This window comes from Carettochelys insculpta, chromosome 31 (assembly GCF_033958435.1).
Source record: "Carettochelys insculpta isolate YL-2023 chromosome 31, ASM3395843v1, whole genome shotgun sequence".
NCBI lineage: Eukaryota > Metazoa > Chordata > Testudines > Carettochelyidae > Carettochelys > Carettochelys insculpta.
Window position 1 is genome coordinate 2,998,722 of NC_134167.1, and position 72,089 is coordinate 3,070,810.

At 43.2% G+C, this 72,089-nt stretch overlaps 1 protein-coding gene across 1 annotated transcript; it reads right to left on the reverse strand.

The window, feature by feature from the left end:
* Positions 1-4,347: 4,347 nt before the first annotated feature.
* ADAM28 (ADAM metallopeptidase domain 28) lies at positions 4,348-55,545 on the reverse strand. Its single transcript, XM_074982015.1, has 24 exons — positions 55,407-55,545; positions 48,016-48,128; positions 46,192-46,268; positions 43,831-43,909; positions 41,783-41,859; positions 40,399-40,591; positions 38,353-38,415; positions 31,479-31,550; positions 30,598-30,767; positions 29,454-29,538; positions 27,920-28,050; positions 26,062-26,239; positions 25,136-25,225; positions 23,700-23,895; positions 19,375-19,477; positions 17,434-17,590; positions 17,020-17,100; positions 15,789-15,867; positions 14,641-14,740; positions 14,236-14,335; positions 13,839-13,904; positions 11,228-11,302; positions 10,070-10,132; positions 4,348-9,657 (listed from the first exon to the last, which is right to left on the reverse strand). Exons 1-24 carry the CDS (start codon positions 55,456-55,458, stop codon positions 9,625-9,627), a joined length of 2,433 nt encoding a protein of 810 aa, XP_074838116.1. The 5' UTR covers positions 55,459-55,545; the 3' UTR covers positions 4,348-9,624.
* Positions 55,546-72,089: the final 16,544 nt, after the last annotated feature.

Below are 72,089 nucleotides of genomic sequence, written 5' to 3' on the forward strand. Positions count from 1 at the left end.
GGGCTCACTCCACGAAGCTGGTACTGTCTTGTATGAGAGTCTGATCCTGCACCCACTGAGATTCGTGGTCAGTGGCCAAATTCCAGCTGACTTAGGTGGTGCAGAATTGGGCACTAAGTGATTAGATGTAGTACATTCCTGGGGTCTGGAGTAACCTGAGCTGGCTGATCTTTATGACAAACTGCAAAAACCAGAGGGATGGCCGACAGTCTAGGGATGTGATTTACTGCTGTTTGCTAGGTCACATGTTAAATTTTTGACCTGTCATGGTGTGGGTAATATTTCTCTGGGGATTGCTGGTGTAATTGTAAGGGTGCTTACAGCTTGTGCACAGGAGAATTGGCCAAGTCTTTTAAACATTATATAATCATGTGAATTTTTTAAAATTCCACCAATACAGGCTGTAACAATTTTTTTTAAAGTCTGGGGACAACATGTACAGTGCTTGCATCTATATCAGCTCTATTTGTACTAGCCACTTCATTCCATGAACAAGAAAATACCTGATGTGCAGTTTTCTGATTCCATCCAGTGGCACACAAGAGGAAATGCAAGATGGTTCTCTCCAGCTTTTAGGAACTAGACACCCAACTTCATGCCATGTGCAGCTCACATGATTAGCATATGGGATGTGGGTTTGGTCTCTCTCAGTATGATTTGTTGGTGCTCTACAGTGGACCATGGGATTTATCACATTGGTGCATTACGTCTGATTGATATCCTTCTCTCTAGCAGCATCTAATACTTCATCCTGTAGAGGCAGGTGGCTGTGCTAAGGCAGTGGCGATGGTTTACTATAGGTCGATGATGTGTTCTTTCCTCACCCTGGTGGTGGTCAGCTCATTTCCTAAAACCTGATCAGGAGATGGGCCCCCAAACTAAATCCCCAGTTCTGAGCAGCTCCAAACTTGGGGAGGTTTGAAATCCAAAACCCTGGCTCCCACCCACGTTTTGCACCCTGAGCCCATCACCAATAAGCTTGACTCAGCCATGGCTTGGCAAGTTGTTTGGCAGATATCTGTGTGCCATGACTCCTCAAGCACAGAACCCTGGCTACAGACTCATGCTCCAGAAATGCTTACTTTTTAAAAACCAAGAACCAAATCAAGAATATGTCCAACTAAAAACTGGCAGCCCTAATTGCAGCCAGTTGTTTAGCTTGCCTTTTGGACAAAAAGGGAACAATTTCTCCCAGACGCCACATGTCCTGAGTTCTCTCCTTTGTCTATATTCTGTCCATCCTCTGACAGATGTCATTAATATTTCAGGGTTATTTTCCATTCTGATCCAGACCCACAATGCACAGCTGACTGTGGCATGAAAGATTCACAGTGAATTACAGCCATCTGGAGATCTGGTGATCGTCAGATGAATCAGACATCTGGGTCTTGCCGTGCTGGCTTTCCCTTTTTAGGACAACACGCTGCTGTGCGCTGTTCCTAGTGGAGCGTAAGTTTATTTGCTTTCTAGCTCAAGATTTTGCTGTTACTCTCAAATAGTTACAGGGCAAAGATCAATTCAGTCGGAGCTGTTCTTTTGATATGTGCCATGTTAGCGACTTAGCCACTTCTATTTGTTGCGTGTACTGTGCCAACCTTGCTGAACATTGTTAGTATTAATTAACGTCATGTCTAGAGGCCCCGACCAACATCTAGGCCTTGTTGCCTTGAGCACTGTACAAAGAGAATAAGGGATGGTCCCTTTCCCAAAGAGCTTCATTTTAACAGCCAGGAGGGATGTCGACTGGAAGAAAGGGAGTGTTAGAGATAAGGAGCTCTAGCCTTGGGAGAGCCAGGCTAGAGTTTTCAGAAGGTATTAGCTCCCACAGTTGGGCCAGTTTTTCCAAAGAAATCACATTAGATGCATAGCTGATGCAAAACTCTTCTGAGAATCCAGACCTTGACTAAGAGTGTTAAGCACTAGAAAAATCTGGCCCTAAGTACCTTGCCAAAGTAGGGGTGGTAAAATGGTTAACCAGTAGCGCTTAACTGGTTATCCATTTTAACCCAGTGGGTTCATAGACTCACTGGGCCCCTGGGCAAGGGGGGGGGCTGCTCCACACCCCCCAGAAGGGGCAGGGCCAGGACAGCAAGCCCTCAGCACTACCCAGACTGTGGCACACCCTCCAGCCCTTGTCCTGCCTGGAGTGCACCATGCAGTGCACTGACAGCGATATAAAGGGCCTGGGGCTCTGGTCACTACTGCTACTGCAGTAGCAGCAGTGGCAGATGGGAGCTCCACATCCTTTTGTATCACTGGGCCCTGGGGCAGTTGCCGTCTTTAGCTCCTCTCCACTCCCTGCTGCCTGGCTTGCCATTGGGGTCCACCTCACCCACGGGGTCGATGGCGAGGCTGCTCTGGCCTGGCACAGCTGGCCACCACCTGACTAACTGTCCAGGGTTGGTCACCTGTTAAGCCTCATACTTACCAGTATGTTTGCCAGTTAACTGTTTAATATCCCTGTGCCAAAGTTCACATACACAGTCTGTGGTGTACCCAGGAACTGAATCCAGATCTCCTGAATCCCACCCAGTGTTTTATCCCCCAGAGTATCCTTTCTTTGTTTTACTTCATGTGCAAGGCTCAGGTCTGTGAGTACTCTAAAGCTGCCTCACCTGAAAAACCATCCTTAATGTCAAAGATTCTCTGAATCAGCTGATGTACATAATATGTATAGCCAATCAGACTATGCTGTGACATAAGATACTGGTAAGCTGGGACTAGGGACATGTTCTCCTGCAATGTTTTTAAAGTCTAACATGAAAAATGCATCAGCCTGGTACACTCCAGGAGAGACCAAATAGTTCAGTATACTGAAAAGGGAGTAACCTTCCACTTGCACGCAGTAAGAGATCCAAAGACAAAAGCTCCCCCCCCCGCACCTGACTCAGCTGTAGTATAGATTAAAATGACCTGAGCCCTTTGTCTGGCATTGACAGGGGATTACTAATTGAGAACACTTCTAAATCCTTGGCTATGGCTTCTGGGCTATTGAAGGGCAGATATCCTCCCTGAAGTCTTCTGATGCTGTTTTCTATTGGAATGAGCACTGCATCTGTTGCCTACGTATGTATCCTATAATGCCGCCACCCTCATGTTATCTGATAGTCTTAGAGTAGTTGTTGTCTCTCCTTAGCTCCTTCATAAACCTACGTTCTCCCCTCTGTGAAGGCTGTGACTGCGAGACATTGGAAATTAAGGTACATTTCTGGTAGCATCTTTTGATTTTGTATTTTTTAGTTTTCCTAAGTGGGGCAGTACTGTAGGTAGTCCCAGTGATGAAAACACTACTGTACTGAGCTAAATAGTAACAGAGAGGAAGCCGTGCTAGTCTATACGCTATCAAAACAAAAAGCAGTCACGTAGCACTTTGAAGACTAGCAAAATCGTTTATTGGGTGAGCTTTCGTGGGACAGACCCACAGTCTGTTCTGGTCTGGCTATGGTATGAAGAAGTGGGTCTGTCCCACGAAAGTTCACCCAATAAACTATTTTGCTAGTCTTTAAAGTGCTACTTGACTGCTTTTTGTTTTGACGAGCTAAATAGTTGCAGCTTCCGTAGAGGAGTCAGTTTTAGGTTTACAAAGTAGTGGTAGTGTGTTGGATCAATATCTCATTTCATGGGAAAGTTGGATAATTGGGTTCTGGTGCATGTTTGGCTGGATTGAAGCAAATCTTTCTACTGCACACATGCATTTGTCCTGGTGGGCTTTGATTTCTCATGTTATCTGAAATAGATGATCTAGGGTCCTTCTCTTTCCTTGCAAAGAGACATTGACAAATGCCACAGAAATCACTTCCTCTCTTTTGGTAGCTGCTCTAGATACATCCGTCAATACTGCAGCTTACATTTTTCCCCTTAGATGCTTTGAAGGCTGGGGTCACGCCAGCAGACTATATATGCAGAATATATATGGATCTGATGATCCACACCAGTCTTCAGAAGGCTGATCTAAAGTAAACCAGGGACCAAGGCAATTGTTGACAGTGCTACAGGTAGCACTATACCTTACTGGGGGTCTTCCATTTCACAATCACCTAGAGGAAGATTAAAGGCATCCAATTATGCAACACTCAGGCAGGTTTCAATAAGCAAATGATTAAAGATTGTCATCCCTCTCTCTCTAGTAATAAGTTGCTACTGGTTGAGGCTCACATATGTAAATGTACCTCTATACAGCAAATTACTCTGCTTGCAAGAGCTGTTTCTAGCCCATGGAAGTTGTAAGCCAGTAGGCCCAGCTGGATGTGGTATAGTGGATAGCTACTAGGACCTGGGTCTTCAGCTGCTGTCTGCAGGAGTAGCCCTGTTGATTTCAATGGACTTACAGTGACACCAGTGCTGAGTGAAATTGTTCAAGCAAATAGTTTATTCACAAATGCGACATACACTCTTCTGGCCCCTCACCCAAGGGCCAGTGCTGCTGCCATGGGTCACTCCCACCATGGTCCCCAACCTTTTGCCTGGTGATTGGGGCATACTTGTGTGATGGGAAGACCCAGGTTCAAATCCTAGCTCTGGAACTGATCTGCAATAGACTTTCAATTCACTGAAAACATTCAGATTCCATTTGTCCCTGTCTGCATCATCATTCCAGAACTGCCACAAAGTTAAAAAAATGGTTATGTGCTCAGCTCTAACTCACACCAACTGAGGGTCTGATATCTTTTATTTGGCTTGAGATCAGTATGTATGCAATTCTGTCAGGTGCACCTGTTTATTAGGCTGGGTTGAGGTAGCTGGAGAGTCAAGTAAACCCTCCAGCTAGAAAACAATATATATTTTACCAATTGGATGTGGTGCTGAAAAAGTGTAAACCCTAGGCAGAGGTGGGAAAGTACACAAAAAGTTACTTGCGTCAGTGTGGCTTTTTTTTTCTCCTGGATACTTGAGTACAATCAAGGTGGGATGTGTGTTTACTTTTACACAAGTAGTTCTTCAGAGGGGAACTTGCCACTTGTACTTAAGTACATTCCTCCCCATCCCTATCCATGCCCCCCAGCAGCTATAGTTTTACTAAAGTAAGTTTTTAGGAACTTGTTCCCCCTTTAGCCTTCAGTAAGCTTTATGGTCAACAGGCTTTTAGGGTCGGGGGGGGGGACAAAAGGACTTCCTCCTAACCTGAGTATCCTTGAGCCTGCCATTTCTGTGGTGTTACATTATTTGTATAGTAGGCTTAGCTTATTGATTCATTGGCTGGTGCCTGCTTGTCTGAGGCTTTTAAACTGTCCTTACCTTCCTGGGCTGTCACTGTTAATGTATTTTAATCTATAACTCAAAGACAAAGGACATGCAACACACAGAAATCCATATTTAAATTGAAAAGACTATGAAGCAGGCGCCAGTGGGATTGTTAAATGCTTTCTTCTGGTGTAGTGAATTGTCTGAGCAGGATTCCCTTACTTCTTGCAACAAGGAAGAGTACTAGGGCCAGCTGTAACACCCCAATGGTTGGAACCCTAGAAGATCAACCTTAAAGGCAGTGATCTTCCCGTAACTGCAGACATATCCTAAGGCAGGGGTGAGTAAACTTTGTACACCAGGCCCTACTTTTCCTCTCTGAAATTAGCTACCCCTGCCCCTCCATCCCCCAGACAGCCCTGGAAGTAAGTGGTGGTCTCCCAGAAGTGATACACTGCACTCCCTCCAGGGCAGGAGAGGCCCTAGGGGAGACAGTAGAGGGAGGGGGAGCCGATGGAAAAGATAATAAGGAATGTTAGTCTGGGGTGAGATGTTAAATCTCAGTAAAACACACAAGCCCAGTGCTGGAGTCCCTGGAAAAGGAGCTTCTTCCTGCCTCACCCTGCATACAGACCCCACCTTGCTGCCATAACAGGTGGGCTGTGTCAAGCAGCAGCAACAGTACATGCAGAGGCAGGCACAATCCTACTGGTGCACTGCAAGTTATGTGAATGCCTCCAGACACTATGGGAGAAGGCAGGCCCCCAGCCCAGCAAATGGCAGCTAGAGGGCTCTTGGGGGCAGGTGGTATGCCAGCCTTTATCTGAACAAAAGGGAGGAGTGGGGTCAAGTGCTGGAAGTGGTGCATGTGCCCCCCGGCTCACACCAGAGTAGCTCATTGCAGGTGAGAACAGCTTGGGGATGTGCTTCACCTGCACTCCTTCCCCCATGACCAGCTTTGTCCCTTGCTTATGACATTGTAGATCTGGGGGCTCCAGGGGGCAGGACTTTGTTATGCCCTCCTTCTGCAATTTCACGCCTCAGACTAGATGGTTTCTGGCACTGGCTTCCTTTACAACTGCGGACTGTTTTAAGACTTTGCATGCTCAGAGAGCAAATATTTGGGAACAGAGGTCTAGCTGATTTAAAGTAGTGTAATTCCATTTGATTTTGAGGGCTCTGTGCTCATTTATACTAGCTGTGGCTCAGGGCCTAGAAATTTTAATATTTAAAAAAGGCCCAGTAGCCTTTAGGCATATATGCTAGAGACTTGGACTGTCCTCTACTTGCAGCTGAGGCTTTTTAACAGCAGATGTCATGTTTGTATAATACTTAAGATTGCAAAACAAGAGCACCCTTTGAAGTAATACATGACTAGTACAGTAACAGACAAAGCTGTGCTAGCCTATAGACTATCAAAAACAAAAAAGCAGTTGAGTTGCACTTTAAAGACTAACAAAATTTATTAGATGACTCCAGAAGACCCTAGGTGACAGACCTGTTCTCTCTAATAAGGCTGTCAAGGATTCTCACCCACAACCAGTCTTTACCCCAGGAACACCAGTCCCAGAACTTCTTACAACAAAGCCTGCTGCCAGCTTTGTCCACATATCTATGCAGGAAGGACCATCACTGGACCTAACCTGGTTATTCACAATCACAGGCAGTCTCTTGTTCCTCAACTAACATATGCCATCATGTGCCAATAATGCCTACAAGCTTTATATATCGGACAGACTTCAAACTTAACGGTCACAAAACAGCCATAACACTCCTGATCCACAAACCAGTCAGCCACCATTTTAATGGAATGGGCCATTCTGTTAATGACTTACATCTGCATGTTACAGAAGAAGAGTTTCCACACCACTCTTGGAGAGGCTGAACTCTCATTCAGATTTGACACATTAGATGGTTTGAGGGGGGATAGGAATTTTCTGGGTCATTACAGGGGCTCATATACATAATCTAATTCTTGCCTCCCCTTCTGACCCTCTACTCTGATTTGCTCACCTTGATAATTTTTTTTCTGATTTGTCCACCTTGATTACTATTTTTGGTTCTCTGTGCCTTAAATGTTGAGTGTTCTGATACAGCTATGGTCAGAAGGAGTGGGTCTGTCCTACAAAAGCTCACCTAATAAATTATTAGTCTTTAGAGTGCTACTTGACTGCTTTGTTTGTCTAATACAGCTGTTACTATTTAATAGATTGTAGAAATATACTCTACAATTCACATGCTTGGTGGCAGGAGTCTATGCTGTAGCACATAGGGATAGCTATACATATGCTATTGTCGTCTATCTACTTATCTGGAAGGGTGGCCTTGCTAAGAAGCAACTCTTAAGTATTAGGTATTTACTTCTCATTTTGAAGTGCTCAGTCAAGTCCTATAATTCTGACTCTCATCTAGATGAACTAGCAGGCTAGACAAGTTGAAAGTGATTTTTACATCAAGTATTTAGGACTTATTTTCTGTGGCACTAGGCCACTGCACATCAGATATGATCCCTCCCCTTCTGTTAATACAAAACTTTGCTGAGCACTTCAAGCAAAATTTGGAGTCCCCTCTGTTGACAGGATTATATGGCATCACCTCTTTTGTAGGTGTTTGAAAGGGGATAGTTACAAGAAAACTTCTCCTTTTGCTAAATGCTTTAATATAGAAATCTGTACTTACATTAAACATTTTAATCTTCATACACATGTTTAAACTTGCTTATTAAACAAGTACAAGGGCACATTATAGACTAATCTAAGGTGCCACAGGACTGTTTTTGAAGACAGACTAACTTGGCTACCCTTCTGATGCTCATATTAAGTAACCTGAGTACAAATAAAGTATCCCACAGTGGAAGACAAATTCTTACAGTAATGTTGAATCTTAATCTGTATACCCAAAACTGACAGCCTTCAGGGCCCATGAGTATTTTTTCTAGTTTAGACAGTACTTGAACAGCCCAAAATGCATCCCAGCAGAGAAAGAATGGGTTTCCGCCCCCTCCTCCATGTGTTTGAAAGACAATAGTGGGCTGGTCAACACTTCTAGCTACATTTTAAAAGCCACTTTACCTATTGACAGACATTTTAAGCCAGAATTTCAGCTTGTGCTAACTAGCACAACTTTTCTAATATCTAAGCTGCCATTTAAGCCAGCTGGGGCTATGGCTCATTTTTTAAAGAACAGGCCAAACAGAGAAGGCCCCAGGCCTGACAGATTTCAGTTAGGAGGCAATTCTAGATTTCCTAGAGGCTAAGCCAAGGCTGACTTCATTTGGTCATCTTGAGGCCAAGAGATCTTCCTTACAAATGCTTTTGCATCCTGAGTTGGAAATGTGCCTTCCTGAGCCACATCTGAACTAGTTCTGGAAAAAAAATCAAGGAACCATTCTGCTTTTGAATCTAGTCTGGTTCACATAGGAACCTCTGAAATTTTAGGTTCTGGCTTTTAGTTTTTGCAAAATTTTCTTGACACTTATTTTAACTTAAATATATTGATAATGCCAAGAGTACTAGTACCAGCAGGCTAGTGCTATGATGGTAGTCCAGCAGCCTAGAACTAACAACCCTAGATAACATACAGTATGCAAAGCCCCATGTCCAGGAGCACTGACAATAAATCCATGTGCCCAGCCTAGTACTCATTAGCAAAATTACAACAGTGCAAAGAATAGTCCTACAAGCCAAGATACCAGTGCATCTCTGCTGGAAGGGAGGAGATACTGCCAGCAGTAAGTGGTGAATAATTAAAGGATTCCCCCCACATACACTATCCTTGAGGTCATTTGACTGACTTTTCATACTCTCCAGGAGCACTGTGTTCCAAGCAGCTACATTCTTTTGCATCTTTCCCATCTTCCCAACTTTAAAGGCTCCACAGTGAGCTCAAAGGGGCTACTGTACTCCTAAGGATTCAGAACCACAGTAGTTCTCAGGAATTGCCAGTCAGTGCAAGAGTTACTGAACTGAGAGGGGGTAATCCAGCCTCATGCTTTAGTGATACAAGCCAATTTCCCTCCCAGAGTTGGGAAGGGACTTAGTTCCACCATCAACAGTTTTGCACTTTTTAATGCATCAGGTTTTGATAGCTCCTGAATGCAATGTTGGCCATTGATCCAGGGACTCTCACCATCCCTTGCCTTTACATGTAGTTTGTAATTTACAGCCAGAGACTACTAAATTGGACTTTCCCAAATCTTAAACTACATATTTCTGTAGTTTACTAAGTCACATGTCTGCCCCTCATTGCAGTTTGCTATTCCCCTTTCCTTAGGAAAGCCAAGAAATGTAGTCTGGTATCATCGTAAAAGAACATTTGAAAGAAATTATCAGTCCATTTAAAAAAGGTAGTGGGACTATCCTAATTTCCTTGGCAAAGGGAGGAACCATAAGGTCAGATGAAACTCAATGTTGGGAATCTTGATAAATTTGCTTTTCAGTCGCTTCATACTTTGGGTTTCACAGGTGGTTTCAAAGCCTGAGTGGAAGCAAACAAATGAACAAATCAAGTGCCTGACAAAATTTTCCCACAAATTTTGTGCAGCATTGCATAAAGTGGAGAGATGCATAGTGTTCTCTGTAGCTCTAAATTACACAAAATTTTGGCAATGCACCTCTCATCCACCCTCCCCCATCTCCAAACAAGACTCAGTTCCGTTTGCCTTCAAGTTGTGAGCAATATATTTCTCCAGGGCCATGATGCTAGCAATTAATATTTTTAAGATGCTTGGGTTTTAATGTGACTTCAGGAGGTAGCACCTTGTGAAACAAACATTAAGAATCACAGGGCTCACAATGAACTCATTAATTGGCAGCACCATGTTAAGATTTGTCTCAATCTTGCCTTCAGTCCGATTTGAAATATTGTATGCATCATGCACTTGAATTACCTGTGGTGGAGGTGCAGGTTTGCCCTTTGGGAGTGGTGAAGGGGTGGACTTAGTTTCTGCTACCTGTGATAAAATAGAATTGTGTTATGCCTCCCCTTCAAAGGGATTACAGAACTGAGATGCTGCAAGGGTTCTCCCCTGTATTTACCAAGACCTTTCCAGAGACAAGATAATTAAGATTACAATACTACTGGCTTATCTTTCCTGTATACACAAAATTAAGCAGAAATATAGATCCTGATTCTGGACAGCACTTACATGTTAAATTCATCTGTATTCAGCCAAGGGTGTTCTGTAGGGTGACTCAGCTGTGTAAAGTTAAGCACATGCTTGAATCAAAGACTTCAGAAAGAATTGCTATTCTGCATAGTACTTAAGTACATGGTGAACTTTAAGCACACACTTAAGTCCCATTTGAAGTCAATGCTATTTATGCATAATTTTAAATGCATGCTTGTGCTTTGCTGAATCAACACCTTAATGGAAAATCCTTGCTCATGCAAGTAATAGCACTGACTATGGGATCACTGCTAGTCTAAGTATTAGATGACCAAGCCCTTTAACAGCATGAGTTGCATGGCTGTTTAGCTGGATATCTTGCTTTAAGCAAAGTTTCTGGCTGTTTGTCTACACCAATGACACCTTTTAGTGCTATGTCACATGCCCTTAAACATGAACTAGGCCTTGTGTTTAAATTCTTAGGAATTTTATTAAAAATTGAACCACCCTCAGACAAATTGTTTCCTATTCATTAGGAGGAGAGAGGAAGCCATGCTAATCAAAACAAAAAGCAGTCAAGTAGCACTTTAGACCAGCAAAATAGTTTATTAGGTGAGCTTTTGTGGGACAGACCCACTTCTGAAGTGGGTCTGTCTCACGAAAGCTCACCTAAAACTATTTTGCTGGTCTAAAGTGCTACTTGACTGCTTTGTTTTCCTATTCATTGTTTGCATCACTGGTAGTCCCAGGTCAGGACCCCACTGTGCTAGATGCCCTGCAAATATAGGACAGAACAATCTTGTAACTTAAGTAGCTGCCATCAGTTTTAACCCTAACATTGGAAACTTTATGGCTGGTGCCTCAGGATTACATCCATGTATAACTTGATTAGATAAAAACACGAGAACAGATGGACCAGGATTATGGATGTTTACTTACAGACTTGCTTGGGAGAGGATAGGCTGGCTTGGCAGCAGGAACTGGAGGCGGTGGAATGGCTGGCTTTATAATAGGCTGAAAAAGATGACATGTTTACTGTGAGAGGTGACATGAAGACCTGTGTCTAATTCAGACCTGCCCCAGCCATTAGAGTTCAGATGAAATCCTGACTGCATTTAAATGAGATTTTTGCTGTCAGTTTCAGTGGTACCAGAATTTCAATTTTAAATTCCATGTGTGAGATTTACCATTTGTGTTTTGGTAGATGGCTGGCCTGCCATTGGCACTGCCCTCTGGGATATTTTAGAGGCCAATCAGAAATTACAATGTTAGTCTTGAAAAGCAGTTTAGTTTTATGGCAGACAGGATGCTGAACTATCACTATTAAACAGCAAAATAGTGCACAGATTGCTATATATGTTCTCCACAACAGGACTGAAACTTATTCATTCTCCCAAGCTTTTACCAAAGTGGATGTTATGGCAAATTGAAGATGGCTTTGTCAGTCTGTGGAAGGACATTTTCATTTAATCCTTTGGAACTGCCATTTATAAGCTTAACCATTTGTGTTTTAATGGTTTGATGTGTATGCACCTGAAGATGGGAGAGGTTTTTAATGAATACAAAGATAATCCAATGGACATTTAAAGCACATGCTCTTCCTTGAGCAATCCTATGAATGCTCACAGTAGCAGAGATTACTTTGCTCTGGCTTAGAGGTCACCAGCACCCATGTCCAAAGAACACTTAGTCACCCAGAAGAGCTTCAAGTGCCTCCCAGCTGATTAGCAGAGCACCCACAGTTGCAAGCATGTGTTTTGTTTGGTGGTGTACATCCACACAAGCCTTGATGCACATAACAGCATTTATTCTGCATGTGGGTAGGAAAAAACACAGGACACCACTAGAGATGAGCCTGAAAGACATTTGGAATGGGGAGGTAATTTCCTAAAAATTATAGGATGGGCCCAAGACAGAGCTCTGTTCTAATCACAGTAGGGCCAATCTCAAGAGACATGGACCACGTGATGGTGAGTATCCATGAGCAGGTGATGGGGACATTGCCTTTTGTGGAATCAGGCCCAGTGCTCAGTCTTTTTTCCAATATTCACAGGTCCTATGTACCATGGCCTGGCATAGTGAGTACACAAAGGACTTGCCTATGATGCAAATGGGGTCTGTTGTGCCAGTCTCTTATGGGTCAGAAGTGGCCTCCTAGCAAACTCATGAAAGTGCACCACAGAAGGCTTGCCTGGACATTGTGGAATTGAACAGAAAACTGATGTAGGAGGAGTCCTTAGACCTTCTGAAATGCAGTTGCACACAAATTATGTATCAGTAGCATAACCAAGTGCAATAATTCTTATATTCACTGAGGCCTAGACTTCTATGCAAGTCTAATTGGCATTAATGTAAGTTGGACACCCATCAAGGAGGAAGATCTAAATCCATTGAAGTATTTTAGAGCTAAGTGAAACTGGCAGTTTTTTGCTCAGTGTTGTGTTTTAGGACTTCACACCAATTCTCTTTTCAAAGGTGCATCTTTGCACCAAATTTAAGATTTCAATGTTAGACTGAATGTTGCAAGCATCGTTTGTAATCTGTGAAAATTGAAACCTGGCGAATTTTTGTGAAATGGGTTCCATTTTTTAGCAAAACTAAATACTATGGGTATGTCTACGCTTAACACTTTGAAATGGCCATGCTAATGAGGCATTGAAATGAATATTGAGTACCTTGTTAGGATGCTGCCAGCCACAGCACTTTGAAAGTGCCACTGTTCTCTCCTGCAGCTTGTTGGCAGGGTCCTTTTGAAAAGGACCCCTGCCTAGACATTGAAATCTCCTTGGAAAGGACCCCCTGTAGACAAGCAACACTGCACTTTTGAAGTGCTGCAGCTAGTGGCATGCTAATGAGGCACTGAATATTTATTGCAGCACCTCAGTATTCTTTGACCATTACCATAGCCATTCTGAATTTTTGTAAATGTAGACATGGCCTGTGTATATCTCTCCTACTTGTTTTACATCCACAACTGCAAGCAGTTAAAGGCCACATAGGAATTCATGATTTCCACACTGTTGGGCAACTATTGAATTATTTTCTGTCAGTTGCAATTTGCTCCTGACCTAAAGCCCTTAAGCATGTACTCATAGGAAAAGCAGATAATGAAATATTGGCTTAACAGGTACAAGTGCTTTGCTAGACTGGGATCTGTAATCCTTGGATGACTTGCCAGTGTGTTTTGCAGGAAATGTGTTTGGATATGAACATTCCACACAGCAGATGTGGACTGCATTAGCCATCTATGTTAGCTTTGAAAGAACAGGAGCCTGGTCCAATGTCTGACAATGGTGGAAGTCTTCCCACTTGCAATGGATTTGGGTTAGGGCTGACCATACCAGCTCTTTGAATGCTGTGTTCGGCCTTATCAAAAGTTGACATTGATTTAACAGTACCATTTTGTGGTTAAAGAGGGTGCCAATACTCAGCCTGCTCACCCCTACACCCTGCCAATCCCATGGCTGGAGCTGACAAGGTGCCAGTACTCAGTACCAGCACAAAAAGAAGTACTGGATTTTCAAAGTAATCATATTCTAGATGTGCTTACCACCCGAACTTGTGGCTTGCTTGCCTGCAGTGGAGGATTGGGAAGGAGAAGTCTTGTGTCTTTGACCTGGAAACCAGAAACAAGATGTCACTTGACACAAGCCTGAGTTTAAAATTTCTATCTTGTTGGTTGGTTTTGTTCACCACACCCTACTCCAGACTTACAAAATACAGAAGTTAGACTTGAAGCCAACTGGTTTGTGTGCACATTAATCCATGCTCCCACCCAACCTAAGCTGGGAGTGGGACCAAGCAATCCTGATTCCAAGCCCTGTTACCACTATTTAATTCGTCCCTAGACTTTGGCCTTAAGTAAATGCAGGCAAGTTGAAATTTATAATGATAGGGGGATGTGTTGCATCCAGCAGTCTAATTCTGCCAGGTGTTCAGATTCTCACCTCCTGGCCAGGTGGCATGGGTGCAGTGTGCTGTCTTCTCTTCTGTTCTTGCCCAGAGAAGGCTGGGTTTGTCTCTCCAGATACACCTCTGCTCTGGCCACTACAATGATATTCCACGTAACTCAATTTGCTCACTTTACTTCTGCTGTCTTAAAATAGGCATCATACTCTGGAAGTCTGCACATGCTAGATTAATAGCTGACTTTTGTTTAACAGTTAAACTGCCATATAAAATCATGGGATTTTGTCAGTCATGAGGAAGGGGTGGCACCATATCAGTTTTAGTTCCCAGGTTTGCTCATTGTTCCCACACAGGTCAGAGAAGCTTGTGTAAGCTGGAGCCCAACTTCTATAGACAAGTCTTCCACACAAATTCCTTTGAGACTAATTCCAAGCATAATGTACCTGTGACTTTGCTGCTTCTTAGTGTTTCGGTAGCGGAGGAATAAAGCTATGACAATCACAATGATAGCCAGGGCAGCGAGCACACCAATGATGGCAAAGTCTGCAGGGATGATACAATGCAATACATGACTTTCTCAACAGCACTAGGAGGCAGCAGAGGCCTGCTGATATGACCTCTTGTTTTCCTACTGTAAGGGCTTTCTTAAAGCTGAGTTGTGTTTCAGTCAGAAGTGGCCACATGAGGGAGAAAGACTTCACTCCATTCCTCCATACAGCTGTGCAATGCTGTCTCCCCCTGAACCTGTGCTGGAGAAAATGAGTTGCACATCTGTTGGAAAATCCCTCACTAGGGAGATAGGCTGAAGGCTGGGAGAGTAGGTCAGGACATTGTCAGCCAGTGGGTTGCCAAGCAGAGAAGCATGTTCTCATGTGGACTCATTCAAATTGTGCACAGCTGCTATTTTGCAAGTGCCCTTTCAGAATGCACATCACCCATGAGATGGGGGCCTCTTGAAAGGACTCCCTGACTTGGAAAGCCCCTTCCTATTTTAGGGAGAGACCCCCCCTCCCAGACTTGCTAACTCCCTTTTGAAGGCCCCTGTCTATGCAGGCAATGTGCATTCTGAAAACAGCACTTTCAAACTGCATGCAACACCTCATTAGCATCTTCCAAACTCCCTATTAATATGCCCTTTCAAAAGGGAGAGGCCAGTGTAGACATTGTCAAAGCAGCACAGCCTGCCACTGACCTTCCTCAGCACAGAGCTCAAAACTATTCATGGTGCTACTCCCAGCAGTGGAAGAGGTTGAACAACTGAGGGAATCCCCAAATGTGAAGGGCTCACCCTTGCCTTCCCCCAGCACTGCATGGTGGGATACATACCCACTGTGCATTGTTCACTTGGCATGGTGCCCCCAGTGTGGACATGATCTGAGGACCAAGTGTGAACATCCTCCGAGTGTTTTGTCCACTTTGAGTATTTATGTAACTTGACTAAACTTGGTAGTGTAGACAAGCCATCAGGACCAAAGCTCAGCTGGTGCTTTTGTGGTGTCACAGAAGTCAGTTATACTGCTCGCACAAACTCTAGTTGGCCCATTATTTATGTTAGTGTATTACCTGATCATAGATATCACAATCTACTTACACTGAATAGTAGTCACACTGTTGCAGTCAGGTGGTGCCCACCCTTCTTCACACTGGCATTGCAGTTCATGGTCACACACCTAAGAAACCAGAGATGTGCTTTTAGTTTTTAAATTAGGGACCAGAAAATGACACTAGGTTGAGGCAAATGTTAGTGCAGAGTTCAGTGTAAAGACAATTTGGCCTGTTGGCATCAGTATATCGAGCCCGATTGAAAACTGAGGCCAATGGGAATCTTTCCCTTGTCTTCAGTGGGCTTCGGTCAGGCTTCAAATTATAGTCCCACTGCAGTGAACTGTAAAATTCCCATTCCTTCAGATGTAACAGAATTTAAACAATATGGGGCTTTCTACACAGATGTTCCCAGGCCAGATTCTGTGCACTCTTGCCCCTGTATAGTCCCTTGTCCTGTACAGCAGACCTTGGTAGAATTTGACAAATGTAAATTGCCACATAAGAATCAGGCCTTAAGTCCCTAGACCACTGAGCACTTTATGAAGCGCAAGGACTAGCCTGTGCTTAACATTTAGCTTAGTCCAATGTTCAGGAGTGTGAATTTTTCCCCCAGGGATAGAGCCCAGGTCTCCTGACCTCTAGTCCAGTTTGCTACTCACTATCCTCCCCCTTAAGTCATTTATAACATTTTGTGGGCTCCCTTAAACCAGGGATTCTCAGCCTCTTTCTGAGCACCCCTCCCTCCCCCAGCATGCTATAAAAGAAGTCCACAGCCCAGCTGTGTCACTGCTGATTTTCTGTACCAAAAAGCCAGGTCTGGCATTAGCAGCAGTAAGCAGAGCAATCTGTGGGATCCCACACCAGAGAGCACTGCAGAGCTAAGCTGTGCAGAGCTTTGGCTTCAGCACCAGGGTAGGGCTTGGGGCTCCAGTGTGCATCCCTGTGGTGGGGTTCAGCTTTACTCCCTGAGCACTAGAGAGTTTTACACCAGCTTTACTTGGCAGACTCCCTGAAATCTGTTTTGTTTCCCCCCCACACACCCTCCCCTCTGCAGGAACTGAGCCACTGATTAAGAACCACTGTCCTATGTGAAGTTAATTATTGGGTTGTATATGCTCCTGTGAAACCATGGGAAGTTGGTCTGGATTCTTTCCTTTGATCTCAAATTTGTCACCATCTGGAATTAGAAATCCCACAGCTGATACCATAGCATCAAAAGCTGGCTTTAGTTCACAGGAACTTTAGTGTCATTGGCCCCCCAAGAACTTAATTTTTACCGCATGTCCACTGCATTTAGCTGAACAGTTTGTTGACTTGTAGGCTCTCTCAATATCTACACATTGTCCCCTGCTGCACACCTGAAATTCAAAGTGCACATGTGATCAGCACCAAGGGACTTTCAGATTCCATGAACTGCTTCATAGTATAATTGTCAGCTCTAGTGTGGTAAACAAAAAGGGCCATTAAAGTTTGTGCACAAATGTATTTTGTGTCAGCATTATGGGCCACAGGGGTAAATGGTCCTTAATATAACTAAGAACCATACAGGGAATAAAGACATGATTCTCACATTCACCAAGGAAAACGTGAACTGATGGTGAGTGCTGGGGTGGATATTGGGAATGCACAGGACCCTCTGTACACCTTCCAGTGTGGCCCCAGCCTGGGGAGTTAAAGCTCCTTTCACTAACCATTCCATCACCACACTTAGTTCCTGTCATGACCATGCCTGAGTCTTCATCATCATTGTTCAGAAAACTGCCTTTGCACGAATCAAATGACAGTAGGTTTCCTTCTGCAGGCATTTGTGAGCCACCCGTACAGAATAACTTCCCGCACTTGATATCACTGTGGGGGAAAAGCAAGAGCTTATCTTCTTGAAGAGCAGAGACAGGGTACTCCAGGGGATCCGAGTCATGTCCTGGGACACTGGCCCCACTGATCAACTCCTTTTCCCTCCCTCAGTACCTTTTACACACTGCAGAGCAGATAGTGGTGTTGGGTAGATGAGAGGAGTGGGAACAGGGCGCCCATGGGGGGTATCAGAAGAGGTGGGTGGGCTTTGGCTTAGGTCAGGGGTCTGCAACTTGTGGCTCCAGAACCACATGCAGCTCTTTAAGGATTTCTTGGTGGCTCCCAAAGTAAAGTAAAATCTAAAAGCCCAACAATGAACAGCTTATATGTAAATAGCTAACAGGATCTCAAAACATTGGATAACATCCCCTTTGATATATGCCATATAGTGGGATGGCATCCTGTACCTGTTTTGATCACATTGCTAATAAAGTCTTGGTTTTGACAAGGAAAACAGTTTGACATTCCTGATGTAAAGAAAAATGCACATTTCAAGAAAGCAAAGTTAAATGTGAAGTAAAATTGGCATAATTAAAGTGGGGAGGAATGGCTTCAGAGGGAAACTGATGATTTCAAACAGAATGGACTCAATCATTGGCATTTATATTGAGTTCAGCTGGGCTCCCTTTCTGTCTCATTGCAGATGAGACATGCAGACAAAAACACAAACCTTAGGCATTTTCTCAAAAACCACACTACTTTTGCCAAACAGTAGCCAGCTGGAGAATCCAGGAAGAAACATGGAGCAACTGCTACAAAGCAGAGCAAAGTAATAACAGTAAATGGGTGAAATCACCAAGTAGCTTAACTGTGCCTAGTTCTGTGGCAACTCAAGGGATTGTGAAATAAGGAAAGCCATTCATGGATGGCAGACACTGATTAAAAACAACTCAGTTATTTCAAAAACTGAATCAAGGTTGTTCAGAGTCTAGCACTCAAGAGGGAGAGAGAAAGAAGGTTCAGGAGTCACTGAGGAAGATAGTGGTACACAAATTCAAGGAGTGAGGAGAGATATGTAAGAAGTTTGAGTGTCTTGCATTAAACATAACATTGTTTATACTGTTCCTAGCATACAAGGACAATATGGTTTGACCTTATTTATTAAGGACTGCCTCTTATTGACATGCATTGCAGCTCTTAAATGAGTTTTTGTTCTCTTGTATTTTGGTTGCTGAACCCTAGCCTAACATGGGAGTGGGGACTGGAACTGAATTTAGAGGCCAATTTTAGAGTCCACAAAAAAAAAATCAAAATAAGTGTCCTTGGTTTGCTGATGTTTGAGAACAGCTGTTCTAGAGCCATGTCAGAGCACAGTAAACATTGAAATTGGTCCTCACTACTTGCTATATCCCCTGTCCACAAACAGACTAGAAATGAAAACTGTAGATTTGAATTGTAAGCCATGTTCAGTTCCAGTTTGCATGTAGACAACTGCTGGTGCTTAACTCTCCCTGACTTCAATGGGGTCTTAAGAATGCTCACAAGACATTGCAGGAGTGAATGCTTAATTGGACCCAGACTGATTGTCTTCAGAAGCTTCCTTACTTGTGAGCATATTAAAAGATGAGGCTCATTACCTGATTCACAATTGTACTTAAAAATTGCATGCTTCTCTTTTCATCAGAAACAACCTGCTTTGATGCAGCATCCAGGTGAAAAAGAAACAAGCCCACCTCTTATGAAAGAGCTACAAGGAGGGAATTCTCCTAGTTTGCCTCTTTGTATGGCCATGAATTACCTCTGTTTCCTAGAATTTGAGGTAAGTATTTCTCGCTTACCTGTTTGCGCAGGGCATGAAGGTGCCATTTGCCTTTTTGCAATGTCCATAATAAACTCCATTCTGGTTAGTTTTATAGCAGGCGTCTGCAGCTACTGTAGAACCTGGGAACAAGGCAAACAAGACAAAGCCATGGAGTGTGTGGGAAAACACTATAGCACAAGCCAGATCCTCTGCTGGCAGGAAACTACAGGAGGGGTGTTTATCACCATAAGACAAAGATCTCATCTGATGGGAGGTGGCAGGTCACTCAGATGACTCCTGCAGTCTAGGATAGCACATCAGTGGTGCTAGTATCTGCGTAAATAGTAACAAAGCTATGCTAGTCTATACATTATCAAACATAAGCAGTCAAGTAGCACTTTAAAGACTAAAAAGTTAGGTGAGCTTTCATGGGACAGACCCATTTCTTCAGACCATAGCCATATCAGAACAGACTCAATATTTAAGGTACAGAGAACCAAAAAATGTAATCAAGGTGGACAAATCAGAACAAAAATCAAGGTAAGCAAAGCAGTAGAGGGGCAGAAGACAGGGAAGTCAAGAATTTGATTAAGCCAAGTAGGCAAACAAGCCCCTATAATGGATGGGAGTTGTATGGGTCATTATGGGGCTCATTTGCCTACTTGGCTTAATCAAATTCTTGACTTCCCTGCCTTCTGTCCCTCTACTGATTTGCTTACCTTGATTTTTTTTCTGATTTGTCCACCTTGATTACCGTTTTTGGTTCTCTATGCCTTAAATAGAGTGTTCTGGTTTGGCTATGGTCTGAAGTGGGTCTGTCCCACAAAAGCTCACCTAATAAGTTATTTTGTTAATCTTTGAAGTACTACTTGACAGCTTATCTGTGTAAGACAGACAAAGGGTGGAGGCACACCAATCTCCAGCTGTCTCCTTAAGGTCCAAGGTGTAAATTTAGGGGCCAGCGGATTACACTGGAGGACCAGGCTAGTTTACAGTTGATCAAGTTTAACAAGCCTTTTACAGACCTTTATCCCTCCCTTCTCCCCTAACTCAGGTGTGTTCCTTGCCTATAGTTGAGGATCTGCTCTCAAGCAACCCTACATAAACATCAGGTTTTCTGGCTGTAAGCAAAGGCAAAATGTGGAGATACCCCTTTGGTGCCTGATGCAGTGAGGTGAGTACAGTCCAGTGACTAGGGCACTGGAGATAAAGTCAGGAGGCCTGGGCTCTGCTCCCAGCTTACTATTGATCTGCTTTGTTGGCTTAGACATGCCCATACAACTCTACCTCTGCTCCCACCTTTGTTTGCATAGCCTGTTTAGGCCATAAGCTCTTAAGCATCTAGACTCTCTTACAAGGGGCTCACTGTTTTGCACACTGTAGCTAGGGGTATGATGAACTAATACCCAGTGAGAACTGGTAGAGCTTCTGATGGCTGGGTGTTGAGACAAGCACCATATGCTTCAGAGCTGGAGATCAATTTGTGTTGTCTGCTAGAACTGTGGCTCTAATGAGGGTCCTGAAGTTTAGTCTAGTTTAAGATGTGCTCCCATATTGCTAACAGTAATTGTACCAGGTAATATTTATTATGGCAAAGAGGAACCATGATAATCATCCTCACAGCAGCATAAGAGGAGATTTCCTCATGTGTCAGATAACTCCTGGCCACTCCATGGCTCTTCCCCTCCCCCCGCATTGTGCAAAAGCAGTTACTTTCCAACTTCCCCCTTCTGAAGAAACTCAAGGAGTGTCTGAAATGTAGCACTGAGCTAACGAAACTAGCAGGGATCATCAGACAGAAGGAACAACAGTAGATTAAGCACTAGCCAGTTTGGGCTCCCAGAAGGGTTCTTCCTTTCTGGGACAGTGAGTTGGTGCTAGTCCTTAGCCCACCTTGTCTCAGGTGGGTGAGGGTAGCCATTTCAAAGCCCAGGCTGGCTTCAGGTGGGCATTAGGAAAGCTAGCTCAGGTCTTGGCCTAGCCCCAGATAAGAGCAGTGCCTACATGTCCTCAATATGTCCAGGCCCTAGCACTAGGGTGGGGGGCAGTAACATCCAGTCTCAGGAGAACCCACAGCCCTGGTTCAGGGAAGGACTGCAAACAAACAGTGTCAGTTAGAGAAGTTAGCTCATGTCTCATAGAAGGCCCCCAGCCCTAGCTCAGGACAGAGCAACAAACAGTCTCAGACAGCCCAGGCCCTACCTCAGGATGGGGCAGCAGAACAAGCAAAAGAACCCAATCACTAGTACAAAGTGAGCAGGCCCAGGTGCAGGGTAAGGCAACAACACACAATTCACAGAAAGACAGGCACTAGCTCTAGGCAGGATAGCAAGTAGATAGCTCACAGGAGCCAGACTAGCTCAGGGCAAGGCAAGGCAGCACTACAGGCTGTCTTCTCACACAGGAAAGTCCCAACACTCATTCAGAGCAGGGTAACCACCCCAGTTCACAGTTTAACATAGGGCCCAGACCTCACCTATGCTGGTAAAATAGAAACAAACTACTTTGCAACTAGCTTGTTGCATAGGGGACACACCCACACATACCACCACATCCCCACCCAGAGCCTGAGGTCACAACAGCATGAGCAGCAGGGAATCCAGATGACAAAAGACTGACCCAAGCCCCTTTAATGGTCTTCTTAGCCCCCCTAGACCATTCCTAGGGTCCCCCAAGTACATACCTGAGATCCTGCTGACTTCTCCAGACTCTCAAATCTGGTTTAGGTAGCCCAATCACACCTTATCAATCTTACTGCAACAAGTCAACATAGGGTGCTAGGCTAAGGCCACTACTCAGGATCCAACTAGGCTTCATTGGGAGGTAAATTATACTGGGACCCCCAAACTACCAGAACAACCAGGAAACCAAACAACCTACCCTAGCTGAACCCTCCCTCAGCTAGTTCTTGACTACCAAACCAGGGAGCTAAGAGCCATGCTCTGACTTCTCTGAAAGCTCAGACTGGACTGAGTCATCAGGCTGGGCTTTTATAGTCCTGGCCCCGCCTCCTGACTTCCGGTCAGGTGACTGGGAGGGGCCAGGCTCAGTACAAAATGGCTCCCAGAAGGGTTTCCTCTTTTCTAGGTAGTAGGATAGGTATGCTGTCTCTCTACAACCATCAACTAAAATGCAGTAAAAGCCTGATTATTAGCGCACTAGTACATTTAGTTAACTAGCATGTTGTAGAGCTGATAGTCTAGTTAGAGTTAGCTACTGTCGGATCAGTTATCCAGCTGAGACTTGCAGAGCAGACTAGCTGCTTGGCAGGGTTGGGGGAAAGTGAGTGGGGTAGGTTGCTGAACCCAGCTCAAATACCTGGCACATTTTATCTGTTCTCTCTAGTTCCCCAAGAATGTTAGCTAGTAAAGCTTGTGTTGTATAACAAAAGCAAAATCATAGATGGACTGTAATCTTTTAAAGCTTTCTTCCTTTTTTGGGGTCAGGTAGGAGGAAGGGAGATGTGATAAAGCATCTGCAAGAGTGAGGGTTTTTCTATGAAGAGAGGTTAATGTGGCAAAAGCTAGGGTGTGAATTTAAAGTCCAGTAGCTACTCTGCACTATCTCCTGATTATTCTGCATCAAGGGTGCTTTTGGTGCTTTGATACATAGCCCTACTATTTACACTAGTGTAGTGTGCTGTACTATATCTTCCTTGGGTGGACACACGAGGTGAGCTAAAAGATACCTACTTTACAGTCCTGGATGGCTTATTTTGCACTGGAAATGTCAATATGGAGCATTACAGTACAGCACACCATAGCATGTTAATGCATGCTGCACTTCACAGCCTAATAGTCTGAAGCCTGGCCACCATCAACCATTTAGCCTGTCTGTCGGGAGCAGGAAAAATTGTATGGCTTGTATACTGCAGGTGATCAAGGAACCTCAGTGCCAACAAGTCTGTGCTGCAGCACTGACATTGAAAAGGGATGTCCGTTTAACCACACTCTGGTGTGCCATTTTTTAAAAAGGAAGTAGTAACAGATTTCCAAAAAGCTGCTGTGGGCTTTGTTTTCTAAGTAAATGTGACTGGGGAAAAGATTAGGTATGTTCTTCAATAGAAGAAACCCTTAATCATACCCCTATGCCTCCTACATGCTTTTTTTTTAATTCTGGGAAAGCTGTAATTGGTTACTGCTAATAAAACCAATTGATCCTTATGATTAAAGGGGCAGACTAGAAATTCAATGCAGTCCCACTCTGGGATTATTCCTGTATAAATGCATAGTATGGTTATATTGACATACTGTCTCCTTTTCTCAAAATGTACTTGACAGATTGCTATACAGCCAGCAAAAATCTGTCCTAAACTTTCCCCCTTACTTTAAACAATCGGGTTCTTTGACAGTATTTACTCACCTGGTCCCCAAAGAGCTACACATTGGCTCTGTAGGGTGGGACATTTCCCCATATAACAGTACCCCTGGCCATCTTGGCATGGGAAGCCATTGACTCGGAATCGATCTACCGGGCACTCGTGGGACTGACCAGTGCACAGCTCGGGCAGGTCACAGTCATGCTTTTTCACTCGGCAAATAGCCCCTGCTTTTTTAAGCTGTAGTAGAGATGGAAGAATAGGTTTAGGAATGCTGTTCCCCTACATCATAGAAAAGACCTAGCAGTGCACTTATCCCAGGACTGAACAGGACTTAAAAGTCTTTAATGGCCTGAAGACCCATGCCACCCATTAAGATGAAATGCTGAATGTCTTGTACCTCTGAAAACCAGGCCACTTGGATGCTGCCTTTACTGAAATGAGTAGAACTTCCACTGATTTCTGAGAATTGGGAGTTCTGCATATATAATGACTGTATAATGACCCTTTCACAGAGCCTGGTGATCAGAGGCATCAGAAGCCACCCTATAAACTCACAGGTGCTAGCCCCAAAAAGGCTTCTAATAAGCAATCCTTAAGTGTAATGTGTCATTGTTCCAAACCAGGGAGAGAATTATTTTAGCCATGGTACAAATCTGGTATTTGCTGACTGCTGTTACTTCTAATGAGATCCTGGTGCAAGCAGCCATAGTAGCTTTAAAGAAGGCAGGGAAAATATGCAACATCATGCTATGAGAATCTGAGGCATGGCAAACCCAACACAATTAATGTTAATGCACACTAAAGCTACTCTGTGGTTTATGGCAGAAGGTACTCAGCACTTCATACTGGGACAGCCATGGTACTTGCTAGCAATGATGCACTGTGTACCTCCTATGCTCCCCTACACCCCTTTTCTTGGTACTCTTGGCTGTCTTGTGGCTTCTCTTTGGAGAAGAAACCCATGACTATTTACTTATTTGTAATGTACCACTGACCCCCATGATTTTATAGGAAGTATAGAAGGGAAATGAATGATCATGGGGTTAAGACACAAGCATGAGAGTCAGCAGAGATGGTTCTTATCCCCTTTTTCTTCCATGTGAGTCATACAAACAATCTGGGCCAGAGCTTTAGTGGTAGTGAATTAGAGTAGTTCAACTGATGTCAGTGGAACTCTGTCAATTTACGCCAGCTGAGAATCTGATGCTCAGCACTTGAGTTTACCTACCAAGAAAGCTGAGTAAAATAGGACTGGTGAGAGGTCGAATTAATTTACATCAGGTTGAATTGATTAGTATTAGTGGAGCACTCTAAGATATTCTAATGGAAAGTACTTGGGAAGTGCAAGTAGAATTACTGTTACAGTGCCACATCAATGAAAAATAACACCCATTGATCCATTTTAAGGGTGTCCTCATGCCTTGTGCAAAAGACCACCAGAACTGGAAGGAAAAACAAACAGACAAAGGGGTCTCACTTGGCAATTCTCACAGCACTCTCCAAATCCACATTTAGCATCAGGCTTCAGCTTGCATGTCATAGCTTCACAGCAGACATTTGTGCATTCCTGGGAAACAATTGCAGAGAAAATTGCCAGTACGGTACAGTGCTCTGTATTTGGTTGTTTTTTATCCCCCCGGTCACACATTTTTGATAGGATAGCCTGTACTTAATGTAAAGAGAGCCAGAGGCAGTACAACAGGTATCTAAAAAAGCCTTGTGGCAAAGGCATCTGAGACAAATCATACCTATTGGGATCATGCTTGAGGATCAGCTATATAGCTCTTCCTTAGTCTAAACTGAATCAGTTTACAGTTCAGCTCAGCCAAAACAGCCCACCTCTGTTGGGCCCACCACTGGAAGGCGGCAAGGGGTCAGCTGCCCCAGATCCTGGTGGTTCAAAAGGCCCAGGGCTCCCAGATGCTGCTGCTGTAGTGGCTGTAGCCTTGTACCTTTTTAAATCACTGCCGGAACCCTCATAGCATGCACCAGGGAGAGGCTGCCAGGGAGCAGGTCATAATGTCTGCAGCCATATTGCAGCCTGGAATTGCTTCAACCAGGGAGTGGGGGGAGATATTGTGGGTTAAAGTGGAGCAGCCCCACAAAGCCTTGAACTATTGGAAGGTCTGACTTGGACAAGTAGCATTTCAGATCCTTGTCACACTGGGGCAAATGATTAAAAAAGGGCTTGTCCATGGAGAATTAGCACCTTCCCAGCAGCTCCAAGTTTTTTTGTTTCTTCCAAGTAACGGAAGGTTTCAGTTGTCTCCCAAGACCACTGGATAATCAAGGGTTTATTGCAAAAGGCTAAGGTGGGCTTAAAAATAGACTGTTTAACAAGCCAGAAGTGTCTCTAGAACTTCCATCCCTTTAAGTATTTCTTTCACAACTGTTCAGTGGTACCTCAGGAGTTCCACAGTCACATTCTTCTCCTTCCTCTACAAAGTTGTTCCCACAAACTGGGGCTGCTATTATATCTTGCAGTGCAGGTATATTGGTGATGCACATGGGCGTTCGGTTCAAAATGTATTTCTGAAATTCCTGGAGACTGCACGTGCTAAAATCCCTGGGAATGTTGTAGCTGCACAGATGAATCAACATTATTTCCATTACAAGTAATTACACATACACAGGCATGCATATGGTACATTAGTGAAATGAGCACCCTAGTCTCAATTAGTCAAATACAGTACTTTCCTTTCCATCTCCAATATAATCTTCAAAAACCCAAGACATTTCATTTCTGGGTATATATAAAAATATGTTTGGGTAAAAAATTAAAACAAAAAGCAAAACAGAACTTTTTGGAGATAATGGCAACATGGGAAGATCATCTTAGACCAGAAATTCCTGGCTTGATTAGACATACGCTGCCATGGTTACATCTCATCTGAGGTACTTTTGCTACTATGGTCCTATGGTAGCAAGACTAATCAGTGACATCTACACCTCAAACAGCAGTATCCCAAAGCAGAGGTGAGCAAGCTGGGGGGGCAGGCCCCCTTGGAGGGGACATGAAATTTTGAAAGGGTGGTGCAGCATGATTGGCTGCTACGTCTCAGGGTTATCCATCTCATTAAAATGTTGAAATATCTTACTGTCTTTATGTATGTGTATTCCCATTAATAAACCAAATAAGCTTTTTACATTCTACATGTTCGCATGTGCTGAAACAGTTTGTTTCTGTTGCTGGTTTGTTTTTCTTTTCATATGAACATAACTAAAACCTCCATTGGTTTGGATTACATTAGATAGGTTTTGGCATGGAGGAGGAAGCTGATAATTGCCTCGACTAAAAGAGGGGCCCAACATAAAGTTTGCTCATCCTTGTCGTAATGTCTCAAATCACTGTTGAGTAATTTGCCCTGAGTAAGTTCTCCTCCTGCTGAAGTTTCAGCACACAGTCTAAAGTTGCAGAGATGCTGGAGTTAAACAAATGATATAACCTCAACCACCTGCTCGTCAATCATGTGAAAAATGTAGTGGAAAAAAACGGATGCTAAAAGGGAACAGAATAAAGGATGAAATGTTGTAAGAGAAACAGTGTAACAGAATGGGAGGCTTTAGCAGAATGAAAGCCACGTTCCTGGAGGAGTCATGCTTGGGGTATGCAGATTGTGATCAGCCGGCAGCTGATTCAAAAGCTCCCATTGACTTAAATGGGCTTTTATACTGGCTGCAGTGGGCTTGGATGAATGCAGTATGAATGGGATCGCTGGCAGAGTAAAACCACATTAACCAAACACTGAGAAAAGAGCGGTTCTGCAGCTGAGCACAAACAGAAGGAAGTGAACCATTCTCATGCCTATAAAGGGAAATATATAATAAGCAAGCCTCTGTGGGAACTGTGACTTACTGAATGTCTGGTACCCAAAGGTTAAATAACATTGTACTGGAAACCTCTGGGATGCTTTCAATTGGCTGCTTACTGGCGACCTTGGTAACTAAGGTAGGTGTCGCTCTATGCAAGAAAGTTACAAGAAGGATTTTCAGGATCTGAAACCAGATACGCAAAGGTCTGCCTTACCACAACACACAGGGTCCATGCTTTCTCAGCTAACTGTAACACGTTATTGTTAATGCAAGTGTTTCTGGAATAGTGCACAGGCCTGCGTCACCAGTATGCTATGAGCCTTATCCAAAATGAAGCAAATGGAAAGACTCCATTGACTACAGTGGTGGAGCAGGCTCATGCTGGACAGTAGCTGTAATGCAAAGCAATCATAGCCTTTGTTCCCTTTTTGCAGATGCAAATGTTTACCTCAGTTGGGCTGCCATGATACAAGATTCAGAACTGCATTTGCAGAAGCTAGTGTCATGATTCATGCCAAAGTTATGCCCCATCTCATGTGCCATGGTAGCTCCAATTGAAATAGGATTGATATGATGGTCCTGTGATGAGAAAAATAGAATTGTTTATTTGTACAAGCCTGTGGACAGGTTTGGAACAGAAGACAGGATAAAAGAAATGACATGGCTAAGAAATAGGATTCCCAGTATCAATATCCCCAAATGTAGAAGAACTGGGTATTTTACTTTGTTTAAACCTGGAAAAGGTCTTTTTAAAATGGTTAATTGCATTTTAATTAGCAAGAAACAAAATGATTTAGCTCAACATTCTTTCTCCCTCTTTCTCTAGACTTGGATTTTCAAAAGACTAAGCTATGACTACACTTTCCTGGAAGGTTAACGGCTGCTACGCAATTTTTGGTACGCTAATTGCACACCAAAAATTGACTTTGAAGCTGTTGACTTCCACAGCTGGCTTCTCTGTGGAAGGTTGACAAGAGTACTTCTCCCGTTGGCCTTCCTTAATCCTCATGAGGAGTTCTGCAGTCGATCTTCTGGAGCTAGTGTAGATGTAGTCTGACTCTTCTATACTACCATCTATGCTAGTACAGTTAAAGCCATAAAACTCTTCACCTACCTTCAATGCAGACGCAGTTAAACTAATATAGAAGTGCTTATACCAGAATAGCTTAGTTCAGATCAGGAACTGAAGCAAATTCTGGCAAAATAAGGCACCTTTATACCAATGTGACTGTATTCAGAGTAGAGTTTACACTGGAATACCTATAGGGGGATCACACACCCCAAATAACCTTGATACACTGGTATAACCTCTTAGACAGGGAGCCATTTTTATTGAATTGTGATGGGAAATGGGCACTAAAATCCTTGAAACTTTGAAAATCTCTGCCTTTTTCCCCCTCTGTTTGTCACATCTAACTTTGTAATATGTTTACACATTATTAAATGCGTGGCAGAGAAATGGTAAGGGTAAAGAAAATAACCGCAGTTAAGGATGATTGATGGGGTTTTTTTTCCTCTCTCTACTGGTGTGCTTTTAAACATATTCCAAGGGCTTCCAGAACCCTGGATGGTTCCATATTGGAATCACAACCGTTTTAAAAATCAGAGGGTGACAGGTTTTAGAGATTTGGCTCAGTCTGTGAAGTTTGGGTCCAAACACGGACCTCCCCTGTGTTGAGACAGAGGTTTTGAATCTAATCTTCTGGTTTATGCTCATACTAGGGATTTTTTTTTTCTCATACAAGTTTATGCAACTGTAATTTAAGACGCTAAATGTGATTTGGGCTTCCTGGTGAAGGCGATTCCATTTTTACCCCTTACTTTTAAGTTCTGCTCTCCCATGAAGTCCCTTTTATTACTTTATAAATGAACAACTCTGTACACTCTTCTTCAGCCTGATGCACAATGAAATTTACCCCATATTCCAGTGGCTGTTACCTGCTGCTTAAATGTAACCCAACTGTTAGAAAAACCAACCAGACCTGAACAATGCCTGAGGAATGAGTAGCGCTGCACATGGTTCCCACAAAGGCCAGTCCTACTGTTGGCCCATCAAAGTCAATCCCTCTGTAAGGAAGCAAAGACATGCAGAATGAGGCCTAATGATCTGTCACAAGGGTGCAAAGCTGATGATGCTGGTGGAGGTTTTATTTATGGAATGGCAGGTTACCTTAGGCACAGGCCCCTTCGTCAAGACCTGTACAAGATGGGAAAGACTTCAAAGAGCACAAGTATCTTTTAGGACCCCTATTCCTATCGACCGTCAATGGGATTTAGTCACTTATCCCTTATTCGAGCCTTTTGAACATGTCCCTCATGGTCATACATGGGACATTGCAGGTGAATAATCCTGAATTTTGGATGCAAATTCCAAGTTTGCATCTTAGATATATCTTTTTATAATTGGACCAGTTCAGTAAAGCTTTTAAGCACAAGTAATTAAATCCAATGTTGCAGGAGAGGGTTAATCAAAACTGTAAAGTATATGATTAACTTAATCCCGATTCAGCAAACCACGCAAGTACATTTTTAACACCAAGTATGTACTTAAGTTCTACTGAAATCAATGGGACTTTAGCACATGCTTAAATGTAAATGAGGTGTGCTTGTTCCAGACTATTGAGTTGGGCACCCGTCCAAAGTTTGGATCCAGATCAGAACTTAGCTCTGACCTCTGTATTTCAAGACCAGATAGCCAGCTTCAAAATTGATCTCCACCTACTGATTCAGATATTAAACTCCTCTCCCCATCCCCTCCACCCCACCCAAGAAAGTACAAGGCATTTAAGTCCATTTCTACTCATTTATTTGCATTCATTATAAACAACATTCTGAATGTTACATTGTATCGTATTCTTGTCTTGTCAGAGGTCAGACTAGATGAATATAACAGTCTGTTTTGCCCTAAAAAACCTAGAGGGGCTGTGCTACCCCATTGAAGTCAGTGGCAAAAATCCAGTTGAGTTAATTGGGGCCAGAGTTTCACCCTGTTACTATCCAGTTTTTGAAATGACACCACTGGGACCCTTGTAGACTGTATCTCTGATTATCTTTCTAAACAAGTTTCTCGATAAATATTTTTCTGGCATATTTGGAAATGCAAATGGAAAAGGACATGATACGTACGTAAGTAACTGGGCATTGTCATTCTTCTTCCGCTTCAGTAGATCTGAATGACGCCATTCTGCGAATCTGTCTAAGGTGGTGCCTGCTGAAGAAGTCACAATGAACAGATCCCCAGCTGACCAGATTTCTAGACCAATCAAAGCCACGTGAATGTTTATGGCTTTATAAACCTGCAGTAAGGAGACACCGTGGCCAAAGGAAGTAAGTCACTAATTTTTTTCAGACAGAAGGAACTTGTTTCAATGAGTTTGTTTTCAATCACGTAACATTGGGCGATTTCTAAAACTACATGAACTTTTCTGAAATTTGAAATTCCAATGACGTTTTTCAGACTTAAAAAATCAGACATACAATTTTTCTTACTCTGACTACCCTGTCTTTGCACAGCTGAAGAAATGGTCAAAATATATCACCTATTGAAACTACAACAGCATTTTTCTGAAATTACAACCTTCAAAGAGGGAAAAATGGAAAATTTTCATCGCTTTTCAGTGAACTCTAATTTTTTGCAACAATTGCTAACATGCTGAAGCCATAATTCTGCTCCAAAATACACTTTGTTTAGCTGTCTTTCTGTACGTCTGAATATAGGGCATGGGATATTACGGATGTGTGGCATATACTCTGTCCTAGATCTCTAGTGGCTCTGCAAGTAAGGCCCCTTTATGCTATAAGAGCAGTATAATGAGGCATTAATGTAAATGAATATCAGGCAGGCAGAATTCAATGGGGCTGTCACATGCTTAAAATTATTCACTCTTTCATAAATGCCAACATATCCAATTTTCTTTATTCTTTTATCAGTGTAATTGCAGAAAATTTCCAAGCCTGCAAAACATAATCAACTGTATAGCACTTTATATAATAATAGCATAGCTTACCATGTTGATGTAATTGATTATTTCAAATATCCTTGTTCTTATACTCGTCGTGTTGTGGTTGTACTTCCTATACTGCAAAAATAAATGTGAAAGCCTTGGTAACAGGATAGGGGGTGGAAACAGTAACAGGAGGAAAATAGATCTGAGATACTTCAAGTGAAATTGTACCACAAGTTAGTGGTCTTAAAGTGAAATGAAGATATTGGCATAACAACTGATCTCAATATATTAATTTCACTTTCATGTCAACTGTGTATTTCAAATCCCTCCCATTGTCTGATATTAAGCCCTGTAAAGAAGAACACAAGGCCTCTTGATGTTTGTTCCCCTTCTTCTCTGCTTTATGCATGTGAGACTTCAGTGGTGTGTAGGGCTTGTATTGTCTCTCTACCAAGCAGTGAGTTATGCCTATTTGTTGTTGAGCGTTGAATAGCTATTTCAGAGCAGATGGTGGGGTTAAGAACAGAAGAGCTGTTTATATTAGGTCAGATCATACTGCATCTTATTGCCTATCCTGTCTCCATGTAGCAGAGTTTCAGCGGGAGAGTACAAACAGGGTGATTATGAAGTGATCCACCACTATCTTCCAGTCCCGGCTTCTGGCAGTCAGGTGTACGGTCACTCTGAGCCTGGGGTTGTATCTCTGACCATTTTGGCTAAAAGCCCTTGATAGATCTTCCTTCATGAATTTATCCAGTTATTTGTTAAACCCAATTATTATTTTGGCCATCATAACATCCTGTGGCGGTGAGTTCCACAAGATAACTATGCATGGTGTGGACAAAGTACTTCCTCTTCTTTTTTAAACATACTGTTTATTAATTTAATCAGATGACCCCTACTGTTAGCATCATGTGAAATAAGGAACACTTCTCTATACTTTTTCACACTAGTCATATCCCCCCCTCCCAATTTCTCTTTTCTACACACAACTACATACAGCATTATAAGTACTGAAGCCTGCTACATCTACTGTACCGCAAACATAATATGGTAGGTTGAGAATCAACAAGTCTGGGACAAGGCCTCAAATCTTGTCCCCCGTTCTTTTTCTTTCTCAAATAATGGGCCATTCTAGATGTTAAGACAGATCTTCAGCTGATGTAAATTAACATAATGTCACTGAAATCCATGCTGAATTATGCACATGATGGATCTGGCCTATTCTTAAGTTGCAGTGCCTAGTGACTAGGATATTTAGCCTGTAAATATGTAATGTTGTGTTTGCGCTGCAGCTGAGACTAGTGCTAATACAGGCTGAGGCAGGGTGGACTTTGTGGCTTGGATTGCAGCTCAGGCTTTCAAGTCGAGAGGTCTGGTGGGCTTCCCCTAAGGGGCCTACAAATACTTGTTGTCAGGTGTAACATTAATGTAAGTATTTATTAATATGAAATAATTTGGGATAACTTCTCCTAATACGTATGAAGGGACCGATCCAAAGTGAGTAAAAAGACTTTTCACAATTTGTTATTTTTTGACTGGGCTTTACATCTGGTAGTGCTTTGTGTGCTAAAACAGAAGGTACTCACACAAGGCCTTATTCCAATTACAAGTGAAATTAATTTTTTACCAGTGCAAATCCACTGATTTCAGTTGGTTTAGTACTGATTTACACAAGTGCAAGGGAGAAAGAATCAGAGTTGTGGAGCATTAGAGGATCTGTAGAAGGGTGACAAAATAGCCAAAGCTCATGCAGATCTGACATTCTTCCTGTCTTTTTATGGTCTGGTTTACGTTAAAGCCCCTTTACACTGATGTGGCAGAAAAAGGAGTCTTCTAATATGTGTAAATTATATTTCCACTGACTAAGGCCCTTTTCCACCTCAGTACAAACAAGGACAAGGCCCTTAGAATCTTGAAAAACAATTCTAACAGCTGGTTTTATGAAAATTACTTTAAAGGAGGTAGCACCTGGGCTGATTTCAATTTTCTGCCTTTGGCAAATATTTAAGGCTGGGTAAACTTCCCCTGAAAACTGGGACATTCAGTGGAAGTGCCCTTCTTTCACAACACCAAATATAGCAATGTTCTTAGAAAATATGCTGATGGGGGGGAAAAAAAGGAAAAAAGTTATTGGAAATAAAATGGGTTCAGTTTCTCCATTATTTTTGAACCAAGATGATTCATCTTTCCTGCCCTTTACCATTTTAGATAATGGAATGATGATTGTCCTTTCTGCAGTGGCTCTAAGTGCTGGGTCCAGTGCATTTTATTGGAGATGAGCACTGATGTGCCTGTAAGAAATAGGATCAGCTGTGGGCCTGATCCTACAAACACGGGTGGCTTATCTTTAAGCTCATTTGTTGCAGACTATTCTGCTTGAAGTTCAGTGCATATGTATGTGTTTCCTGGATCAGAACTCTTTAACAACTATGATTTACCTACAAAACAGGCTGTGAAACTGCTCAGCTGCTATTCTCCATGTTCAAAATTGCCTTTTTTATTTGCAAACCTCTGCTGGCCCATAAAAGCAGGGCTGACAGCCTCGCCATGCCCCTAGGCAAGATGTGGGGGAGCGGAGAAGCCTGATCCATGGCCCTGTAAGAGGCAGGGCTTTGGACAGAAGGGGCACGACTGGGGCTAGGCAGACCTCAGTGCTATTCTGAGGGCACTGAGCTCCCTCAGACAGTCCTCAGTGCTCTGGCAGCAACTTAAATGACCCAGGGCTCTGGCTGCCACTGCTGTTGCAGCAACGAAGGGTCCTGTGGAACCTTATAGACTAACAGAAAAGTTTAGAGCATGAGCTTTCGTCAGTTAACTCACTTCTTGAGATGCTGGTCCTGGAGATTTCCAGGACCAGCATCTAAAGTGAGAACTCACAAAAGCTCATGCTCTAAACTTTTCTGTTAGTCTATAAGGTGCCACAGGACCCTTCATTGCTGCTACAGATCCAGACTAACACGGCTACCCCTCTGATACTTGACTGCTGTTGCAGTGGCCAGAAACTCTGGGCCATTCTGTATTGTTGGGCCCCAGGACAACTGCCCTGTTTCTCCACCTTCTCAGTAAGTGGGCATACCCATAAATACCTTCAGGTGGTCATAAATAGCTCTGTGCCTCCCCATATTCCCTCTGCTCAGGTGGTGTCCTCAAATCTTTGAAATGCTTCTGCAAACACTTGTTAAAGGCAGTGGGAAGAGATGGCAGTAGCACAGCTACTCTGCATCTGTGGCCCTGTGCTTCCAAAGAGTCCTGCTGAAGTACACTGGGGTTCCTCACGGGCACAGGGATTTATTTGTGTGGAGCAACTTGTAGGATCAGGTCAAAGGGTGTCATGTGGCTGGTCCACATGGAGGATGACAACCTATTACTACGACCAGCTAGGCCAAGTGGTATCGTGCCGGTGTTGGCTTCGCAATCAGGAACGGCCTTGTTGGTTCAGTCATACCACCAAATGTGGGAACTGAGAGAGTGCTGAAAATCCAGCTTCAAACACCAGTGGTCATGGTCAACATCTTCAGCGTCTATGCGCCTACTTTAACTTCTGCCCAGGAAGTTAAGGACAAGTGCTATGATGAGCTTAGCATTGCCATCAGTGAGGTACCTTCCCATGAGCCGCTATTCATCCTTGGCGACTTCAACGCCAGAGTTGGCAGCGACCACCACAGCTGGCCATCCTGTCTGGGACAGTTTGGAACAGGGAAGATGACTGAAAAAGGACAGCGCCTCCTTGAACTCTGCTCCCAACATGACCTCTGCGTAACCAATACCTTCTTCAACGTCAAACCCCAGCACAAAGTTTTGTGGCGACACCCAAGATCGAAACATTGGCACCAGCTTGACCTCACCAAATGCAGCCGTTGAGGTAACGTCAGGGTGACACACAGCTACTACAGCGCAGACTGTGACACTGACCATTTGCTCGTGTGTAGTAAGGTGCACATCCAGCCGCGAAGATTCTTTCGCTCCAAAAAGGAAGGGAGGCGGCGCATTGACACTGGCAAGACTCGTGACCCTTCAAAAGTATGCGAATTTGTCCAAGCACTTGAAGAGGAGTTGCCCCGCCCGGACGACACTGATATCAGCAAGAGATGGGAACAACTACGGGACGCTATCCATAATACTGCGATATCTACCTTTGGGAAGAAGACAGTCCAGTCTGCTGATTGGTTTGAAGCCCACACTGAAGTGCTGATGCCCCTGATTGAGAAGATGACAGGCACTGGCTGCAAACAGGTCCTCTCCCAGTGAGGTGAACCTGCAGGCGCTCCGGTCTGCTCGGAGTCAAGTGCAGCAGGTTGCTCGGCGGTGTGCCAACGATTACTGGCTCCAACTCTGCTCCAAGATATAGCAGGCCGCGGACACTGGTAACATGCGAGGAATGTACAATGGGATGAAGCCCGCCATTGGTCCATCACAGAGAAAGACTGCCCCACTTAAGTCAGCCACAGGCGAGGTCTTGAAGGACAGAACCAAGCAGGTGGAACACTACTCACAGTTGTATGCCAGAGAGACTGTAGTTACAGAGAGAGCCCTGAATGCCATCGAGCCTCTGCCCACCATGACTGAATTCGATGCAGAGCCCACCTTGGAGGAACTCAGTGACGTGCTAAAAGCCCCAGGGAAAGACTGTATTCCGTAAGAAATCCTCAAATGTGCCAACAGTACCCTAGTTTCAGAGCTGGATGGAATATTTTGCCAAAGCTGGAGAGAAGGCAGCATACCGCAAGATATGAGGGATGCTAACACCGTTACTGTCTGTTACTAAGGGTGACCAAAGCAATTGTAACAACTATCGGCATCTCCCTTCTCAGTAGCGTGGGGAAGCTATTTGCACGTGTTCTGAATAGGCTCGATGTTCTTGCGGAGAGAGTCTACCCTGAGTCTCAGTGTGGGTTCAGAGCTGAATGGTCCACCATAGACATGGTTTTCTCTGTTAGGCAACTACAAGAAAAGCGTAGGGAGCAGAACAAACCTCTGTGTATTGCCTTCATCGACCTGACCAAGGCATTTGACCTTGTCAGCAGAAAAGGTCTGTTTGCGATTCTGGCTAAGGTCGTCTGTCCCCCAGCTCTGCTCAGCATTATTAGGGCCTTCTATGAAGGCATGAAGGAGACCGTCGTATACAACGGAACCACATCTGAACCCTTTGAAATTCTCAGCGGAGTAAAGCAGGGGTGTATGCTGGCTGCAACATTGTTCGTCGTCATCTTTGCAGTTTTGCTCAAATATGCCTTCGGAACTGCTACAGAGGGCGTCTTTCTCCGCACGAGAACGGACGGCAGCCTCTTCAAACTGTCGAGGCTTAGAGCAAAGACCAGGCTGCTTATGAAGCGTCTAAGGGAGCTCCTTTTTGCTGACGATGCAGCTATTGCTGCTCACACTCAGCAGGAACTGCAGTCACTCATAACTCGCTTTGCGGATGCATGCATGGAATTTGGTCTCACAGTCAGCTTAAAGAAGACCTAGGTGATGGGCCAAAACGTGGGTAACGAGCCATCTATCAACGTGCTAGACTACAAACTGGAAGTCGTCCATGAGTTCGTGTACCTGGGCTCGATCTCGGACAACTTGTCACTTGATAGCGAGATGAACAAGCGTATTGGAAAAGCCGCCACAACGTTCTCCAGGCCGACAAAGAGAGTATGGGCTAACAATAAGCTCACTGTACACACCAAGGTGCAGGTCTACACAGCCTGTGTTTTGAGCACACTGCTGGATGCCAGTGAAACATGGACTTTGCGCTCAAAACAAGAGCTGCGGCTCAACACGTTCCACGTGCGCTACCTTAGGCGCACACTCGGTATCTGATGGCAGGACAAGGTCCCCAATAGCGCAGTGCCTGAGAGGGCAGGCATCGCCTCCATGTTCACCCTTCTCAAACAGAGGCGTATGCACTGGCTGGGCCATGTCTCATGCATGACGGATGGCCGAATACCGAAGGACCTCCTCTTCGGCAAATTGGCATCTGGAAAGAGGCCGAAAGGGCAACCTAAATTGCACTACAAGAACACGTGCAAGCGTGACCTCAGCGCGCTCTCCATCAGTGTGAACACCTGGCATTCACTCGCCTCAGACAGGCATGCCTGGAAACAGAGTGAAGGAAGCTCTTGTTCTGTATGAAACTACCTTGGTGAAGGAAGCAGAAGACAGGAGAGCGCTCAGGAAGATCCGTGCCCGTGATACCAGAGTGACGTCTGCCTACTGCCGCTCACAGTGCGGAAAAGACTGCCACTCCTGGATTGGATTGCACAGCCACAGAAGAAGCTGCTCGAATCAGTCCAACTGGGGCGCAAACCCATGATCCCTCGGGATCGAAGGATGCCTACTATTACTACTACCAGCTAGCTCAAGTGGTATCATGCCTTGAGCCTATTAAAGGCACAGCACAGAACCTGTAACCCAGGGGGATAGAGAAGACTCTGGTGACTAAGTCACCTTTGGGCCCTACTGATCCTGTCTGCTCCAATATGCCTGGTATAATTCAGGAGCCCATGAGGGCTGTCTCAAGTAATGGCATTTGTGCCAGGTTGCTCACGGCATAGCTTAGCATTCTGTAGCTCTGCCCCTCTGCCAGGGCTCATGGGGGATCTTCAGAGGGCAGCCTTACAGCTGTCTTCTTTCCTCAATGCCTGCTCTAGGGGAATCCTCTCATAGCTGGAACTGGGAATTTTAAAATGTCCTATAGGTAAAAATCTCACACTAGTTTCAGGGCAACAGGGAACCAGGCTATACGTATATATTTTGTCTCCAAAAAGTCAGTGCTGCCAACATTTTCCAGTCAATCTTACTGGTCTGTCCCGCACAGAAATCAAGGCTTATGTTCATATTTCCCTCAATAGGAGCACAGTGAGACCAGTGTAGAGTGCTTTGAAAAATCCTAAGTCATAGTGCTTGCAGAGGTAAAATGAAAAACGTTTGTCAGAATACTCACCACAGCATTGTCTACAACTATGTAGACTTCAACATACTTTCTTGCTTTCAGGTATTCCTGTTTCTATGAAAAACATTTTGTAAAACATTATTAGGACCTGTTCCAATCCTCTTTTAGAATCAAGAAGAAGAATATTTCATTATCATGCAAACTATATGTTACTGAGAGTGAAATGTCATCATCCCCTTCTTACAGTTGTGACACAAAGGCTGTGTCTACACTTAGGAAAACTTAAAAATGGCCATGCTTATGGCCAAATGGAAGAATACTAATGAGTCAGCACCTCATTAGAATGCCGCAGGCCGCAGCACTTCGAAAGTGCTGAGTTTTGCTCACATGTGGCTCACCAACACGGGGGTCCTTTTCGAAAGGACCCTGCAAACATTGAAATCCCCCTACTCGTATGAGCTCATAGGAATAGGGGGATTTCGATGTTTGTTTGCAGGGTCCTTTCGGAAAGGACCCCATGTAGATGAGCCACATGAGAGCGAAATGCAGCACTTTTAAAGTGCCATGGCCAGTGCATGCTAATGGCGCTCTGAATATTCATTTCAGCACCTCATTAGTACTCCATTCGGCTATTAGCATGGCCATTTCAAAGTTTTTCATAAGTGTAGACGTAGCCAAAGGGCCAGATTTTCAAAGGTATGTAGGTGCCTAAAGAGGCAGACAGGAACCTAGCAGAATTTATTAAAGCATGTGAGTCTAAGCTACATGACTGCAGTTATGTGAATAACATAGTCAGAGTCAAGGTACCTTATGCTGACTTATGGCAGGCTTTACACTGTGGGGGAGACCGGGGTCAAAGGAAGTACCTCTCCGAGTGACTTCCCTGACTTATCTCATACAGGGTAAATTAACGTAGTCAATGGGAGAGCAATTTGCCTTGATTTGGTGGGTCTTAACTAGACCTACTAAATCAGCCACCATGGGTCAATCTCAGAGTATAAATCCAGTTTGTAGTGTAGATGTAGCCTAAGCCAGTTATGTGCCTAACACCCATTGGTGGTGTAAATCTGATCCATAGTTCTTTTTTAAAAGTTAAAATTATTTAAACTTTGGTCTTCAATCAAGGTGCATCTCCTATGGACCAATGATATTCAAGCCTCTAGTGGGTGAACTACTTAGTCTATTGAATACCCCTTGGCATGTCTGTACCTGCAGGAAGAATTTGACTTTATTTGTGTGTAAAGATGCCGGCTGCTATGTTAATTAACATTGCACAATACTTTTGCAACTATAAATGAAAGATAAATTGGGTTGCCTCCAGTGAAGTATAGGTTTCAACTGCATGAGCCACATGTTATATTTGTGATTTCATATTTAAAATGTATACCTGTAAGAGCCAAATTTTTAAAATGCCTACAAAAATGTGTGTGTAAACTGGGCAATTTCCATGTGCAAAGTGTGCATTTGCAGGTGCAATATTTGGACCTCTTCATGTGTAATTTGAATGGATGTGCACATTTCATATATGTAGGGAATGATTCCGATGTAAAGGAGGTATACCAGGGGATCAGGCACACGTTGCAGAGACTGATTTTAGGATTTTACCTGAATTAATTAAAAACCAAATTAACTGAAAACAGATATTTTGTTCTCTTTCTTAGCTTTGGGTCCCAAATAAAATAGCAAATATACAGTGAAGCAACCTGCATGGAACTTGGAGATAGGAGCACAGGTTGCCACAGAGAAGAGTTCAGAGCAGACACCAGATGTCAGTCTGTGTACACGTGGCTGGAATGCAGTTCCAGTTGCAGCATATAAATAGTTGCATTAATGAAGGGCCTGTTCACTGTCACAAGCATAGAATTCTCTCATGGAGTTACCCAGCAAACGCAACATGAAATGTAGATTGCTTTTATTCCAGCAATAGCATGGTGAATCCCTAAATACACCTAAGATTATATCTCCCATTACCTTTCTGGGTAGGTCTAACTAATTATTTCTTTTCAAAATATGCTACAATGCACCCCTTTATGGCAGGCTCACAAAAACTGATTCTCAGAAATTAGGGATTTAATTTATCTTCAGATTAGTACTTACTTCCACACTGGTGCTTGATCTAGAGGACTTTTTGATAGGATCTTCCGATTCCCACGTTGTGTTGGTCACACCACAAGTTTTGGGGCCTTCAGAATTTTCCAGGTTTTCATACTTAAAAACAGCATGTTCCTCACTATCTGTGAACTTCAGTGGTTGGATAAGGTATCTTTTACCGCGGCTCTTGAAATACCCTCTGAAATATTGTTTTTAAAACTATCAGATTAGAATGAATTTGAGGGTCTTTGAGAACTCGTTGTATTTTATTAGAATAGTAACTCTCACATTTATAGACCACTTTTCTCAGCTAGTATAGGGATTATGCTACACACCAGTTGTAATGGTACATAGTAGAATTGTAATAGTTCTCACATCCAATTCACAACAACTTAAAACAGGAAATAAAGAATGCCTTGACACAATGGAGTTCTTGGAGAAATTAGGCTAGAGAAGTAAAATTACTTAAACTGAAATTAAGCCAACAGAGCAGAATTTTGTGCATTACTTTTGTACGATGAGATTTGAATGAAAACTGGCCATTTGGTTTGATAGGAAAGAGGTATTTTAAGATTTGTTTTCATCCTAAATCAAGAAGAAAAATTAAAACATGGAAAAGAAAAGCTCTGCATAATTTTAAATTAGAAATGTCAATATGTTTTGACATTTGACAATGTTGTGATCAAAATAAAACATGTTCACATTCTGAAATCAGAATGTGTCATTTCAGTGTGTTAACTTGAAGGGAAACATTCTCTTGAGGTATTCCTGATAGAGAATTCTGCTGAAGTCTTTTTCCACCAGAAAATTTCTATAAGGGTGGAACTCCATTTTCTGATGTGGAAAAATATTTCTTTTAAAATTGTTTGACCAGTTTAAATGCTAATGTTCCTGGCCCATCAAATCGTGCAATGGAATCTTTGATGGTTACAAATGGACAGGTCTTTGAATTGATTGTCTTCTTGCAAAAACTGGATTTCTCACAACACAGTTCTACCTAATGTCATACAAACAGTAGTTCAGTACTGAGTCAGAAGATTTAGCATCCTACTGCCTTATCACCATAACTTCCTTCAGCACATAGGTGTTCTTTTAGTTTCCTACCTAGTATTAGAAACAGAGTGAAAATATGCAACTTCCCTCCTCCAAACAATTGTTGATACACTCTAGCTTTTTCTTATTCTTCCCCCTTTCTTTATAAAGTTTTTCATAGAACTAGATAGGATAACTACTCATTTTCATTTTTACAGTGATTTCGCCCTTCCGAGAACTGAACTTTTGACATCTTGCTGATTCATAGCACTGGATGCAATTTGGGCTGTAAACAAATAGCAAGAGAACAAGAAGCTGTGCACCGTTTCACTATGTATACCATTAGCTACAATCTTACTTCAAACCACTGCAGGCACTGATGCTTGCTTCTGAGTCATTATCATTTTGGATGTGGCCAGTGTAAAAACAGTGGTCCTGTTAAGAAACAATGATATATTGTCATATTGAGCCCGATCTTCAGCTGGTGTGAACAGGCTTAGCTCCAATTATACCAGTAGCATTATGTCCTATTCTATTATCTGAGGATATGTTATACGTAGAGATTATAGTTGGTATCAGAATATTGTCATCTTTGTTTGTTTGATATCAAATCTAAGTTACAAAGTTCTGGGCAGAAAGGAGAATGGTACCCACTCTACCAACATTGTCTACGTTTCCAAAAGGAAATTGACCTGGGTTAGCTCCTATCTGAAATGGACATAAAAGGTGCCAATTGCCCAGTCAGTTACAGCAGCTCTTTGTTGGGGTATTGGCATGTAGGTACCCAACTTTGGCAAGTTTAAGCAGGGCAGGCCTTCCCCTCCAGAGACGTTTTTCCAGTGGCTTTGAGCCACCAAGACTATTTGCTCTCTAACTCCCCTGATTCAGCAAAGCACTTTTTCATGAGCTTAACTTTAAACATGTTTCCCATGCTCTCAGAATTAAGCTCTTCAATGTGGAAGTAAGGATAGGATTACTTCTATGCTTAAAGTTGACCACGTGCTTAAATTCTCTGCAGAATCAGGGGCCAAATTATATTCCTTCACTGTCAGCCCAGTGCAGGAAAACACAATTATTTGCTCACTTTTAATATGATCAACTCTTGCTGAGCTAAGAAAAATGATTAATAGTTAACACATGCTTGAGGATAAAATTTTTCAAGGTGTCTAAGTGATTTAGAAACATAAACGTCAGTGGAGCCAAGCGGGTTCAATGGGATGTCTAACTCACATCTGTGCTATTGAAAATATTACTGAAAATTTTCTTCAATAGGGGCTTGTGAAATAGTACTTAAAACATGTTTAAAATGTATTTATTTTATTGATCCTGGGTTCTGGGTTTCATATTACCATTTAGCATCCATTCATCACAGTACATCAGCTTCTGTGCAACAGGGGAATCATTGACGAAAGGAACATTATTTGAGAAAATAATGAACAATTGCTGTACACCTCACACTGATGCAAGTTAAGCTGAAAAATGTTAGACTGCTGACAAGTATCAGCAAAGCTAGAATACTCGATCATACCTCATATCAGATAGTGGTATCAGTGTGGCATGCCTTGTTTAAATAATCTTTAACCAAATGCAAGCTTCCAGTTGGTGAGAGAAAGAAATAGAACAATGAGGACTAGCTTCTGTAATTTTAAGAGAAATCCAAAAGCCCTTACGCAGGTTTTACCTTTCCAAATTTCTGTTGTTCCTCTAAGCTCCTCCAGGACAAAGAATATTTATTTTTGCATTTCAAATTGTAATTGTTAAAATCCCTACAAAGAACAAAGACTTAAAATATGAGGGTTTTTTTTAAGTTCAGTGAGTCAAGACCCACAAACATCCAGTTAATTTAAAAAAGAATTTGCATAGGGACTGCCCTTGTGCTTGTAAAAAGTAACAACTTTGTCATGGTCCAAAGAAGCCATCTGGAATAACCTGTAATACCTTAAAGCATCTACTGTGTGGGTGGAAGGCAAGGTGAGTGTGAGTGAAGGTGTGTTTCTCATTCCATGATCTGACTGAGATAAGGCTCTTAAAATGAAAAACAAAAGTTTCACAAAAGGAGCACAGTTATGAGATAAAGCCATAGAATGTTTAGTCTCAATGGGCCCCATTTGTTTTTCTGTGGGAATTCCGGCCCAGAGGAGGAGCGAGTGTTCATCAAATAAATATGAAAAGTGTTTTCTTTTTACAAAGAATACTCTGGTTCAGATTCACAAGTGGTGCACATTGAGGTAGTTCCATTGAGGTCAAGAAACACAACCTCATTCACTCATTTGTTGAGGCAAACTTGCAGTCTGGTCCTAAATTTCCATTAAGGTGGAGAGTGTGCTGTTGTTCACGTGGCTGTGAATCCCACATGGAGCCCCATGTGATTATACATAGGTAGAAGGGCCTTTGTATGTTAGTTACCTTGATCTCAGGGCTTCTTGTCACTTCCCGACCATCATGTGAGTAATGAGTTTCAGAGTAGTCCTTGGCAAATAGATCCCTGGAAAGAATACAATGGGACTGTTGTTCAAGCTAATATTATGCTGGTGTAATCATGGGGAGAAGTAATCATATGAGGTTCAAACCTTTTTTGAAACACTAATGTTCATAAGGTTATTTTTAGCATCAAAAGACTAAAGAATCAAGGCTTCTGGACAATTAAGTGTCTTCACGATCATCATCCAAACAAAGGGAGATTTCTAAAGTAAACCTCAAAGCCCATCCATTGTATTAATAAAAAAAACCTCTTACTGATAGTGTAACACTATCCCTTTTTTAAAATACATCCATGAGCATGATTCTTTCTGGGGCTATACCTTGTGGAGTCATTTGCATGAGTCCAAAGTGAATATGAAATCCTGTCATTGCACACACTTTGGTTAACATGAAGAGCAATGAAATATCTGGCCAATCTTTGTACAGGCCCACACACACAGAGATTGGTCAATACTTTGCATTACCTTCTGTTTGCAGTTATTCATAACTTTCTCAAACTTTAAACCAGTGGTGGGAAACCTACGTCCTGCAGGCCTGTGGCTTGCCCTGATACTATGCATGAGGACTGTGTTTCCCTCTTCTGCAGCGGGGTGAGCACTCTGCCCACATGGGGGTGGGGAGGCGCCACGGCTGCAGTGCTAGCACTGGATCTCAACCGCAGGGAAGAGGGGCTTGCCCCTGAGAGAGGGGGCTAGATACAGACAATCCTGTGAGGGAGGCAGATCATAATCGGAGCACAGACTAGAGCAGGGAGCACAAGTGGATGAGACACTGGCCAGAGGGAGGTGCCCAGACGAGGTAAACTAGTTAATTTCCTCATCTACTGGCCAGAGATGCTCTGGTGGAGAGTTTGCCCGGGGAGGCATGTACCTGGCATGTACTCTGTGTATAGACTCAGCTCCTCAGACCAGGATACATTTCCTATTTCCGCTTCTCATTATTAACACTATCAGGTGCTCTAATGGTGCCGTTTCTGTGAATTACCATTACAGGTTCCAGCTCCCTGGTTTGACCTGGTTGCGACCGAACAGGTCCCAAATGACAGAATTTGCTGGACCTGGGGTGGTCCAGGGCTGCTTCTTCAGGAGACCCCAGTTGCATGGTCCCCTGAGACTCCAGCCCCAGCTGGGCTGTTCAGGCTGCCACAGATCTCTGTCCCCTGTCCCCACAACCCCAGGGCAGTGACAGTGCTCTGGCAGACAGGGGCTCTGACCCCATTCCCCATACTGCAGCAGGGCAGGCAGGGACTCTGGCAGGGGCTTCGGGCCCTGGGCTTGTGCTGCTGCAGAATCAATGGGGCTTCCAGCTTCAGCCTCGGCCATGCTGACAGACACCACTCCAGCCCTCACAACCCCATGGATGCCAGTCCAGCCCCAGTACTCTGGTCCTGCAACATCCATGGTCCTACCCAGCCACAGATGTTGGCAGATGAGAAAGTACTGGATTTAAGAAATGCGATCTGTATTATGTTTTCCCATTTTAAGAGAGCTTACGCCACTCCCCTCACCTTCAACAGGAATCAAAGCTCCACTGCATTAGGCACAGAACAAACATAATGAAAGACACTCCCTGACACACACATCATATATTCTAGCATTTAAACAATAAACAATAGGTTAATTTAGACAAATGAGTAGGCAAAAGAGAACAAAATTAACAGTGTGGGAAAGTACAATTTCATAAATGAGCAGTAACAGTAGTTACAGTGGTCACAGAAGTAATAGTGGTAACCAACCTAACCAGTGTTATCCTATTTAGCTGTCTGTCTACCTACTTGCACTTTTGTAATTTCTTCGATCTGAGGATTTTAGGATTCTTTACCAATATGAATAAACAACATCCCTGAAAGTAAGTCAGTAGTATTTGCAGTTTACATATGGAAAAACTGAGACACCAATGGGGGAAGTGACTTGCCCTCCATTAAATCACATGTGATGTCTGCTGCAACCAAACTTTTAGAATCCAAAAGAGAGCGGAAACCACTACAGCAATAGGTGGCATGTCATCTTCTTGTCTTTATAATTATAGCAATGCCCTAGGTCTGTTTTGGGGTTGTCATGCTAGCCAGGATCAACCCAAGGGCCATTGATTCTGTTGGATTCTATTCAGGTTCTCTTTCTGCTGCCATCACCATGACACCTGAGGGTTAAAATTTCAAATATTGCCATCTCTTAGGAGTCTAAGCCCCATGCGCTTTTGAAACCTATGTCCTACATGACTTGTTTCCTGTGGTCTGGGTAATAGAGAGCAATCAGGTTATAAGAAATGCAAAGCAATTAAACTTACTTATTTTTTTCTAGATGAAGTATCACTTTCTCTCCATTGACTTTAATTTCGTATTGCATGCTGTCATCGTATTTTCTCTGCAAATATTTGAGCATTATACAGTTAATAATAATATGCAACAGCCTCACTGTGAATTTACTCATCTTGAGATGCCAGCTCCCTTATGACAATAAGCCCTCTGATAGTTCTAAAATAAGTGTCTGTCTGTTTTTAAATGATATTAACTACTGGAACTATAAAATATAAAGTCTGCTCTCAAAGGTGCATGTACATCTCTGCTGACTTGAACAGGAGACAGTGCATCACTGAAGATCCAGTTCTGAAAGCACTTAAGCACATGATTAACTTTAAGCATCTGAATAATCTTGTTCATTTGAACACCTAAGCATATTCTTAATTTCAAGTATCTGAATTGCCTTAGCTGAAGCCAATGGCATGTTCCAGCCCTTTCCCCTTCTGTCTTGTCTGCTTAGATTGGAAACTCATCAGGAAAGGGACCATCAACTACTCCCTTTTTGTGCAGTTCCTATTTCAAAAAGACCCTTATCTTAATGGACTCATAGGCACTATCTCAATAATAGAGATAAAGTCAACTCTTTAATATTGGCAGCCCTGGGACCAGGAGATTACTGAATACAGTAGACCCCCACCTTGTGCACAAATTACTTTCCTGGGGAACCAGGCATAATCCAAATTTCATGCAATTTGAGGTGGGGATGGGGCCACCAGCTCCAGCCCCAGGCAGCTGCGTAGGCAGGGGGAATCCCCAGCAGCAAAGAGGCTGAGAACCAGCCCCAGCGGTGGCTCCCTCAGGCTGGAGCTGATGGAGCACTCTGCTCCACCAGCTCCCATTCTCTCTCAATGCCTGGGGGTTCCCTGGCCGGCAGCTTCCTGTGGCTGGAGCTGCTGCTGGGGTCCCCTTCGACTCACGTTAAAATGAGAAACGCGCGAGTCGAGTTGGTGTGTCTCGTGGGTCTACTATATTCAAATACTCTGGACAATAGAGAGGTATACCTAGCAATGCATAACACTAAAGAAAAACAAGAATAGATATTCAGAAACAAATGTATGCAGAGTACTTTATTTACCAACAACAGCAGTATTGTACACTAACTTAGACTGTATTTATTGGCATTTACTTTCACTATACTGTATTTATGGAAAATATAACTAAATTTATGGTTAAAATGTCGGTTATTTGAGAGTTCTGGATGAAGGAATGCTGGTATGAAAGAATTTATTGCAATTATTAAAGTGCTCGAAGGTAAGCATTGTGCTTATGCTTTCCTGTGGTCAGCCTTTATCCCTAGATCTCAAAGTACTTTATAAAGGATGGTAAGTCTCACTGCCCCACTTTACAGATGGAGAAGGAGACATCAACCAGTGGAGCTAGGAATATAACTCTGCCCTGAACCCTAGCCATGGATTTGTTTCACCTCCAACAGGTAGAGTGGAGATGGGCATCATATTTGAGATCTCGGTCTGGAATGGTTGGCCGTTCTCCTCTGTTTTCCACTATTAGATGCACTTTTCAGCAAAAAAGTGTCCTTTGTGCTAACCGAGGAGTTGGTTTACACTATGAATAACCAGATGGTCATGAGCTAAGAGGAGACCAACTAACACACTTACGCTTTCACACCCACCGTCACTCTGTCAGCCTTACGGCCTGCCCTTGCAGGAGAAGACTCAACAGTCTAGTTATTCTCTTCCATAAGCTAGATTGAGACATCAGCTCAAACTAATCCTGAAAATTAAGAACATTCTGATCCAAGACTAAACTATCCCACTCTCATTCAAACAAATGAAAAACATCTCCTTGTTTACCCCATTGCTGGGATTTTGGCTTCCTGCTACATCTCGTTTATGAAAAACATGTAGTTTTTGGGGAAACACCACTTTGTAGTCTTCCACCCCAGGTAGTTCCTCTCGTGCAGACCCTAGGGCGCAAAAAAAAAAAAAGTTGCTCAAAACAAATGGTTTTTCCTTTAATTTTTAGAAAAGTCTCCAATTTCTAAAGACTGTATTGTCTCAGAAGTCTGTTCTTAACATTGTATTTTTCTACCAACACGTTGGGCTCAGTTTTCAAGATTAGCCTGTACATTTGCATTCACGGTTTCGCAACTGATGCAGATCAGGTTAGGTGATTCTGAGGAGTTAATGATTTCCAGGCTCTGTTACAGAGAGTTGTACAAATTAACAAAGAACTCCTCCTGAATGGTAATTAAATTCACCTGTGGTGCAAGTAGATTTTAACTCTGAAGTATGGTACCGTACCCACCCCACCCTCACAGTAATGTTCCCTGACTACAGCCCCACTCTTAATCCCATCCTGCAGCAGTGCTCCACAGACCCCAGACAGGAGAAGCAGCTGCATGGAAGGACTGGGGGGGCAGTACAGCCATACCAGAGGAACTGCAGCATCATATTCTGCTCCTTTGGCTACTGCAGTTCCCAAGTAAGCACCACAGTTCAGTGGACATCAGTTTATATCCAAGGATATCCACATCCGTGGGTATAAATTATACCGACATAGGGGTCTATTTATTATTCATTCTTGCAGACGTTCTTTCTGGTATGCTGTGTCAACAAAAAATGTCAATGGTGTTGCATACCTGACGGTACCAGCTTCCCTGTACCATTGAGGATCACAGGAGTCACGGCTAGTTGAGAACAATCTGTTTCCTCCTTCAGAATTATTTTTACACTATTCTTTTCACAGAAATTGGTCCAGTTAATCCTCCTCTAGACATGTTTCACCCACGATATTTTACCTGGTGTGATTAGGTGCATGTGATCATTGAAAACTCTCTTCTCTGCTTTTTAGTCTTTTTTCCCTCTCCTTTTCTGTCCTCCCTTAGTCCCTGCTCACACTTTTTACTGGGGTTTTGTATAGCACTATGAAATAGGTGGTGTTCACTGTGAAAACACTTCCAACCAACAGTTTTGTGATCAATAAACTTGTGTGGTATGCAGACATTTGTAATCCAAAACAGGGATTTATAGATTTTAAAACCAGAAGGAACTGTTACAGTCAACTAATCTGATATCCTGCATAATGCAGCCCAGGTGATGTTGGCCACTGAAAGGAACAGAGGAGATAGCAGGAATGATATTGCACTCTTATACTGAGGCCTGCCCTCATTAATATTAAAAGCCTATGCTGAAACAGCACCTTTCACTTGAGGATGCCCAAGCACTATGCATGAATAGTTAATTCACATAACATCAGTGTGAGACATATCTTTGTTACCGCCATTTTACAGGTGGGTAAACTTAGGCATAGAAAGGGTAAGTTGCACAAGGTTGCACAGAGTCACTGCCAGTGCTAAGAATAAAACCCAAGAGGCCAAGCATAGGATATAACTATTTTGTTCTGCCCATCTTTGCTAGAGTAAGTGGAAAATATTCTAAGGAACATGGCTTATCAATGAAGCAGAAGGGTTTGCCAAAAAAAGATTGTTTTTGTTTTCTTTCGTTTTCCTTTGTTTGAGGAAAAAATCGAGTTTTTGCCAAAACACCTTGGCCAGCGTCAGAAAAATTTCAAAGGAGACTGTTGAGGTGGAGAGGAGGGGGGGAATTTGTTTCACAGATCTCATTCAGGTGCTTGCATACGCACAAGTATCAGCCTGCAGAATATATTTATCCAACAAAGCAGGTACCTTAATTTGGCCATTGGGTTGGACAAAACTAATTAACTCCTCTTGAGGCTATTTAATTTTTCCTGTGATTGACATAAGCCCTGTCAATATCCAAGCTCAGGCTGAATTAAATGCTAGAAGGCCCTGAGGGTATGAAACTCTGGTAATGACTGACTGACATTACTCTTCACTGTGAACAGATGTGCGTATAACTAACCACCCTTGCCAAAATACAAGAACACAGTTTGAGTAATTAGCAAGCCTCATGTTAGCACATCGGCATGTGCACATTTTGCAATGCTCAGCAGTTGCCTCCAATGCATGGGAGAACTGTAGTTCTCCTTATGGGTCAGACTGTACCTTGATAGGCACCTGCTTACACTGGGGGCATTTCAGAGCTGCACTGACTGTTAACTCTAGGATGGTTAGTTCTGTGAGGGATGTGCCTTTGGCTGTCACATGGCTGGTGAGTAGGTATAGGTGGGGACTATGGTGAGGATGGTAGCCTTGCTGGTAGGTGTGTAGCTGGACAAATGGAAGATTGAAAGAACTGCGTTTGTTTAGTCTGGAAAAGGAAAGATCGAGAGAACAGTTTTCAAGTACGCAAAAAGTTGTTAAAAAGATGAGGGGAAAAAAATTGTCCTTAACCTCTGAGGATAGGACAAGAAGCAATGGGCTGGAACTGCAGCAGGCGGAATTAGGTTGGACATTAGGGGAAAAACTTCCTAACTGTCAGGGTAGTTTAGCACTGGGATATACTGCCTCGGGAAGTTTTGGAATGTCCATCATTGGAAATTTTAAGAGCAGATTAGATAAACTCTTGTCAGGGATAATTTACATGGTGCTGGATCCGATGACCTCTTGAAGTTCCTTGCAGTCCTGGGATTCTGTCTGAGGCCACAATACAAGGAAGTCTTTAGACACATACTTGAATATGTGTGTCATGAATGAGTGCCTGCAAAGAGTTAAACCGAGAGAGAGTGGGTTCTCTGTTGGCAAGCAGCTAGGTGAGCCAATGGGAAGAGAGAGGGGGATCTTTTGAATTAAAGCAGTTAACTACTGAGGGTTTTTCTTTTGTGTGGCTAGAAGAGAAAGAGACCAGATTTTTAAGCCTAAACAGGCTTAAGGATTTTAGTAAATATCCAGGCCACATGGAGATCTGAGCATACCAGTATCTAAGTAGAAAGGAAAATGTTCAGTCAGATGAATCCAGATTAGTTTATTTTGGATTAGGTGCAGGACTTCTGAGGCTGGCTGATGTACCCAACTCTGCAACTTCTAACCTGAATCCCAGGGAAGTAATTTTCTGTGCTTTAGCCTAACGCTCTTTTAAGTTGCTCTATAACTTCTAGCAAACAAGTACGCTTTATCACTTTATTGGTATACTTTTTTTGATTTGTTGTTAAATCACCTTTTAAGGTAATGATTTGGTTCCTGTGGCCTAGAGAGAGGTTTGTGTATAGACATGCCTCAGAATGAAAGGTCAGCTATCAGATTACAGACTAATTTCTTCCTCCTTGTTTTTAATCTCTCTAAGGGAGGGTTAAGAGCTTGGCGTTACCCCACAGGGAGGTATCCCAAGTGTGTCGTCCGGGGTTTTAAAGTAGGGTTATCTCACTTGGGTGTTGGCAGTTAACTCCCAAAGTTAGAGAATCTGTGACCTTGGGAAGCTTTTAATCAGAAGCCAGTAGAGGCAATGAATTTTTAAGGTTTCTTGCAAGCCCCCAGCTTCTGCACGTGAAGTGTCAGAAAGGTGAACGGCCTTGACAAAGCGCAATTCGGCTTAAGCAACATGCTAAATGCTGTGTTGAATAGAATTACTCACTTGAATCAGGTTCCAACTTAAGTTTTTAATCTCTCTGCAGCAGAGATGTTATATATTGGATATCATGTAGTCCACCAAGCTTGGAGGGGTTGTAACTGCTTTGGAGGATAGGGTCATAATTCAAAATGATCTGGACAAATTGCAGAAATGGTCTGAGGTAAACAGAATGAAGTTCAATGAAGACAAATGCAAAGTGCTCCACTTAAGAAGGAACAATCAGTTTCACACATACAGAATGGGAAGTGACTGTCTAGGAAGCAGTATGGCAGAAAGGGATCTAAGAGTTAGAGTGGACCACCAACTAAACATCAGTCAACAGTGTGATGCTGTTGCAAAAAAAAAAAAAAAAAGATGTGAGCAAGACACAAAAAGTCATTCTTTGGCCCTACTCTGCACTGGTTAGGCCTCAATTGGAGTATTGTGCCCAGTTCTGGGCACCGCATTTCAAGAAAGATGTGGAGAAGTTGGAGAGGGTCCATAACAGCAACAAGAAAGAGCAAAGGTCTAGAGAGCATGACCTGTGAAGGAAGGCTGAAAGAAGTGGGCTTGTTTAGTTTTGAAAACAGAAGATTGAGGGGGAGACATGATAGCAGTTTTCAGGTATCTAAAAGGGTGTCATAAGGAGAAAACTTGTTCTTCTTGGCCTCTGAGGATGGAACACGAAGCAATGGGCTTAAACTGCAGCAAGGGAGTTTTAGGTGGGACATTACGAAAAAGTTCCTAACTGTCAGCATGGTCAAACACTTGAATAAATTGCCTAGGGAGGTTGTGAAATCTCCATCTCTGGAAATATTTAGGAACAGGTTAGGTAAATGTCTGTCAGGGATGGTCTAGACAGTACTTGGTCCTGCCATGAGGGCAGGGGGCTGGACTCACTGGCCTCTTGAGGTCCCTTCCAGCCCTAGTATTCTACGATTCTATGTCTGGAATCAATTTGGCTCACTCAAGTGAATAGGCATAGGCAAGATATGCAGGACTGGAATCTGGGACTGCAGCTCCTAGGTTCAAATTGGAACGAAAACACAACAAAACAAAACACAACTCCCCCCAAATTTCCCACAAAATGACATGGGGGTGAGGGGAGTTTGGGGTCAGACAAAACCTGCCATTTTGTTAAAGTTGAAATGTTTTGCTTTGATCCTGATGTTTTAAAATGTTCTGTTGTGTTGTAATTTAGACTATAAAAACAAAACCCATTTTCAAAGGGAATGGCATTTCAAGGTGTACATCTGAAGAGCTTTGCTCTGAAAAGGTCAAAGCGCTTCATTTCAAAACCTGAAACTATGGTGCGATGGGCACATTCTCATGGAAAGTTTCTATTTCAGTGACAGGTTTGACTAACTGCAGTAGGCAGCATTTGACATGGACTGGGAAATATACCGGAGGCAGGGGACATATATGTGTGCCAGTGATGTAGCAGTGGGGGATATCAGTTGATCCAAATGACCTTTTTTCATCTCCCTTTACATTCGTGGGTCTGGTGACTCTCTGCGCACTAGTGATGTAAGTGAGAGAGAGAGTCTGTGGTAGTGAGGAGCTTACTGAGGGTAAGAAAAAGACTTCTTCTCATGAAGAGCATCAGTGTGTTGTGACCTGATGTTCAGAAGTGCTCTGCACATATGACTTGCATTGAAGGTGCGCAGAGTTCCTAAAAATCACACTCTGCCTGTGAGGCATCACAAGGCCTTTGTGCTTTATAATTAGTTGTAGTAAGCCTCTTCCACTCCCACCGTTGGCCATTAAGCCCCCTTCAATTCTGCTGCATGGGATGAATTTTACACTAAGGGACAAATTTTCAAGGGATCAGCACCTACATTTTGGACCTGAATTTCAAAATAGGTGAGCCCCTATCTGAACCACACAAATAAAGGCCAGGTTTTCCTAAGCATCAAGAACCAGCATTTCCCATTGTGACTCTAGCATTGTCAAAAAGGCTGAGCACGCATGACTATTACTCCCTTTTGGGTCTGATTCTGTAATTACAGGTTGAACCTCCCTAGTCTGGCAGTCTCTGGTCTGGCAACATCCGTGGGTCAGAATTGTTAGTTAGCCACATGTCCACTTATCAGGTGTGGCCAAGTTTCCCATGGTCCCATAAAGTTGGTTTACAGTCACCAGTCTTGGCTATGTGTTCTGTGCTGCTATTTTGCTGGAATTTAACCTCAAAGTGCCTTCTAAGAGCCTAGTAAGCAGTGGAACTATTGGTAATGCTGCTAGACTAAATATTGACCTCCTGTGGTTCAGCAAATTCTCTTGGCACTGGGCAGGTCCTGAGGGTCCAGAACTAAAAAGATTCAATATGTCTGACTGAGAATATTTCCTATTGTATGGAGTTCCAGTGGAATGAATTGGTCTTTTCAGTGAATAATAGGTATATTTTTGGGAGGGTGCACAAATCGGGGAATGAGTTGTTGACACAGCACCAAGTTTGGCTTTATCTAGAACAGGAAAATAACAACCAGTCCTGTAGCACCTTAGAGCCTAACAAAAAAGGTAGAAGTCTTTAAGGCACTACAGGGCTGCTGCTTGTTTATAAGGCTACAGCTACCCCTCTGAGACAGGAGAACTAACCTACATGGCCTTTTGCAGATTCACATTTAGCTTAATTTTAGCAAGTCAAATTACAGGCTTAGTTTACCGAATTAGGTTGGCTATAGCTAGATATCCTGAGCTAAATGTGACTTTTGCTATAGTCAACACAAGTCTCACTGTCTAAACACCTTGTGTTTGTATACTTGGTATTTGTTCCATATAAGACTGCTCAGTTACAAGATCTGGCAGTGTTAAATAAGCAGTTAAGTTTTGTACTGTTTCTCAGTTTCCTACAATCAATTCTTCAGACTGAATGTACGATGCCATTAGGTTTTGCTTGAGGCATTACTTTAACTTATTGGGTTTTGTTTTGTTTTTCCAAGCAAGAAATGTGTTCTGCATTTGTTACAACAGGTACAAAATTGGCGATAAGGCATACATAAATACTGCAATTTACCAACCATCTTAAATCAGGAACTAATACTGTTGTTATACTTAGGAAAATATATAGAAAATCTGAAAGGGTAGGTTTTTACAACTCTTCACAAACAGATGCATATTATTGTGAACACAAATCCATTTAATTCTATTCCGAATATGTGAATGCCCAGAAAAGAATTATATGCCTAAGGGACCACGGATTGCATATGCAAATTTGTACATTTGCACGTCATGGTCTGAAAATCTGCTCCTGGGTGATTCAAACAGCAAGCAAGAATAGCCACATTAATTGCCAATGCATGGCATATCATGTAGAGTATGGTTAAATAATTATACTTTGAAGGGATTTAATATTAAGAGAAAACTACTTGATTATATTCTGGATCATGTCAATAACATTATTTCTTAAAATGCTGTAAATATTCAAAACTAAAAAATTGGAATAAATCTCAGACCATTGTTGACAAACTTCTTTCTCACTTCCTTGGAACAGATTTCTTGGTAGGCTTTAAACAGTCGGTGTTCAGTTGATTCAATTAGCTAAATATTTTCTTTACTAATCTCTTTCTTAAGAATTTTAAAGATGAATTTTGAACTTTAGTTTAATAAAACAAAAACCAATGTCTTCAACTGACTTCGTTTTTTTGTGAATATAACAGGTACAATTATGGGTCTTCGGTATCGGCCCCACCTGTTTGTAATTACAAATTCACAAAAGCTATAGAAACTTATCTGCCACTGTACTTGAAAACGATTTGATGAAATAGGGGAAAACTTACCTTGATGCTGAGAATGGAGCAAAAATGCAGAAATAAGCAGCACTTTAATCATTTCAGCGGAGCCTGGAAAGCTGCCCCCTTGCTTATAGAAAGATTAGCCTCTAGCTTTCCCCTACTTCAAATTATCCTGCCTTTCTTCAATGAAGGAAAGAGAATGAGTCCTTCTGCTTTATTCTTGTTCCTAGATGAGGAAGTGTTTACTAAAGGTGTTGCACAATTTTCAAGTTACAACAACGCCACTGCATGCGGAAGTTCTTGCCAGTTAACTGGTGTCACTTGAATTGTGATTATACATGGATTACTTTTTTCAAATGGTTTCACAGACATGCTGCCCGTCGCCAAAGGGGATTGGATTTGTCTAAAGCTGTTTTTGTTTTGAGATAGAAAATAGGCATGGCTGCTTACAATGCAGGCAACTTTCCTTTTTATACACTGTCAGTCGGGATTGTGTATGTGCTCATGCTTTTATGGGAGGGGAGGATAGGAAGCTATGGAATGCTGAGCACCTTGTGCTTCTGGAGAGAATTGGAGAGAGGGCACAGATTTCAGGAGGATTTCAGCACCACAAAGATTTCACACCCTGACTTAGTCATCTTTTAATCTGTGTGTTTCAGTTTGTGCTGATTAACATTTTAGCTTGTAAGGAAGGGTAGAGTTCTGAGCAATAGGTAAAGGAAATGTAATGCCCAGTCTGTTAATCATTCCAATTTTAAAAACATTGAACACATGTACCTTCCCCCACAGCACCTGCATTAATACTGTTGATGGAGATTCATAATTATAAAAGACTCAGGCTATTGGGAAGTTGTAATGGAATTAATGAAATAAACAATAAGAAGAAGCCACAAAAATAGCAGAGTCCCTACTTGTCTTCGCTAGAAAGTTGTACTGGTTTAATTACACCACTGTAACTAAAGCAGTACAAACTCCATAGAGTGGAAGCAGTTATGTGAACAAAGCAGTTTTATTTCAATTTAGCTTTGAGAAGTGGAATAACCATGTTGGAATGAGTCCTCTTTATACAGCATAACTGACCACACTTGATCTTCCCCCACCCCTATGCAGTAAAAATTCAAATCCCTAACTATAGTTATACCAGTAAAAATGTCAGTGAAGAACAGGCATTGTGTATGTACACGTTGATGAGGTGTCTAGCTGAGGTAAGGTATATGGTAGGTCTTGTGCTAGTGAGGGATAAATATTTTATGTGTATCACTGTCAATGAAGACAGTGTTGTGTACTGGATAGACCATTGAGCTGGGGCTCAGAAGGCTTGGAGTGCACTGCCACTGACCAGCTGGGTGCCTGGGGCATGCCACACCACCCGTTAGTGACTTGATTTAGCCTATGTAAAATGAGCAGAGTGATACTGACCTTGCTTAAAATATTTTTAGCTATATGGATGAAGAATGCTATAGGTACATTAGGTGGTCTGAACTCAAGCTCAGCCCCAGAGGGCCTGGGACTCAGTTTGTCCAGACTGCTTTGTGTGCTGCCAGGCCAGCCGGTGTGCTGGACTGCATACGCAGGCCTGCTGGTGAGAGCAGGGGTGGAGAGTGCCACATGGGGTTGAGGCAGGATCTTTGAGTTGTGAGCAGGCTTCTGAGGAAAATTCCTTCATGTTTTAGTTGCTCAGCTATTTTGGGGTGGGCCATACATAACTGGTAGAAGGACATAGATGAACCTTTTCACTTATCTGCAATGTTAATATTACCGTATTCATTGTACACTAGGTTTTGTTCTCAGACAGTTGAGTATAAATCAAGAGTAACTCCATTGCACCCAAAATACTTCACATTTACACAGAGGTAACTGAGAACAGGCTTTGGGTATGTAAAAGTAATAGTCAGAAACCTCAACTGTAAATGCTCTGTTCAATACAGCAGAATTATGTGCATGGACAAATGGTCTTTTAATAAGGTGACACGTATCATAATATAACAGTATGTCTGTATAATTTTGTTAAGTGCTTTCAGTTTAAGTGAAACTGTGACCCATTCCTAGCAGTTAGACTCATGTGGTTTACTGATGTCAGCAAAGTCATCTAAAACAGCAAAGTTTAGTGGGACTGGGAGTCAGTTCTATCCTCAGCACAGTCACTGACTCATGTGAATTGGGCTGAATCACTTCCCCTCACTGTGCTTTGGTTTCACTAGCTGTCAAATGAGGATGATTAGTCTGTCTGCCAACAGGGTGTTTTAAGGCTAAAATCATTGCTATTGGTAAAATCCCCTGAAAGAGACTTGAAGAACCAAAAGCCCCTGCTTCTCCAATCAGCTCAAGAAAGGAGGCCACCGCGAGTTCACTGTAGTGATGGGAATTGAGGCCTGCACACTTGGGGCATGCAGAGAGACAGGCCCAATTTACACCAATAAAGGTTTAGTTCCAGTGGAGCCAGCTCCATTCCTTTCTCTGGTTCACCCATGGAATGCCTCTGTGTAACCCTCTCCTCCTCCCTGTGGTCAGCACTGAGAGCTTACCTTTCATGGGTAACGCTAGTGAACAATACCTCTGGAAACAATGCATGCTCCTTTGGCTTCATTGATTCTAAGGTGCTTTGTGCCAGCTCTCTGCTGAACAGTGGAGCACAAAATCTGACCCTAAACCTATTTTATTGTAGTATTAGGCGGAAAGATTAAAATAGATTCCCCAATCATATACTGTTAGCTCTTCCAAACCAGTGTAACTCAATGCAAACATGTCCACAAATATTGCTTAACTTTTTTTCCTGCTTATGATTGTCACATTCTCCTGCCATATTGTGGAATGCTTTCAGATGTGACTCATCCAAGAGAGGTCACTATTATTGGAGACAAACACTCATGTTCACATAATCATGTCACAGAAGAAACAACAGGTGCACAGAAACCCTTGTGCAGGCCTCAATCCCTGTCTACCCTTTTTGTATAAATGTTAGCTAACCCTAAACTGTGGCAGACGCGCTCATTTTTCTCTTAGCACTGGAACCTAGCCAACTTTTAATTTTTGTCATCCCAGATTAAACTTATTTGCCATCATCCTGGCTTCCCTCTGCCTGCTGAACACTGAATGTATTTTGATTGGAAGCAAAGCAAAACCTGCTTCAAGATTACGTTGGTATGGGAGAAGTTTTTGTCCATCCTGTTTAAATAGAACATTTGCTGCATGCCAGTGCAAACAGGCTCTGGCACTTAAAATAGAATAAGGTCCTTTAAAATTATTATCTGTAAAAGGTATAATTCTAGGAAAGCAAATCAAGAAAAACCAATGGTGAAATGTAATTGAAAGTTAGACTGTTATGAAACACAGCAGATTTATTAATTTAATACACTTTGAAAGGTTGATTCACATTTTCCTGTAGTGGTGGGTGTTGCTTGAAGCCTCAATTTTTATAAAAAGTGCAGATCTTGGCCAAGAATTCGTAAGAGTCATGAGAAAATGGTGATGTGTGTAACAGATGATCCACACTGCACATATAAACAATTAAACATATAAAAGGGCAGGTGACTAAAGGAGATGCTACTGCTGGAGAGAGATCTTGTCATCATTGTGAAGATTTCTCATGAAACATTCAGTCAATGTGCAGCAGTCAAAAAAGTGATGTGAATGTTGGGAATCATTAAGAAAGAGCTGGATAAGACAGAAAATATAAATCCATGGCATGCCCTCTTGTTGACTATTGCGTGCAGATGTGGTTACCCCATCTCCAAAATGATTAGGTGTAAGGAATAAGTTCTCTATGGGAGACTAGTAAGATTGAGACTTTTTGGCTTGGACAAAAGAGGACCAAGCTAGAGGTCTATAAAACAGTGACTGGTGTGGAGGAAGAAAATAAGGAAGCATACTTTATGCCTCATAACATGAGAATTAGTGGTCACCAAATGAAATTAATAGGCTGTGAGTTTACAACAAAGAAAAGGAAGTTTTTCTTCACGTAGCACACACTCAACCTGTGAAGCTCTTTGTCGGTGGATGTTTTGAAGGTTAAGGTTATAACTGTTAAAAGAGAGAACTAAATTCACGGAGGTTAGGTCCATCAATGGCTAGTAGCCAAGATGGGCAGGGATAGTGGACCTAGCCTCCGTTTGCCAGAAGCTGGGAATGGGCAACAGGGGATGGATTACTTGATGATTCCCTCTTCTGTTGATTCCCTCTGGGGCACCTGGCATTGCCCACTGTCAGCAGACAGCATACTGGGTTGGTTGTATCTTTTGGTCTGACCCAGTCTGGCTATTCTCAGATTCTTACAACATATTGTGTACACAGTAGTCCATGCTGACCAACAGCTGGGGGGAAGCACTGTGCACTTCTGAAATGTAAGTGAATAACTGATAAATAATAGAACAATGGCAGTGTGCTCCTCTACCTTTGTATGGAGTTAACATGCTATCAGTGAGCAGTTAATGCCATTACTAATAATAACCTCATCTTACAGTCTGTAACTCCAGGCCCACTGACAGAAGGGCAAAGGGGGCAATTGCCCCTGGGCCTGAATGACTTAAAAGGACCTGCGGGCCCCTGGCTGCTGCCACCACCAGCAGTGGAGTGAGGCTAAGGCTGATTTTTGTACCAGGAACTGCAGCCAATAGGAGGTGAGGGGGTGGTGCCTGTGAGCAACAGCCCATGAGACCCCCTGAACCTCCTAGCAGGAGGACATTGACAGAAGGGTGTGCCAATTGCTTTTGAGAAGTACCTCAGATAAGCACTGCTCCCCGCATCCTAACCTGCATCCTAGCTCCCTGCCATAGCCCAGAGCACTACTCTGCCCACACCCAAACTCCCTCCCAGAGTCCACAACCCACATCCAAACTCCTTCCTTGAGTGCAACTTTTCAACTCTTCCACACCTGAACTACCTCCCAGAGCCTGCACCCTGACCCCTTCCTGCACTCTAACCCCTTTGCCTGAGCCTGATGAAAGTGAGTGAGGATTGGGAATGATCAATGTGGGGTGGGGTGGGGGGGCATGAAGCAATGGAGAAGGGGCAGGACAGAGGCGTGGCCTTGGGGAGGGGCTGGGTGGAGTGGAGCAAAGATCTGGGGGTTTGTGCAATGAGGCAGTTGGCAATCCTACCTCGTGGGCATGGTGAAGCCTGAGCTGTGCCGGAATAACAGCTGCACAGCTGGCAGTTCACTGGGCACTAGCAAGCACAGGTGGGGCATTGCCCAAACATCAGGAAGACCACATCCACACAGATGCAGCTTATGCATGCATGGGAGGCTGATTGACTCTTCTGCCCTGGGCCCTGGCATGGCTAGCAATGGGCCTGCTTAAGTCTGAGTCAATAGGCCCTTTGCTTGTGTTAGGACACTAAATTTGCTCAGTGATACTTTTTCACAATTTTCATCTGATTAATGGTCTTGGCTGGCCTATCCGTAAGGTGTGAATACAGAGAACAGCTTCATGATACAGGCTAACACTGTTACCTGTCAGCGAACAGCTGGTTACTCTTACCATCTGAGCAAAATTGCACTCCTGATTTGCAAGCAGTGTGTAAGCATGTCCACTCATTGCTGCATGTATCAGCTATTCCCTGGTGCCTCATCAAAAGCCACTGGGATATGTTCGTAGGCTTGTCATTTACTGGATACCCTTGAGCTCAGAGTCACACATAAGATCTTACTGCTATGTGTTTGGCAGCAAAGGGACGGATTTGCAATGTGGTGAGGGCAAGTTTTTTCAGGACTCAGCACCTACAAATAGCTAGATTTTCAAAACTCACCTCCTGCTCTGGCATCTAAAACCAGGTCAGATTGTCCAAAGCTGTCTCCCTTTCAGACAGAGCCAAAATTTCACATGAGTTCAGCATCTACCACACTAAGCACATTTGCAAATCTAGCCACTTGTTTTGGTGCCTACTTGGGAACTGAGATCTTTTTAATATTTGCCCTGATAATGTGGAGGTCTTGAACTTCTGGCCCTCACTCCTTTGCATTATGACTTTGCCAACAGTCAGGTATTGGAATTGTTTGTTTCCCTGTGTGAGAGGGATTATAAAATGCCTGACTCTTTTGAAATCAATGGGAGCTGGGGACCAAACTTTTAGGCTCCTTTGAAACAACTAGCCATAAACTGTACTAGGGTAGCTCCTATGCATCCCAGAGCTCCCTGTCCTGCACTGTTCCTTCCTGCCTCCTCTAAATTTTGAGGCAAATTAGGTGCCATTGAAAATAAATTCATTCCCAGCTAGGAACACTGCCCTGTGCTACCTCTGAATTCTGCCTGGGAAATATCTGCAGGTTCAAAAACCTTAGCCCATTGTCTGACTTAGTAATGACTCCTCCCAGGGAGGCTAGTGGGGCTTGTGGGCAGAGAGAGCAGCATACACACCCTGCTAGAGCGTGGGTCGGGATAGTTTGTGATCACTGTCTTGCAGCAAGATAGTGGGGTCAGAACTTCTGCTCCTTGGCAACTAAAATGATTAAGGGTTTGGAAGGGGTCCCATATGAGCAGAGGCTAGAGAGACTGGGACTTTTCAGTCTAGAAAAGAGGAGACTGAGGGGTGATATGATAGAGGTACATAAAATCATGAATGGTGTGGAGAAAGTGAATAGAGAAGTTATTTACTTGTTCCCATAATATAAGAACTAGAGGACACCAAATGAAATTAATGGGTAGCAGGTTCAAAACTAATAAAATAAAGTTTTTCTTCACACAGCACACAGTCAACCTGTGGAATGCCTTACCAGGGGATGCTGTGAAGGCCAGGACTCTAAGAGTTTAAAAAAGAGCTTGATAAATATTTGGAGGTTAGGTCCATAGATGGCTATTAGCAAGGGGTAAGGTATGGTGCCTAGCCTTTTGTCAAAGGTGGGAGATGGATGGCAGGAGACAAATGGCTTGACCGTTGTCTTCGCTTCACCATCTCTGGGGCACCTGACACTGGCTACTGTTGGCAGACAGGATACTGAGCTAGATGGACCTTTGGTCTGACCCAGTATGGCCATTCTTATGCTCTTATTAGAGGGAAGGTCTTAGAGTTTCAAGCTCATGGGGCTCAGCTGCTGGGACTCAGGGCTTCAGCAGAAGTGGGGCAAAATACCCAAGTCCTGGCAGGCAAGCCTTTGGTTCTTTGACTTTCCAAAGCTTGCCTGTGTAGTTTGGTGGGTCAGTAAGTTTGGCCACTCTTGACACAGAATGAAGCTTAAAGCTATTCTGTAATAGCCCCACTTTCCAGCTGATGACCTGACCTCTGCTTCCCTGTTCTTGGTGTCTGTTATTACTTTGAAAAACATTTATTTTATTTCTTTTCTTTATTTGAGAATTACTGGTGAAAAGGGCTGTGGCATTACTGCATTATCATCCCTTAAGCAATTGTGCAGTAAATGCCCACCTGACACCAAGCAGCTGGGATCTGAAAGGACTTAGCGAAGGTGGAGTGAAATGGGGCATTCAGAACCCACTCTGACCAAGAAGGAGTTAATGAGAGCCGGTGGGCCTAATCAGCTGAGCTCTGTGAAACCTGTGTGTTATCAAGCCTTAGCCTGGAGGTAAAGAGGAAAAGCGTAGCTCATGCCTTAGTGGCTGGGGAGGGGGAAAGGAGTCTTTTTGTGTGTCGTGTGCTGGAAGGCTTGGTTGGGAGCTTAACCAAAGACTTTTAAATGTCTGAAATACTTTGGGGACAATCTAGGGCTCTGTTTTGTAAGCTGCAGAGGAGTCAGCACAGGAAGTGACTGTGAACAAGGTCTTGCTATGGGCCAGGAGTTTTGCAAAAGGGCCTGAACAAACTGACCTCACCTGCTTGGAACAGGGTCTTTGGGCTGGCATCTAGAGCACAGGCAAAGCCTGGCTTCTTTTACAGCCTGCCCAGAAAGGTGGTGTAAAGATCCCAGAGCCAAAGACTGTAGGGCCCCCAGAGCCAGCAGTGTGAGCTCAACTTCTGTAAAGATGGTAGAGTATTGGTGTGTGCTGGATGTCATTGGCCCTAAAAGGGGAAGGCCTGAATGTGAGCTGGACAGAAAGCTGAGTGTTGGAATGCATCGTACTGTTGCAGGACAGAAGTGACTATTGGAAAGGGATGCCCATGCAGAAGATGGTGCTGTGCCTGCCAGGAGGTGGTGTGCCTGTAAGTAATCTCTTTCAGAGGCCAAATATTGTTGTTCTTATGTTACTAGGTGGAAACCTGGTGGGGGGGGGAGGGGGAGTGAAGTGACTTGACCTAAGCTGTACAGAGAGCCAGGGTCAGCAATAGAATAAGGTGCCCAACTGCCATTAAAATGCAATGGGATTTGGATAACTGACTGAAGTGCTTTTGAAAATTTCAGCTGTAATGGCCAGGGACAAAAGTGACTAAGGAGCTGGTCTTGTTTTTAGAAGTAATTAAGCAGTTAGTGGGACTCTGTCTTCTAAATCTCTTGGGTGTTTAAGAAAACTTGACTTTCAGAAACCTGTCTCATTGAAACTTAAGCTCTTAAGTGCCTAAATCACATGAGACTAAGAATTGGGGAGCTAAGTTTCCTAAAATTCTTGACAAATTGCTCCAGCCTACATCTATCCTTAGGGGGAAAAAAACACATCTTTGGTAGAGGATGTTTTGAGTTTAGTAACACATTGGAAAGAGCTGAACTGTTACTGCACTATCTAGGTAGTCAAGTATCGGAGGGGTAGCTGTGTTAGTCTGGATCTGTAACAGCAATTAAGGGTCCTGTGGCACCTTATAGACTAACAGAACAGTTTTGAGCATGAGTTTTTGTGAGCACAGACTCACTTCATCAGATGCTGGTCTTGGAAATCTGCAGGGCCAGGTATAAATAAGCCAGAGCAAGGATGGGCATAACAAGGTTAGCTCAGTCAGCAAGGGTGAGGCTTACTACCAGCAGTTGATCTAGGTGTGAACACTGAGCTGAGGGTGTCGAATTTGCAGATGAATTGTAGCTCAGAAATTTCTCTTTGGAGTCTGGCCACACAGTAGCAGACTTAAAAGTAGCTCTTCTACAGCAAAGAAATTTCAGGACCAGACTCCCAAGAGAAATTTCTGAGCTACAATTCCTCTGCAAATTCAAGGCCCTCAGCTCAGGCTTAAACAAAGACTGCAAATGGCTGGCTAAATTCAAAAGCAGCTTCTCCTCCCTTAGTGTTCACACCTCCAGATCAGCTGCTGGTAGTAAGCCTCACCCTTGCTGACTGAGCTAAACTTGTTATCCCCAGCCTTACTCTGGCTTATTTATACCTGGCCCTGCAGATTTCCAAGACCAGCATCTGATGAAGTGAGTCTGTGCTCATGAAAGCTCATGCTCAAAACCTTTGTTAGTCTGTGAGGTGCCACAGGACCCTTCATTGCTGTTATCTAGGTAGTGTTATACTTAAAATAAGTGTAAAATTGCAAGGTTTCTGGGTGCTATGCTTTCTTTCTGCTAGCTCTTGCATCACTGACTAATACTGCCGAGTTATTGTTTGGCAAATGATTCTGCCCTTGCTCATTGTGAGGGCTTGGATGATGTAAGCACTAATTATGGTGACCAACTAAACCCAAGAAAAAAGAGCTGATAAAAGCCCTTTAACTGCTGAGAATAGAAGAAAGGGTGTGCAGGAGGGAATGTCTTTGCTGTTTCCAAGGCTTCTGAGAAACAGGATGAGGAAGTTAAAGCCTTAGTAGCAAAGGGACTTTTCCTGTCCCTATTTAAATCAATAGTACCTCACTCTTTTAAACACAGAGAGCTATTTTGGGCCCTGTGAGTGGAATTGGTACGATCATTTTTATAGCCAAGGGAACCAGTTCTGGTAAGACAGGAAGCAACTTAAATTGTCACTCTAATAGTGTGAGCCAGGTGACTTTTGAGGTTTGAAAGGGGTCAGCTGCTGTGGGGAAGAGGTGGTGGGCTCCACTTTCTGTCGTGCTTCTGGGCATCCCATGGGAGAGGAAGGGGCAAAGTTTTTCAAGTTCTGGTTCCCCTAAAAATCTCCAACTCCAGTGTGAGGATAGAGGGATGTTTTAGTTTTAAGTTCATACTTCATGCACTTTGGCCCAGACACAGCTGGGCACTTGGTTCAGAGACTGCTGTATAAGATGTAGGCTTTATTATTGTCCATGCCCCTGAAACCCTCCCAACTCTGTGTAATAGTCCACTGCCATGGTTCACTTTTAAGTGTGTTAGTCATAATGGTGTCTTGCAGCAGTTAAAGGGGCTGATTGTGCACTTGAAATTCACATGGACTTCAGTTCAGCACTATAACACAGCTATCCTAATATTAATTTAGATTCCTCTGCTGCAGTCCAGGTCTAATTTGGTGTAAATAGTGACAAATTGCTGTTAGGTGTGAGTTCATTGTATATAATCAGGTTGACAGTAAAGGGTTGACTGGTACTTACAAAATGAGTGTGTTTTCCTACTTGTATGAATTAAAACAAAAGGAGTAAAGTAGCACTTTAAAGACTTACAAAATAATTTATTAGGTGAGCTTTCATGGGACAGATCCACTTCTTCAGACCATACCCATACCAGAACAGACTCAATATTTAAGGCACAGAGAACCAAAAATAGTAATCAAGGTTGACAAATCAGGGAAAAAAGTTATCAAGGTGAGCAAATCAGAGAGGAGAGGGTTGGGGAGGGTGTCAAGAATTAGATTAAACCAAGTATGCAAAAGAGCCCCTATAAGGACCCAGATAACTTGCATCCTAGTTCAAACTGTGTGTTAATGTGTCCAATTTGAATATAAAAGAGTTCAGCAGCCTCTCTTTCCAAAGCATTGTGAAAATTGCTCTTCAGTAAGATGCAAACTCTTAAGTCATTAACAGAATGGCCCACTCCATTAAAATGTCAGCTGACTGCTTTGTGGAGTAGGAGTGTGTTTTTATGTCTGTTTTGTGCCCATTAACTCTTTGTCAAAGAGAGTTTGAAGTCTGTATGAATTAGTTAGCTCAGTTCAAATTGTGGATTTCTAAGTGTCCCAAAATTTGGCTCATCCTGCAAATGGAATATATTTGCAAATATGGATTCTGATTTTGAACTGCTTGACATTAGAATTGTCTGGATTTGAGTCATCAGAGTTTGCAGGTGATCAATAAATTGAGCAGTAAACAATGAAGAGGGCAAGTCATGGAGAGTTAACTTGCCACACTCCTACCATGTGTCTTGATATGGCTAAATGGGAACAAAGAATGAAACCCATGCTTAAAGTCTGGGAGACTCTAAACTGGGAAACAGTAATGCTGAAAAAGATTAGGGGTTTCTAGTAAATAATCAGCTGAAAATGCTCTAAAATATCTTTGTCTATAAGGTGCCACAGGACTTCTTGTTCTCGAAGATCCAGGGCTAACAAGGCTACCTCTCTGACACAGCTGAAAATGAGCTCCCCATGAGATTCTATGAATCTTGTGGTAATCGTTATATGTTTGCTAGTCAGATGCCAATAGTCCAATTATTTCTCTGGGACTTCAGAAATTGTTGTATGCTGCTTCATGCCCTGGTTTGGTATGGGACTGGAAGCAGAAGTAGTGCAGTACCCTGAGTCAATGGTATTTCCTTTGATAGTGCAATCAGGAAGTTGTGGAAACTTCACGGACAAACTTAAGATTTTGTAACCAGTTTTCAGAAAAGACCTTGAGCTGCATCTGCCCCAGTTATAGGTGTAAATGTGCTAGTGAGACACCTTTTAGTGGGTGAGACTCCTTTTAAGGTTAAGAGCCAGGTAACTGAATCTAGTTGCTAGTATAATTTTCCTTCTACCTGCCTGAAATGGTGCTTTGGAGTGTAGAGTTTTCATCCCACTCATAAGCCATTGTGGGATATCATTCTGTAAATAAGCTGCCCATGCTTCTGAGCTACAACCATCCTTAGAAATTACATTGCAAAAACATTTGCCATCCCCAAATTACTTGGCTATTGAAATAGCCCCATAGGAGGACTACTTAATAAGGTCAGCGAGAACAGGAAAGGAATGCATTAAAACATCCCTTCTATACAAGTCTGAAATGACTGAAGAAGTTTCATGCTCCCCTAAATCCATATTAGAACTCCCTCTAAGTAAATGGAATTATACCAGCTGAGGATCTGATGTTACACCTGTAGTTAATACTGAGTGGATTCCTCTGTGATACTTACATGATGTATTGGCCTTTATGCTGAACCTCTGCACAGACTGAAGTCGCTTTAAATTGAGTTATACTTGTGCTTGAATCAAAGCACTGAGCAATGATCAGCTCCCTGGTAACCTGGTATAATAGCATCTATACTCAATGGAGACCTCATTAATTCTTTTACCTGTTTTGGACCACCGTTTACCTGTGACCAATTCTAGCTAGAAGTTTGGCAATTATATGTGACTGTTATACAAGGCTTAAAATAACTTATCTGAGAATGTATCTGAAAAATAGTTTCCTCTTGAAATTGCACACAATTTGTTGCACTGCCTTTGATGCTTAAAATAATCCTGTGCTGCCCAAGCTGGGTTTGCCTTCTGCAAGAGCTGGTGGAAGTAATATGCGCTTAAAACAGCATCTCTTTATTTTTCTTTTTAACATTCCGGTTTGCTCTGGCACCTCGACACAGCTGTGTGTTTAGGACCTAATCCAAAGTCTATTGGAGTCAATGGACTATCACTTATTCCAGTAGGCTTTGGACCAGGGCCCTTTCTGCTTCTACAGTACACACAACATCAAAACCACTCCACTTCAGGAGGGTTAAAAGAAGTGGAAGTACAAATATCTGCAATAAACATGTCTGTTTGCATTTCTTGAATGTGGTGAAAAGCCATGGACATGTAGGCACGTAATTTGAAGTGTTATTTCCACTTGTTAGCATTTAGCACGACTGCGTGGGTTAACCAAACAGATGTTGAACCATGTTTGAGAAGAGGCAGCTGAATGGGCTTTTAAGCAGATAATTTATTATTTGCCATTGGCTGTGCAGCTCTGGGAAAAGTAGTGATAAACAATAGCTGGTCTCCTTTGTTGACTAGGGTGTACACTTACATTGCGATAGCCATAACCACATACTTTGTGTTACCTCACTTGTTCTGACTACTTCCTTAATGCCAATATGGCAAAAGAGTTTGATTTTTTTTGCATAAACTCAGAACACTAAACTTGTCAATCAGCAGGCAGTGTATTTTGATGATAAACCGTTTGATAGCTAGTGTGTTAGACCAGGCCGAGGAGAACTTTTTTGTGCTGATGTAACTGTTGGTTTTGTGAGTAACTCTTTACCAATACTGTTAATTCATTTCAACCATTAGTGCAAAGATGGTTATAAGGGTCTAAAATGGCTTATTTTCCTTCCCATATGGGAATATCTATACACTCATCCCTCGTTATAAAGTACTTATGAGAACTCACTGAAAGGAGGGACATGCAGGTATGTATGTGTTCACTAGGTGAGTGTACTTCTCTACTAATACAAGCTTGAAGCCCCCTTGCACAACCTGCTACCAAGTTTTAACCCCCTGGCCTGCTCCAGGGACCCAACCTGCTGCTAGGTACAGTAATCTGCACCCCATCCCCATGTGCATATCTTGAGTTTATGCAAGAGAGCTGTGGAAGGAGTGCCATGGGGGGGCAGAGAGACCCACAGACCTGAAGTGGCCTCAGCTCCAGCTGCGGGGTTGCTGGGCAGGGAGACCCACAGCTGGAAGCTTGCTGGGCAACACCTGCCCACCAGAACCAGCCATGGGTTCCTTAGCCAGGGGCGGGCAGACCCACAGCCCTGTGGCTGGCTCTGCTCCAGCCATGGGGTCCCTGGCCGGGGGGCAGGGAGACCAACAGCCCTGTGGCTGGAAGCCAGCTGGGCGACGCCTGGCCAACAGAGCCAGCCATGGGGTCCCTGGCCAGGGGGCGGGCAGACCCACAGCTGGAAGCTGGCCGGGCAACACCTGGCTGATGGAGCCAGCCATGGGGTTCCTGGCCAGGCGGCGAGCAGACCCACAGCTGGAAGCCAGCTGGGTGATGCCTGGCCAACGGAGCCAGCCACGGGGTCCCTGGCTGGGGGTTGGGCAGCTGGGCAGCCCCACGTCTGGCTCCGCTCCAGCCACGGGGTCCCTAGCTAGGGGTCGGGCAGCCCCAGGGCTGGATGCTTCTCCTTCCCGTCCCTCAGACATTCAGCTCTCTGACAGTCCTGTAGCTTGGGAAGGAGAGTGAGAAGGTTCTTAGCCTGGTTCCTGGCTCCCCTGTGCAGGCAGGAATGTGAAACTGACCGGCCATAAGCTGTTCAGTTTCCTGGTCCTGCAAACCATGGCCAGACTGGAAGCAGACTGCCCCTGGTTCCCAGCTTCTGCCACTCTGGGAGCTAGAAAACTGACCTGCCTGGCTCCCCTCCCCTTGCAGGAAAATTTGAGTTATTCATGTGTTGCAGTAACAACCCCTATGTAACTCAAGGGTTTACTGTATTAGTCCCCATAGACCTCAACCTCAGCCAGGTTTTAAACCGCCTCCCCCCCATGGTTGCAGACTTCCCCCAGTCTTAGACCCCCACTGCATCCCTAAATTGTCCCCAGCCCTAAATCCCACACCCTGCTGCCCTAAAAGGCCCCAGCCTCAGGCCCTCCCCCTCCTGCCACAGCATCTTCACCGGGGCTACTTGGCTGGGCAGCTTCCCCAGCTTTTCTGCTCCTAGCAGCTTACAGTTGTTAAAACCAATTAATTCAAGTGTTAAGCTTTCAGCACCCAGGCATAAGGTAATTGCTATCTGTAGTGCTAGAGATAACTGCCCTCTCCAGCAGCTATCACTATTGATATCTGCCTGAGGCAGCCATGTTAAGAAATTGCAAATGGTGTCTTCAACAGTCACATGCAGCTCACAACTGACCAGTTGGGGATTCTTAACAAATCTAATGGTGACCCATAAGCTGGGAATCCCTGCTCTGCTCTGCATGCATGCATGCATGCATGCACTATGTCCTATTTCTGGTGCCAAACTATTCAAATACATCAGAGAAATACCTAAACTCAACTGGTTTAGGTTGCGTTATGAGCACTTAGAACAAATCTGAGACTGTTACATGTATTTTAATGGGAAATTAGTTTGCTGGCTTTTGTAAAGGGAAATCATGCCTCTCTGATCTACTGCTGGAATTCTCCAAGAAACATGCAGACTAGGGTGTTTCTGAAAGTTCAAGTGTTATATCCATTTGAATATCCTGGTAATTCAATTTCAAAAATATGTTTAGAATTGGAAAAACTAGAGTACAAGAAAGGATTAGAGGTATGGAACAGTTTTCTAAGTTAAGCTTTCTGGTACCTAAATCCTTTCTCGGCCTCTTTACAAAGATGGGTTCTAATCAACCTGCTGGGAGCTTGCCCATTGTTCATAAAGTCTCAAAGATACCTACTGGTGGTTCAGCATGAAGCACACTGATGAATTTCAGTAAGTCCTCCAACTTGATATCTAACTTATTTTTGTTAATTCCCTAATTTGGCTTGTGTTTCTTTCCCCCTTTTTGTTAATATTGTGTTGTCTGGTCACCATAACCCTTCTTAGTGAGGACTGAAGTAAAACGGCAACGAAGGGTCCTGTGGCACCTTATAGACTAACAGAAAAGTTTTGAGCGTGAGCTTTTGTGATGAAGTGAGTCTCTGCTCACGAAAGCTCACACTCAAAACTCTTCTGTTAGTCTATAAGGTGCCACAGGACCCTTCGTTGCTGTTACAGATCCAGACTAACACGGCTACCCCTCCGATACTTGAAGTAAAACAGACACTTCGTTTCCCCGCCCCAACCTTCTTGATGTCAGTTGTTAAGTAGATGTCCTGTACTTCCCTTCAGAATACATTAAGAGAAAGAGAGCTAGGAACCTCTTCTTATTGCCTTATTTCCCTGTTTATGGGTAATTTATTTTGTGTAGCAGTCTTTCTGAGTTCTTACACACTTGTGCTATTTATTTGTAGTCCTGCTTAGCAATTGGTCACTTCCACTTCTTGTTTCTTTCCTTTGAGTCAGGATAGTTTGCAGTTGTGCCTTTTTGGAAAAATTCCCAGCCTTCTAGAACTTCCTTTTCCTTTAGCTCCCATGAGAAGAAAAACTTTTCATTTTAATGTGTAGTCTTTTAAAGACCAGTTTCCTTATTCTGTTGCATATGCTCCTCCTTGCCTAAGAACCATTAAATCATTTTTGATAATCTTCCACCTCTATATATTTGCTACCACTTCCTCCCTGCGGGTTCGATGCAAGTCTAAAATGGCTGTCCCCTGAGTTACTTTCTCAATGTTCTGGTAAAAGCATTGTCCAAAATTATAATCCAAGGATTTATTGAGAATTTATATTTTGCTTTATTCATTCAGATGTGTGTTGGAAATGGGACATGTCTTGGATGTTTGTCCTAGAAACGTCTCATCAACTTCCTTCCTGAGTTGGTGGTCTGTGATAGACTCCACCTCTTCCATGAGCTTACCCCTATTTTTTTAAGCCTTTTCCTCATTACTGTGAGACTTTCAAGTGGTTTGTCTCCCTATCTTCTTCTCCTGGACCTCAGAACAAGTATGTGTTTTTGGTCTGTAATGCAACACCTCCTGTCCTCCTCCTCCTCTTGCCTTTCATTCCTGAAAAAGCTGTACCCTTCTAGACACATCTCATAACTGGAATGTTGATCTCACCAGGTCTGCGATACTACAGAAATTGAAGGGCTAGAGCAGAATTTGACCAGGAGATCTAAAAAAAACTTTAAACAAACATAAAGTAATCCAATGCCATTGGCCTAATTTAGGCTCAAATTCAAGGACTCTGGCAGAAGGGGCTTGAAATGGTCAACACTTAAATTGACATTGCAAGCTGGG

What these genes read in the sequence shown, in the direction of transcription:
- ADAM28 (XM_074982015.1), bottom strand. Translation starts at nt 55,458, where the DNA reads ATGATTAAAGTGCTGCTTATTTCTGCATTTTTGCTCCATTCTCAGCAT. An exon ending in CAAGAAGCCCTGAGATCAAG is followed by an intron (nt 41,860 to 43,830) that starts GTAACTAACATA and finishes GTTTCTTAACAG; the next exon opens with GACCACTGTTTTTACACTGG. An exon ending in CTAAATGCAGTGGACATGCG is followed by an intron (nt 15,868 to 17,019) that starts GTAAAAATTAAG and finishes CTGGTTTCTTAG; the next exon opens with GTGTGTGACCATGAACTGCA.